Below are 72,089 nucleotides of genomic sequence, written 5' to 3'. Positions count from 1 at the left end.
GAAGACTATGGAGACTATACGAAAAGGAAATGCAGACAGAGATTACTTTGCAGAGGCAAAATTTGTTATCATGAATGCGTAATTCTTTTTTCAATATCACCACAGGGCCCCACTTTCTGACTTGAAACTGGACACAGTTATAGTTAATATGAATTGTCTCTCTCTTTTCAAATATTTTATATGACCAGAGGCTATTTCATTTCTTGGGGGTTTTTTTTCAGCAAATAGTTCTCTCCTATATAATGTTCCTCAAGAACATCAATTTTATTCAATTTCACAAATGCAATCTAATCCAGGCCCTTCATTCACAAATGCAATCTAATCCAGGCCCTTAATTCCTGAGTGGTATGTGATCAAGTAATCTGTACCCTCAGCCCCAGCCTCCAGGCTTCCCCTGACCCTAAGCACTTCTGGGCTTGTTGGTTAAAGCATGAGCTAATAAGTCATAGATTGAAGTGGCCTTAGACATGTTACGTGCCCTTCTATGGTAACAAAAGGGTCTGGAACTGAAAAGACTTGATCCTGTCCTTCTTAGGCTCCAATTTGCTGGATGCCACTGGGGTCAGCCAATGGGTTGCACCAATAGGACAGTACAGAATGGGATGGAGATATTCAAGTCAGGAGGGCTCCTCTCCTTTCCTCCACTGCTCCAGCTCTCTGGAGCTAGGTCACTCGTGATTCTGTCCTTAACTGGGTGACACTATCTCTGGCCTTGTATAGCACTGTCTCTTCTACCTATCCTTCCAGGCTCAGGATGGTAGAGTCTTCCTAGTCTTGCTATTCTAAGGTGCTTTGACATCTCAAGTGAACTGCAGATCACCATTTCCTGCATTAAGTCCCTTTACAAAAAAAATATGCAAAACAGTGCTTGCTTGGGTCCCATGTGGTCAGAGCCTGAGTGACTGGGAGATGAAAGTGAATTAGTACATAAAACACTGAGAATAGTATTTGGAACTTGGCTAATATTAGTGATTATTAAATATTTTACATATTATTGTTCCTCTAAGTAACTAGAAATTCCTTGACCTTACTTTGTCTGGAGATATAATTATGTTCACATTAACATTGATACTCAAATCTCATAAGCTTAATTACTTCACTTATAGGAACTCAGAACTTCAATATGTCTGAAGTCACCAAAGGTGACTCTTGTAGAATTCATAATTTAGCATGATACCTAGCTTGGATTTTATATTGGCTCTCCAGGGCTACAATAACAAAGCACCACAAATGAAGTGGATTAGAACGATGGAAAATTTTGTCTCTTCGCTCAGAAGTTGGATGTCTAAACCCAAGGTGTTTGCAGACATCTGCTTACTCAAAGGCTGTAGGGAAGAATCGCTTTTTCCTCCTCCTCCTCCTTTTTGGTGCTTGCCAACAATCCTTTGTGGCCTTTGACTGGTAGTTTCCATGGTCAGATCTCTGCCTGCACTTGACACTGTCTCCTCCTTGTATGCCTCTTCACCCAGCTATATATAATTCAGTTCTCCCTGCAGTAGCCCTACTTCTAAATAAGATTCCATTCACAGACGCAGGGAACCAAGACCTCTGCGTATCTGTTTCAGCAAGACTGCACATACTTTCTTGCTGTAGGCAAATATCTTACATGAGGTGCTAACTATCATAAGATGCCTGAAGCAAATATTGTTATATCCATTTCAAAGATAGGAAATAAATTTAAAGATGTTTAGTAGGCTATCCAATGTAACACAGCTTTTACAAAGTCAGAGCTTGAATTAGGTTTTTCTGGATCACAAGTTTGTCATTTGTCTCTTGATGGCAGTAAGAACACTCAAGGTAGAATTTTGGTACCTGTGGTTAGAGTTCCTGGATATCTCATAAACACAGTTCTGCATTCTGAATGTCACTTAATCAGCCAAATGACGACCTAGAAGATGAACACCTCCTGTGTAAGTTAGCTGTTGCTGCATAACAACCACAAAATCTCAGGAATATTTAAACCATTGGTGTTTATTTCTCCTGCATAATGGATCCATTGTGCGGTGGTTGGGACTACTCACATTTCTGGGTTTTCTAGCTCTCACTGATATAGGTTCACAGGGAAAATTGTCTGTGCTTCTTCCTTGCTTTGAGACTGGCAAGCTGCCCTGGGCTTCTTTGCTTAGTGATGGCAAAGGAGTCAGTCCTGACATGAAGCCTGTGCCAAGCCAGTCCGCCTGTACTGGTTGCTACTATCTCACTGGCTAAAGCAACTTCCACAGCTTATCCCAATATCAAAGGGCAGAACAGGTCCCACTGCCCAGGTGGTGAGAGAATTGAACAGAAATGTGACAAAGGGCATGAATAAAAGGAAGGGGGAAAATTGGTACCCACTTCCTTTTCATAAAGTTTTTCCTGCCATCTTTTTTCTCCCCTGTAGTATAGGGAAGAAACCCAAGAAACCCACAGCCTTGTTCATGCTAGGCAAGTATTGTACAACTTTGCTATATCCCTAGCCTCTCAGCCAGTTGTAAGTCTCCAATTTCTAGAAGCATCAGCAGGTCTACAGAGCCAAGTGCACCTGAAGTTTATTGCCTCTCCTCTGCACCCAACAAATGATCCTCTTGGAGTCTCTCAATAAATTTTGAAACCTTTTGTCATTCTGCAGCTGGCTTTCACATAAGGCTTTAGCCTATTCAAAAATGAAAGGGTCATCATTTTAGAAATATAGAAGTACTTGTAGGATAGAGAAATATATAAATTTTTACCCTAGCAGACGGAATCATTTACATTGAACCATATTTCTCTCTCTTTCCCCAGGTTCCAATATTCTTCCTTATATTTCAGCAGAAGGTTTCATTTTTCATTTTGAAACTGTGATTCAACATCCACTTTAATGTCTTACATCTAAAGAACTATGTTTTCTAAATCTCAGTAAAGCATTCTCTTTGCTTAAATAAAAAAATTAACATTATGCCAATAAGTACACTCATACATGAGGGTTGTTTTTTTTGTTCAGAAGTAAAAGGTCTCAATGGATTTCACTTGCATGCATATAGATCTATGATTATATTTAATACATTCTGGAATACAACTGGGCCTCAGTAAGTATTTTCCCAGTAACATTAACAAGTGCATATGTGTCCATTTGCTGTCAATCAATCATGTCCATTGAGAAAACGTTATGTTGATGATGAGATTTGGTAGTCTTCTCTAGCACTGACCCTAGACTTGGCCATGTGACTTATGCATGGTGCCACAAGCCCCCAAGACATCTCAAATACTGCTACCTTCTCTCTTGGATCTCTGAATCCTCTAAGAAAATGACCATTTGCTAGCATGTTAAGCAGGAACATGGAACAGAGTTGTATCATTACAGCTAAGACTGATCAACACCACTCTTGATCTTATCACAAGGCAGCATAGAGGCAGCAAGAACCAGCCATGCCGAGTCAGGTCAGAAAAAAGCACCATACAGATCCATGGTCTAATAAACACTAAATACTGGTTTAAGCTAGGAAGTTCAGGAGCTGTTTGTTGCATGGCAGTGACTATCTGATACAAGGTTTAATGTGGCTGGATTATAGAAACCAAGGAGGAATGTTGGGTTGTCTTAAACAAGAGAATAGTGAGCATCTGTAGTTCCCGTATTACAAGACATATTCACTCTTCATGATGGAAGTCTTCCCTATTCCCATTTTCCCAGCTAATATGTGTTGGTATTAACTCTCAGTCCATAGTGGTGAGATAGGAATCTAGGGGAGACATGTAACTAATTCTGTAACCTTTGCATTATCTTGTTTCCTCACCTCTTTAATTGGTTTAGAGAACATATGGCCCAAGCTAATCCAATCAGAGAACACATGGCCCAAACTGGTCCTGTAAGAGTGAATTACAAAGCTCTGGTTGAGGCTGTAAGGGTTTATCCACATAGCACCGTGACCAGAGTTGTTAGCCCAGACTTGTTAGCCATTCTGTTACAACTACTGCCCACAACCAGATCTGAGAAAAGAATCCACACAGAGAAAGCACATTGTGTTTGTCAGACTTTCATCAATGTGGCCAATGCCAGAGGGAAATGTTGGGATTTTTTTGCCAATTCTAGGGCTTGAATTCAGAGCCTGAATACTATCCCTGCATTTTGCTTAAGGCTAGTGCTACCACTTGAGACAAAGCACCACCTCCGGCTTTTTCTATTTAATGATTCTGAGGAATCGAACCCAGGGCTTCATGCATGCTAGGCAAGCACTCTACCACTAAGCCACATTCCCAACCTGGGAGATAATGTTAAAGGAGAAAGGCTTTAGTTTAGCTCACAAATTCAGATGTTTCAGTCCATCATGACAGAGAGGGCTTAGTGGAGCATGGCAGCTCTCCCATGCTGATAGGAAGCAAAGACCAAGAATCTCCCAGCTACTTTTATTCACTCTTATTCTATCTAGGCTTGCAATCTATGGGACAGTACCACTGGAATGAAAACAGATCTTCCTCCTTTAATTAGTCCTCTCAAGAAATGTCCTCATAGACATACCAATGGGTGTGCTTTACTAATCCCAGTTAAAAATCAAGATTAATCATCATTGCTAAGCGAAATGAACTCCGTTATGGAAATAAGTGGTTCATTGTTGTTATGTGAAATGATGCCTTTTTCTGTAGTTTTTCTTCCCCATAGTTTTACCCCTGATGTCACTGTAACTGATTTTGGTACCCTTGTTAATATATATATATATATGTATATATATACATATACATATATACATACATATACATTTATATATATTAGGAAGAGAAGGGGAACATCAAAATGGAGAGACAAAGGGTAAAAGGCAAACCAATGCAACAGCAATACTTACAGGACAATATGCTGTAAACCAACTGTACAACTCAGGAGTTGGGGGAGAGGGGAACTTGGGAGGGGGAAGATGGAAGAAAAATGAGGTAGGAGGTAACAAGTTTGATAAGAAATGTACTCACTGCCTTATACAGGAAACTAACCCCTCTGTACATCACTTTGACGACAAATAAATAAATAAATAGATTAATCATCACAAGGAGAAAGGAAATAGATCTTGTACTAAACCTTCTACATCCATCAGAATTTTGATTATTGAATAGAATCATCCATTAACATTTTCTTTCTTATTTCTTAGTTTGACTTAGATTTCTTATTACTTGCAATGACAAAAATGAACTGATCTACATAAAACCTTTTTGTCAGCAAAGTTCTGTGGCTCAGGCCTGTTGTCCTGGCTACCTGGGAGATCAAAGTTCAGAACCAAGCTGGGCAGAAGGGGCTGGGAATGTGGCCTAGTGATAGAGTGCTTGCCTAGCATGCATGAAGCCCTGGGTTCGATTCCTCAGCACCACATATGCAGACAAAGCCAGAAGTGATGCTGTGGCTCAAGTGGTAGAGTGCTAGCCTTGAGCATAAAAAAGAAGCCAAAGACAGTGCACAGGCGCTGAGTTCAAGCCCCGGGACTGGCAAAAAAAAAAAAAAAAAAAAAAAGCAAAAACCTGGGCAGAAAAATCTGAGAGACTCCATCTCCAAAACAAAAGGCCAGGCTGGGAGCTTGGTTCAAATGGTAGAGAATAAGCTCAGCAAATGAAATACCTTAATTCTGATTTTTTTTAATGGTCATCATTCAAAGAACACCAAAAAGACACAAAAAGTTATTAAGCAGGATCTAGGTAAGTAATTTTTATAGTAATACTGCATGGGAAATATGATGTATGCTGGAAACTAGTTAGGCTAATTTTTCAAGAGTCCAGGTAGGAAGAGATAGTAACTGGACTAAGGTTAGGGAAAAATCAAGCCAACTTTGAGCAATCACTTAACATAGATAAAAGCTGTTCTGGAGCAAAGGAACATTCTACGCATGCCAATTCTGCCTCAGTCCCATAATCTAAGTTGAGTTGTCTACCTCAAGGCCATAGGGGCCATTTTGTTGAAAATTCTACTCCCATACAATTGCTTCTTTTGAATTTTGTTCATTCCTTTTCATTCTAAGCTCAGTTTCCCACATCTTTATACTTTTTTCCCATATCTAACATTGTCCCATAGGTCGCATTATTTGAACTTGAAGACTTTCAGCATTACACGAAGATTTTTTATTTGCTCCCAAACCTCTTCCTATTTTGTCCCAAGCTTTTTCTGTACAAAACTTTTACATAATCATGCTAAGATGAATCCTAAGAGTAAATGTCCTTCATTAGAGCCTTGTGGTATCAGTGAAGATTTCTATTGATAAAGGAATTGCAATGATAAACTTTAAAGTGACCCTCAGAAAAATTGAGAGACAATGCATACCTTAGAATCTGATTCAATATCATGAAACTAAAAGGTTTATATTTAGATAAGAAATTATTTTAAAACTGTAAATAAGTGTGCAATAAATGATAGTAGTTGATTTTAGAGTGTTTAGTACAGATAATGTTCCTCTTATTTCTGAATTATTTAAATTTTATTTTTCTTTGCATAATCTTTGAATAGGGTAAGTGAAATAACACAACCACATTCTTTAATTCATCCTATGAGGAAACAATCTGTAAGATTTCAATTTTATGAAAATGCATTGAATGAATTGATAGATATGTTGTGGTAATTATTTATGTAGTACCCACTTTATAGATTTGAAAATAATCATTCAGGGAGTATAAAGTTAATGAAGCTGAGAGTCATATCCCTTATCTTCTCTAATGAGATTCAATAGTCTATAGCAACCAAAGCTTTTTATGGCAGTATCAAGGTTTGCACTCACAGGTTTACACTTTCTCAGCTTGCTTTCTGATGGATGATGTTCTACCACTTGAGCCATACCTATAGCCCAGTTTTTTGCTGGTTATTTTGGAAATGGAATCTCAAGGACTTTTCTGCCCAGCTGGCTTTGATATTCTATCCTCCATATCTCATTTTCTTGAGTAGCTAGAATCGCAGATGCAAATCACTGGTGTCCAGGGAAACAAAAACAGGACAAAAGAAACACTTTTACAAAATGTTTTATGAAAAACATAACCTAACTGATAAAATGCTGCTTTTACCATAGTGGCAATAGTCATCAACTTCACTACTGGCACACCAATATGTCTGACTACAGTGTAGATGTCATATTCTATACTACCTCTCTAAACTCTGATATTAAGGGTTGACAGAGCGAGGATCCAGGACTGGTACTATTTCATGTTCAATAATATCATAATAACTCTCCTAACCATATCATACGTCTCATGACCTTAAGTTTCCAAAGCTATCCTTTTCCCATGTCTACTTTGTGCCAAATAATTTGCTAGTTTTATGACAACTCCTCTGTGTATGACTACTCTATTTAATCCTTACAATGATTCTGTAAAGAAGGTTTTATTGTCTCTGTTTTCTAGCATAAGGAATTATGAGAGAATTATGAGAGAATCCACAGAAGTGAAGTTAGCATTATTTCTCTAGCCCACATTTCTGGCTTCTGGGGTAATTGTTCTCCTATGATTAATTGTACTCTATTCCTATGATTTTTCTAATGTAGGTCAACTCCATTACTATATCTGTTTCCTTCCCTCGGCCCTGAGTTAGGTCAAGCAAGTGGGTCACCTCATAAATTGGTCATTCTTTAAATGTCCTAATGTTAAAGACAGTGATCATTTCTGCCTTGCTGAGAAATAAAAAGAATAAGCCACTTACTTTTCATACAACAGCTTCTTTAATCTTCCTGACCAGGGATGGAGGTAGGTTTTTTTATCCTAGATTTTGGAGGAAGAAACTGGAACTAGGATGGGTGTGATATCACCCATCATAGCACAATTACAGCTATTCAGAAAGCAACTTCTATTTGTGAGATGGTAACACAATCTAGGGCAGAGCTTATCATGGGGCAATCCACTAATGAAAGGCATCCAAACCATGGAGCTTCCTCCCTCCCTCCCCAGACCAACCAAATCAGAGTATCTAGAGGAGAGGACCTTGGAATCTGTGCTCAAGAACACTTCCACCAGAGAATTATAACACTGGAACATTTAAGACATACTGGCCTGGAACAGTAGACACTGACTTTGGAACTCAAAAGCCCAACATTCAAACCCAGGCTACATCATGTACTAGCTTGTGAACTTGGCTAAGACAATTACCCTTTCTGGGCCTCTGTAAGTGGAAGCATTCAACATTCTCACCTTATAATTCATGGCAGAAAAGAGGTGAGACTCTATGCCTGATGTTTGTAACATGTTATAAGACAAATATTCCATAAAGCTGTGTTGAAAAGTAGAATGAATAACTGAATTAAATGCTGTCCACTTCCCTCGTCCCTATTGCCTTTAATTAGCTATGCTACTTTGCCAGAGGTTTTCTTTTTTTCTTTTTCTTTTTCTTTTTTTTTTTTTTTTTTGCCAGTCCTGGGCCTTGGACTCAGGGCCTGAGCACTGTCTCTGGCTTCTTTTTGTTCAAGGCTAGCACTCTGCCACTTGAGCCACAGCACCACTTCTGGCTTTCTATATATATGGTGCTGGGGAATTGAACCCAGGGCTTCATGCATGGGAGGCAAGCACTCTTGTCACTAGGCCATATTCCCAGCCCCTTGCCAGAGGTTTTCTTTTCTAGAATTTCTCCAGTGCACGTTAACTTGGAGATGACATATTGGGAGAGTAAATGTGTCTCTTGTACATTTAATGCTTTTTTATTTGATCTTGAATCATAGTTCACATGAACACCAAATGAGATAAAAGAGGGTGTTTGCAGGCATTGGTAGAACAAGCTGTCATTTCTGAGCCTTGTTCACATGGATGAACAATCCTGAGAAAATCCCAAAGGAGACCCATCTCAGACTTAACTGTTAAAATGACTATTTTGTATCTAGAAAGAATGGTTGAGTACAATGGCCTTTTCATAACAATCAGATCCAGGTTTCTTTTCCTGAATTGGGTTCTGTAATTGATAGGCTCCTAATTACAAATAAATGCCAAAAGTTGAGTTGCCCCTCCCCCCCAAAAAAGTAGCTGGTTTTCTTTCTGCTTTTAAATCTTCCCTTGACAATTAGGAGTGCATATCTATTCCAAAATAACTTACCAAAGAGAAATACACCATCTCATTTATTTTTTTCTCACATAAAACAAGCTATGACTTAGCTTCCATTTTCCAATTGTAAATGTAGAATCTTAAGCTCATATTTTTCATAAGTCTGCAGGCCTCATATGTTGGGTTCCTGGGCTATGTACACATTCCCATATTAGCTAAATTCCCAATTTCCAAAGCATTATGGCTTTGTTTTTTCATTAGTTTTGCTTTTATAAAAGAAAATTGACAAATGTATATTCACTCAAGAAATTTGCCTTTCTCATTTTCTGAAGTACTATTTTACCAGGAGAAAGTTTCATTCATTTTATTGTTGAAAGTGACTCTAATTGTTTGCTAAGAGGTTAGAGTTTAAAATCCCCTCACACAGTCTCAATTCCACACATTCTTTCTAACTAATGATTCTCAGAAGTTCAGGTTGCAACTATTACAAGAAGTATTTCAGAAAATGCTCTGTGACTGGACTCTGGGTATACCTCTGAGACTCTATTTTTCAAGATCCCCTTCTTACATCGGTTTTATAATAAAAAGTAAAAAAAAAAAGATCCCCTTCTTACTGTATTGATAGATTATCAGAATTTTTATATAATTAATTTTTTTAATTAATCAGAATTTTAAGTGGAGGCTATTCAAATAAGTTGAAGAAACTGCTAACTCATTTTATTCATAAAATGTATGTATGTTTGTTTGTTTGAAAAGCCCACACAACAGTGGAGGCTAGAGTATTTGTTTCAAATGCCAGCCCCTTTACTTCCTGTATGGACAAACTCTACTTTTTTCATGGACTAACTCCACTTCCTCTGTGGACTATATTTCCTTCATAGACAAACCCCGCTTCCTGGGTGGACTAACTCTATTCATTCATGGACTAACTCTAGTTCCTATACGGACTAACTGAAATGACACAGCCACTGATGTAAATGTAAATGTAATGTAGCAGATATGTGCCACATTCCTTAAATGTGTTCTGAAAGGGACAGATTTGTGGCATATATTGGCAGTGGAGGGTACTAAATGTAATTACTTTATTTCAGAGTCTCTTCATTTGTTCATTCTAAAGCCTGATATCCCAGACTATGAACTACCATGCAGAGTTATGATTAAGAGTAGGGCACTAGCCTTACCTGATGGGAGTTTATGCTTATGTCTATCACTTACTTGCTGTAAGTGGAGTACATGACCTACCTCCTACTGTCTCTGTTCCTTTGTGGTAAAGTGGAGTCATGTGATAAGGGACATCAAATGATGACATTCAGTACACTTAACACAACTTGCAGTAAGTATGTGGTACTAGTTCCCACCAACATCTTCCCTCTTCACTTGAACTTTCATAATTTTAGTTCAATAGGATGATATGTATGAGAACCAATAAAGTATATTGCTTCAAAAAGTTTTTCCCTGGAAGATTCTAAATTATAGTTGCAGACTGTCTACTAATGGGATCTATTCTATTTTGAATGAACTTTGAAACAATTCAGAACATATTTTTACAGATTTTTCCCCTTCATTCACATTCCCAATACCTAAAGTACATATTATATTTCAAACAATATAAACCTAAATAAAGCTTCTTCAGCAATAGACATTATGACTTGGCAGTATGAGAGAGAAAATATGAAAATGTTTTGTTCAGCAAAAGCCTTTGGGATGGAAGAGAATCTACAGCCCTCTGAATTTTCTGACTAAAATCTCAGGGCTAATAAAATCACTTTTCTCTGTGGGATTATACTTTGAACAAGAATTGGAAGGAAGCTGAGGCTTTGCAAGGCTTCTGTCTGTCTCACCAGGCTCAACCAGAGCTTTACCCTTCACTCACAGTGATTTCATTTTGGATAAACAGGAAAAGCAATGCAAAGCTCGTGGTTTTTCAAGAGGGTAAAGCAATGGATGAATCTGAAGGAGTCTGACTCCATACATGATCGGAGGTCTCACTGTTCTTTCCATCCTTGATTTTCAGGATGTTACAAGTGTGGAAAGAGAGGTAATGATCCCAGCACACTTAACAGTGATAGTCAGGGAGGGACCCCTAGAAGAATTAAATTACCCAGCAACTGTAGCTGCTGACAATACAGCCCTGCCTTGTGTTCCCTTTGTCAGCTTCCATTCATTCTGCAGATGGCTCAATGTATTTCCAATCATTTCCTCCTCTTTGCTTACAGTAAACAATGTTCATTTCCGCTAGTGGTGGTAAATAAAATTCTTTTTTTTAATAATAATTACTTATTTATTGTCAAAGTGATGTACAGAGGGGTTACAGTTTCATACATTAGGCCATGGGTACATTTCTTGTACTTTTTGTTACCTCCTCCCTCATTCCCCCCTCCCCTTTTCCCTCTCCTCCCATGAGTTGTTCAGTTGGTTTACACCAAATGGTTTTGCAAGGATTGCTTTTGGAGTTGTTTGTCTTTTTATCCTTTGTCTCTTGATTTTGATATTCCCTTTCACTTCCCTATTTCTAATACCAGTATATACAGTACACAGGGTACTCAGATGAGATACAGTGATAGTGCGGGAACAACCACAGGAAAGGGATACAAGAGGATCGTCAACAAAAGAAGGTAGGGTTTCACGTGGCATGTTGAAAGTAATTATACTAAGTGAAGTGAGCCAGACCCAAAGAAACATGGACTCTATGGTCTCCCTCATAGGGAATAATTAGCACAGGTTTAAGCTAGTCACAGCAGAGGATCACAAGAGCCCAATAGCTATGCCCTTATGAACACATAAGATGATGCTAAGTGAAATGAACTCCATGTTATGGAAATGAGTGTTATAAATAAAATTCTAACAAATAACATTCACTGAGCACTTAGAAGTCTCATGATTTGCCCAGAATTTTTATCTCTTAACCTTCAAAACATGATGTCTATGTAGTGTTGTTTTGTACAGACAGCAAAAGTGAGGCATTTGGGCACCCGTGGCTCACACCAGTAATCCTAACCACTCATGTTTTAAAGTCCCTGAGAATCTTTATCTCCATTTAATCACAAAAACACCAGAAGTAAAGCTATGGGCTCAAGTGGCAGAAAGCTAGCCTTGAGCGAAACATAAAGCTCAGGGACAGTTGTCAGGCCCTAAATTCAAGTCCCAGAACCAACAGAGAGAGAGAGAGAGAGAGAGAGAGAGAGAGAGAGAGAGAGAGAGAGAGAGAGAGAGACTGAGGCAGAAGGAAGTCATGCAGCTCATTAGTGGGAACTCTGATCTGAGTCCAGATCACAGAGTGGCTCACGTGTGTGTGTGTGTGTGTGTGACCAACACCTGGCTTCCTTCTGCCTTTCTCCTCTGTCAGCTTCCTCACTGATTTTTGAGGTCCAAACTTAGTCTCTGCTTTTTCTATCCTGTACCTGTCTTTCCTTAATAAATCCATGTTTCTAGGTCATCTATGAAAGAGAAAAGTATACCTAGGGTGACTCTGACTAGATCACCCAGAGGCAGGTTCTTAGGCTGGGCAGAGTGAGAATGGCTAATTATGCTAATAACTACAATCTATCATGTGCCAGCACTGAGCCAGTCTCCCTTCTGTGGCAGCCTTTCCTGTGTCCATACCCCACCGAGACAGGCATTATTTCTCCAGTTTCAGAAATGCAGAAACTTAGGACTCCAAGACAGTTCAAGAAACCCAATTAAGAAATTAACTCTGGCAAATTTAGGCCCCAAAAGAAGTTTATAGATAAAATATTGGTAGCTCCATGCAGTTACAGAGAACCAGGAAACCAGAAAAAGGGCCAGGAAAATTCCCAGCACCAATAGCTACTTAAATATTAATGGAGGTAAATGAGCACCAGTATTTTTTTCAAGCCTTGTTCAAAATTGAAATCTTAGGAGATTCCTATCTTGACTAGAGAAGGGCAGCACATGTAGATTTATACCCCACAAACATAGACCACAACAGGGATAAAAAGGAGAATCTATTATCTGCCTCTCAGATATTCCAACATGGCAGAAACAGGATTCCAATACATTCTCTCTGACAGCAAAACCTGAGTACCTTTCCTGATGTTTGTAGAAAGAAAAGGAAGATGGCATGGGATTACTGGTAGGAATTTCTAGGGGTTCCACATCTTGAACTAGCAGGACGGGGGGAACATAGCTATTCCAGACACAATTTCACAGTCTCCAGTGTGAATAAAAATGAAAAATATGTATGAGAAAGCCAGGGAGGATGCTATTCTGACTCCTGGTCTCCTTGCTGCCCTTCCTTGGAGGAACATGAATCTCTTTGTCATCCTCAAAGCTTATCTGACTGAACCATGCACTGCTTGAGGGTCTGAGTAGAATTTAAAACCTGAGCTCTCCTTTTCTTTATAAAACTCAGCCTCGGCCAGAATACCCACAGCACTGGGCAGTGAGGAGCTATCTGATCCTGTGGTTCTAGATGGACATTCATAGAATTCTCCTTCTGTAACAGATAGAAGGAAAAGGGCAGTGCCTACAGAATGCCTGCTCCTCTCAGAGTTAAACCCCAATGAATGTGAAGAAGGTATTAATAGGTGTGAGATCCCTGGCTCTCTTCCTCACATGGAATCTCAGGAAAGGTTCATGTAATTTGTGATTAAAAGAAATTTTCATCATCAAGACAGATTATTGGCAGAACTTCCTTAGCCAAAGAGGCTAAGCAAAAATAAGGGAAGGCATGATACTGTTAAAGAGAAATATACTCATTACCTGACATATGTAACTATAACCCTTCTGTACAAGACCTTTATAATAACAATAAATTTTAAATAAAGAGGCTTAGCAAAATGCTAAATTCATTTTGGTCATTGGCAAGGTCAAGTTCCAAGAGGCTTAACTCCAGCTAGGTCAGCCCTGAAAGAATAAGGAACTGCTTAGACAAAAATGAACAAGAACCCAAAAGTCACCAGCCCCAGTCACAAAAAGCTAGAATAGAAAATTTTAAAAAAAACCAACCATATTGTTATAAGAAACTCAAAGTAAGACTCAGATGAAATACTTTGTTTTTATGACTACCATCCAGAGCTTAATATACTTCTTTTATGTGTCCCTAGCAGAGACTTTAGAAAAACAATCTATACATCCTTTCTTATGAATGGAAAATATATTTTGACTCTGCACCAAACAGAAAAGAGGTAAGATTTAGGTTTTCCAATCATATACTTGAAACCAAGATCTGAGCAACCTGATGTACTACCTGCTACAGAGAGGATGGCAAAGCTCCATTCTAATGATCCACTTAGGAGAACACTGGACAAGTTCATGAAATGTTTCATTTCTTACCCCTTCTTACTACATGGGAGAGATAGACAATACCACAACTCAAAGTAATTCAAAGCTCACTCAAAGTTTGGTTATCCCCTCCCCCTGCTCCAAGTGTGCTGCCCACTCTCCTCTCTAGAAAGTTTGGGAGGTCGGGAATGTGTAGTTTTCATCGAAAATGGGCTTTAAATGGGCTGAGTTCATAGATCCTTGCTTTCTGCTTACTATTTAATTCTGGGAGCTTTGGACAGAATGACATCTTGATAAATTCCCATAGAAATAAGATAAATACGTTTTAACAACAACCTAAGCCACTATTTAAACTCATTCTTTACTATTGTAACACTAGATCACGTAATCACTTAAGTTGCTTAATGTTTTGTAAATGGCTACATAAGACACTCATCCATGTACTCAGTGAGGGTCTCCTGTAAGCCAGGCTTTCTTCTGCCAGACCTTGAGGCTACAGACATGCACAAGACAGTGTTTGTTTTCATAAGCTTAAACTGAGAAAGGAAGACACATGATGGAAGCTATCAACTTATGTCATCTTTCATGCTCTCTAAAGAGCACTGAAAGAGAAATCAAATCAGATTAATGTAATAAAACATATGTTCTTGAATGCATCTGTACCCCAGTGATGTTTATGTTGGGCTATTTTTGTTGTTGTTTTAAAACTAGCATGTCTATGACTATTTAATTTGACTGTCATTTCTTCTTTTCATTTTAGGCATTCAATATTAAGTAAGTGTCAAAAAGAACTCATTTTTCCTGGGAATAGAAAAATCTAGAGCAATCTCAAAATATTTTAATACTTTAAATTAGAGTTTATAAGCTAGAGCTTATAAGAAAGTATGATAAGGTGAATTTTTCTTTTGTTTTGTTTTATTTGTGTCAATACTGGCAGTTGACCTCAGGACTTCTCATTCTCAGCTAGTTTCCTTGCTCTCCACTGGTGCTTTACCACTTGAGCAATGCTGGCTAAAACTTTGTTGGTTAATTGAAAATGAAGACTCTCGGGCTTTTCTGTCCAGGTGGCTGGCTTCAAATGATCATTTCTGGATCTCAACCTTCTGAGCATGAGCCATTGGTTCCCAGAAAAGTGAAAGCTGTAGATTCAATAGTTCAATCAGGAAGAAGCTTGATTGCAAACTTTGCTTTTACAAATGACACAATTAAAAAGATCCATTTTCACTAGGTTATCTAGAAATATTTAAAATATATGATTAACTATCTCTAATATATTTTGTATAGACTACTTTGACTTCATTGTAAAAAGTTATGAAAATGTCGAATAATGGCAAAGAAGTAAATTGTAAGCCCAACTCCAGAGTTAGTTTTAGATCATTCTCACACTAGCAATCACCCTTTTACAGTCTATTAAAAGTGTATTCTTTTCCTATCATCTTCAAAGAGAGAGAAAGACAGAGACAGGGAGAAGAAAGAGAAAAACAGAAAGACTAAGAACGAAGGAAGGAGCGGTGGCGGGAGGGAAGGAACCAAAAAGAGGATAGAAGGGAGGAAGAAAAGAAGGGAGAGGAGAGAAGGAATGAGGGAGGGAGGATTTGATTTAGCCATGTTTTAGCCAACATATAAAATGAGAAGGGAATCTTTGACTCATCATAATATTCTTTCCTATGAGTATCAGTATTATCTCTTGATTGATAGTCTTTATAATAATCATTTCTTGTATGGATACAAACTCTGAGTTCTTTCATCATTTTATTTATTAAACGTAATTTATTCTTAGTAATATAAATAGAGAAAATCTGGGGTAGGAAAATTCATTCATAGACTACAAGCCTAAAAATCAGCCTGGCGTCAATCACCTCCAAGTCTTTGATCAGAGCTGTTAATAAGAGAATGCACACACTTTTGCTTCCTTTGATTTACACTTTCATGAAAATACTTCCATCCTTAAAATGGCCTAGAGGTAGACAGACAGAAGCAAATCTCTCTGTAATCCTTGGGCTGAGTAACTAAACCCCACACTAAGCTTAATTATGTTGTCATGGCCTCCAGTACTGTCACTTCACTGAAACCGCCAGTACTGTCACTTCATTCAAACATGAGGACTCAGAATCCTAAGCAGGTTTGTAATCGCATCTCCCTAAAATTCCCATCCCAACAGGAAACCATTTCATTTTATTCCTACCACTCAGAGGGAGGAGAAAGAAAGGAAAAAGAAAGAAACAAAAGCTAAGAAGGTCTAGAGAAAGAAGTCACCAAATGCAATACAAAAGGCTAATTTCTGCCAGAAAATGCCTTCTAAAGGCATTGGTGGCCCTCAAGAGAGAAAGACATACAGTTCTTCATTTCAGTAGAATGTGATATTCTCTAGTAACATACAAATAGAAATCCAGACATGGACAACCCTTGGTTTGGGAAACTCAATACAGGATGTGTATCGGGAGACATTAGAAAATTACTGTTTTCCTGGTTATTAGATATTTTATCCTTAGTTCTGAAAGTTGTGTGCTAAGGTAGTTAGGGGTAAAGTGTCATGATAGCTGACATTTGAATGGCTCAATGGGGGAAAACAATACACATGAGAACACAAAATTATATTTACATGTTCTCATAAAGACAATGTGATGGCGGAACAGATTTGAATAAAGAAAGGCTGTAAGATTGTGAATTATGCTCCTTCAACTTCTCTTTTTTTTAATCTAAAAGAGAACACTGGGAAAACTACAATAGATCAAGGATATTAAGATCTGCAACAGAGTGAGAAATATTCACATACAACTAATTATAATAAGATACAGGCAATGTAAGAGGCAACTTAAAAACTGTACTTATGAGGAGACGGGCACTGGCTCCAGACTTGGGCCCATGAATTTGCTGGGGACAGGATATAAATTAGGCATCCCAGATGGTTCAATTTCATGTCTATGCCTTTTGCCCTGAGCCATTCTCTCCCTACAGTCACCTTGCCGCCATCTTGAAACTCAGGAAGGCCAGATATCCTGCCAGGCAAGTGTCAATGACTTTTCCATGACAAGGCCTCATCCTGACACAATCAGGTGGCCAAGCAACTTAATTCCACCTTCTGACCACCTCCAAATGTGCCTGTGACTTGAGATTAATTTCATAATGCATGCCTATCTCAATCTCCCCCCTTAGTTTTCCCTATATAACCTAAGGCCAATTCTATATCCCTGAAGATGGCTAAAGATGACTGAAAACTGCACTGAAGTGCTTTCTTCCCGTGGCTGCACTAAATCTCCTTTCTCTGCCCTTCAGCACATGTCTTTATTTTGTCTATAGGAGTGAGTGATAGACCCTGCCATGTAAGACTCCTGGAATTTGGGCCTGGTTCTAAAAGCCCAGTTTCAAAAATAAGTGCCACTCAGACTTTGCTTATTTATTTAAATGTTACGGATGCCAAAGAAGACTGTGAGGAATTCTGACTTGAAAATAGGAAGACTTCACAAAGGAAGTGACAAGCCTTCCACAGGCTGAGTAAGATGGGAGCCACTCCTCTAGAGAGGCAGGTCAGTCAGAAAGGCTTCTATTCATGTCTATGACATGTTTTCAGAAGGCTGTGTGTAAAGAGATCTGGGGAGACTGCACTGTGCATAGGAATTAGAGAGCCTGGGGATGAGGTAGAGATGGAGAAAGGCTGGAAAAGGCTTTGCATGTCCTCATCATGACCTTGGGCTTTATACTCTGGGTGAGAAGAGATTTGCTTAATGTATGTTTGAAGCAGGGAAAGAATGTTGGGGGAAAGAATGCTAAAACCAGCCCCATCTCCTAGCCATGCCCTAGTAGGCACACCTGAGTCCTATCTCCTCCCTAGTACGTCCTATAAGCACTCCTCTGTGGGGATGATTCACAGTCAGTTTGCAGTTAGGACTTCCTTCTAGAGGCATTAAAATTCTGGGCTAGTTCTAAGGTATCTATATATACAGTGGAATTGTATGAGTACTTAGGCTGACCTTTGCTCAACAAACTCTTACTTAAGGCTTCATGCATATGGATTGCATCTCGTACATATACTTCAAAACATAAGATGGCAACTTTGTATTTGCACAGATCCCTTCCAAAATCTGCCAAGTCATGATCCCTCATTTCCCTAACACCAGCCCATTATCTTGATGAAATCCTCCCATATACTCTAAATCCTAGAAAACTGAACATTTTAACCATGTGTTTGCTCTTCAACCACCTAACTTAAGCCTGTTTCCTGTAGTGACATATTTTGTCTATTAAACTCCTTATTTTGCCACTTCGTGTGTGTGTGTGTGTGTGTGTGTGTGTGTGTGTGTGTGTGTGTCTTTATTCAATTCCTGGGTGAAGACACCAAGAATCTGGGATCTTTCTCTCCATAGCCACCCATCAGTAACATGTTTATTTCACTTGTTTGTGTTTAGAAGAAGAGTGAGACATCATATATTATCTCCATCATTTTGTTGAATTTATGTCTGAAATATTGATCAAATAAGACATTTCTGATGATAATACTTGCCACTTCTCTTATGTATCTTCACTGTCAGGCACAATTTCTAATGTGACTTATGCGTACATGAATGTGTTTATTTGTTTATTCATTTCATTACTACTGCCGCCCAAAGAGGTGGAGGATCACAAAAGAGGAAAGTGAAGCCCAGAGGCCAGGCAATTTGCTCAAATCACCAAGCTAACAAGTGGCAGAGTAAGGATTTAAATCTGTACAGGTTGTTTCCAGAAAATTCTACCATCCTCTTTCTAAGAGAAAATATAAAATGTAGGTAGAATCCAGTTACTGAAAAGCCACCTTAAGAAACTCTTGTCTGAGAAAGTTTACTGAGGAGATATATATATATATATAAATTATGTGAAGAACATCAGAGGATACTTCTATGCATCTTGCTGCCATGGAAGCAAAAACAAAAACAAAAAAATCTACAATTTCCATCCCTAATTCAGTGAAAAAGGGGGTACTGAACCCAAGAGGTAAAAGTTGAACCTGACTAGCTGCAAAATGTAAATAAATAAGCTAAAGCTATCCCCTCGGGCAGTTGCTCAGCTTTAGCAACTCCAGTTTCAGGGCAATTGAAAAACCTCAGTCAGCCTCCTTCTCAGCCCCTCCAGGGATAGGAGTAGAGGAAACTATGCTGCAGATCTCAATTGGTAAACATATATATTTTTTTCTCCTCAGGAGTATAAGACTAAAAGGGATCTGAGACAGAATTTTCTTATTGACTGGAAGATGAAAATGTCATTTTCATTGGTGGACAGTGGGGAGGATCCCCTTTGGTAGCAATTTTCAGCTTCTTCACTGGAGTTATTGATTCTTTGAAATAATAATGTGTACATCTCCCCTGGCCCTATTCCTGCTTCCCTTTCCAAGCAGAAGAGCACAGCAGGTTAGAAACAGACAGTATTATATCTCTAACTGCTGACTGTTGGATACACAAACCTCCAGAATGGGGGACCCTATATGATTAAAAGTAAGCCGGAGGAAGGGCTGGGGTGTATCTCAGTGGTAGAGTGTCGCCAGTACATGAGACTCTAAAACTGATCCCCAAGATTCCTCACACACACACAAATAAAAGAAAGCAAGCATGGCTCAAAACCTCCTTCCTCTGCACTACGCGATGTCCAACTCTGACCCCACACCTGGATCTTAGCCTGAGTCCGATGTTACAATCAAATGAGGCTTTAGAGTTTGAAAGAGAAAGGTGTGTTTGAAAAAGGGATGTTTGTTGTTGTGGCCAAACAGCTGACCATCGCAAATTGTATTCCACAAATTGCTGCATCAAAGTTTTGGACTCTAAATGGTTCTTCTTCTATTACCCTGCCTCTTCCTCTGTTGTGTATTCTATTCACCACTCAATGGAAATAAGTGGACCTCTGTACCTTCTCAATGACTAGAATGCTTGGAAAATCACAACTATAGAGTTAGCTGGCTTGTAAATAGAATCTCTCTCTCTCTCCCTTGCTCTCTTTCTCTTTCCTTCTCTCCTCCCCTGGCCTTCCCCTCCTTTCTCTGATCACACTTGTAACACAGCCACCAAACTTAATGTGTAGACTATACAGACAGAATGTAGGCTGTTTCCCAAAACAACAGGCCCAGGCTTAAATTCTCAGCCATCAGCCAACATTACCAGACTTGTATGTGACAGGGACTTCAGATGATTGCCACTCCCAGCTGTCTATCCCTACCATTTTTTGAATCTTTCATCTGGAACCCCAGGCATTGTGGAAAAGAAGCAAACTATCCCTGGTATTTCCTGTCTAGGTTACTGACCCACAGATTCTAAGACTATACCAATAGTTATTCTCTACATGCCATTAAGCTCCAGAGTAATTTGTTATGCAGTAATACATAATACATAATCAGCACATGCATAAAGGCTGTGTCTGCAATGGGACCCTCCTTACAATTCCAACATCTTTTTTTTTTTTTTTTTTTTTTTTTTTTTTTTTTTTTTTTTTTGCCAGTCCTGGGGCTTGGACTCAGGGCCTGAGCACTGTCCCTGGCTTCTTTTTGCTCAAGGCTAGCACTCTGCCACTTGAGCCACAGCACCACTTCTGGCCATTTTCTATATATGTGGTGCTGAGGAATCGAAGCCAGGGCTTCATGTATGTGAGGCAAGCACTCTTGCCACTAAGCCATATTCTCAGGCCCAATCCAGCATCTTTTTTGCTAATAAAAGTTAAAATGGATGCAAAGAGAAACCTTGATGGGTGAACATTGCCTCAAATGAGCAACCAGGCAGCACCATCACATTTCTAAGAGCTGGTTGCATGCATAATTCTGAGCCTCTGCCTTGCACAATGATAGATGTGATGGTCAGAAAATCAATCATTTCTTTCAATCTACCCCAAAGATGGCAGGCTGTGGAAAGTGGGGCTCAGTGGCTACACTTTGCTGTTCACCCTCTTGGAACTGCAGTCTTCATCTCTTTTTGCTTTTGCCACAGACATATTCTCTTCTTCTGTACTTTATGTGACATGAGATTTTACTGAATTTTAATGTTAATACAAAGCACTCAAGTTTGACCTTCTACTCTCATTTTTCCTTTCATGAAAAACAGAGCAAAAGGAGCAGAAAATGGATTCTTATTAGATTCACCTCAAAATGTCTTTAGCTTGGGTTTCACTATTCTAAAATTTGTTAAATATTCAAAGTTAACCAAAAAATCCAAAAGTAAGCCCATAATAGGTAACATGTTTAAGACTAGTATTTCAGATACTTTCTTAATTGTTTTTCTTTCCCAACAAATAAAATAATAACAATAATAAATATAAAAGGCAGAACAACATCTTATCTGCATTTCTTCATTAGGGATCCAGAATCCAGGTAAACAGGAGGAAAAATAAATGAGTATGAATTACTGCCTGAAAGAGTAAAAATGGTACTTAGACTGAGGCTAAAAGAATACAAAATGCCAATGTGGGATTGGGAAGTGTAGATACCTTTTCATAATTCATGTTTTTAAATCTATTCAAACCTAAAGTGCAAGTCTGTAACTGAAGATGGTCTTAAAGTACTTACTTTTCCTCTTCCTATAGTGTGCCTGTGCCATAAAACAAATATTTCTCTATCCTTCACCACTCATCTCTATTTGGTATATTGGACTGAGTAGCCAACCTGACATCTGGAAGCCCTGGAGTCGGGCCTGTGGCCTACAACACCATTTTCAATTTTATAGGACACAATGGGTTGCAGTGAGACAATTGGCAGGAAATCTAGTCCTAGGAAAGATCTTTGTCTCCAAAGCACCAGAGCCTGCCAGGCTTCTTCTGGAGTCAGCACCTGCATTTTCTTTCCAGATAGGCATATTGTTTTTTGCAAGCTGATACATAGGAGCGGAGGAGGGGAAGGAGTGTTACTGAGGCTTCCCTTTAGAATTTAGAAAAGCAGGTAGAAGGGGATAGATAAATCCTGAAAATATCTGGGGAAAGACTGGGATGGAAAACAAATGTAATAGCTTACATAGTTTTGTTACTATGTGTCTATTATTGACTGAGAATTATTAGGGGTATCTGATTTTTAGAATGTATCCACTAAAATTTGCCTACTGCATTCAAACCCCTGTTCTAATTTCTGGGAGACTTTGAGGCATAATGAATAGACCTAGACTGAGTTTTCAAGGTAGCCTTGTGGTAAAATAAAACAGAAGATCAATAGCCAACATTCAAGGCAGGTTAGCAGGACACAGCAAGACACAAAGGGCTTTATCAAAGAAAGAAACATGAGCAACAATCAGGGAGAAACACGCAAAGCTTCATACATAGCTGGGATCTGAGCTGTCGACAGAAACCTGTGGCTAGATGGGATCTGTGCATAGATTTGGTTTCATTTGTAATATTTTAAAGTATTTTCTGTATATTTGCTGACAATGTTGAAACCTTGGAATATTGCTCACAAATACTAAGAATTCTGGTTTCTCTAGCACAATCAGAAGATCAAAAAATCAGGGGTCTGCATCCCCACTTGGAAATGATTTCCTAAAGGAGAATATTTGCTCTCTGGCTTGCTACTGTTCTCACCATCTGCCTCACACAAGACCTGCTTCATTTCTTTCTTTGCCCTGCCTTGCTCCTATGTGCATATAACTCTACCTTCCAGGACCAACAGGAAGTCATCACACAGGGCTGAAGAGGCAGTAGCAGGGCAAAGATATAGAGGCAGGATCACTGGGGTGATTGATGCTCAGAGAACTGGGAGAAATCTTTAAACAAGACAAACTTGAAAATAGACCAATGTTAGACTAGAATGAGAGGAAGGCAATATGGAGAGAGATGCCTTCATTTGGTAAACCTGTGAAGTCATTTAGGAATGTGAGGTCAGGGAACTGCCATCACCTCAAATAGCTTTCATAAGAATTAATCACAGGTGAGCAGCAGAGTAGCTAGGCTTCCATTGCAGGTGTCAGGTAATTCAGTGAGAAGGGAGACTGGAAAGCATGTCATGAACTTAGGGGCTACTGAATAGATGGCACAGATAGGGGCTGGGATCTGCTTTGATATGATAATAAGGAAAGAATAAAATGGGCAGGAAGGAAAAATATCAAACATTCTCACAAGTGCAGAGGTCTTCAGGGTTGGGTTGTGTGTGTGTGTGTGTGTGTGTGTGTGTGTGTATCACAAATAGGCTGAGTGAAAGGTATGTCATACATTAATGATGACTTTGACAAAACGGAAAATGCATATTCAAAATCAACTTCTAAAATCAAACTGTAAAATATCCAAGTGCCTATCAAACAAAACACGCTAATGAAACAGAATCAACTCGCTGCCACCACAAGCCCAGAGAATGATCAACAGAAATGAAAAGGATCAAGCAGCCTCTTGACAGTCATTCCCACCACCAGTCATTTCTCACCATTGGTGAGCACCAACACTGGGCTGAAGCTCTGGAGAGGGAGAGTTTGGAGCTGAGAGTCTGGATGAATGAGCCAATGTCAGGACTGAGGATCACGGAGTCTAAGCACTCATTCACTTGCTGTTGATATTGACTGTATGAAGCAGATGTGAGGTGGAAGGGGATGGGGGAGAAGAATAAACAGGAGCCTCCCAATGACAAGACTTCAAAGAGTACTGCAGGGCAAGGGGATTGAGAAATGTGTAAGGAAGTTAACAGAGAAAAATGTTGTATAAAATAGAGAAGGAGGGGATGGGAATGTGGCTTAGTGGTAGAGTGCTTGCCTAGCATGCACGAGGCCCTGGGTTCAATTACTCAGCACCACATAAACAGAAAAAGCCAGAAGTAGTGCTGTGGTTCAAGTGCTAGCCTTGAGCAAAAGTAACCCAGGGACAGTGCTCAGGCCCTGAGTCCAAGCCCCAGGACTGGCAAAAAAAAAAATAAAAAGAAAAAAAAGAAAGAAAGAAAAGAAAATAGAGAAGGAAAAACTTTCAGAAAAGGAAAAACGAGCCAAAGTATGAAATACTGACCCAACAATTGTGTTCCCTTCTCAAAGACACAATTAAAATGCCTCTTGCCACTGAAAAAAGTAGGCATTTCTGTAATAGCTTTCTACAGTAATGACTAAATAGAGTTTAGGTTGGTCTTAGCTCTTCTTTCTTTTAAGGCTTGCCACAGGCAAGTTCCCATACCACTTACCACAGCATCTTTACAGCCAAAATGCTGGGTTCAGCTATTGATGTGCCCCAGGCATGAACAAACACCACCTCTCCAAAATCTGTCACAACCCTATCTACTGCCTTCTTTGGTGGCCCTGAAACTGCCCAGAGGAGCCAGTTCCCAAGAGCACCACTCACCTCTCTTTGGGCACCTGGGAATTAATCAACAACCATACAAAAATACCAACAAAAGAAAAGAAGCTTCCAACCTTTCCTAGGAAACAAATCCCCATGGGAAATCAGGATGTGTGACAGAGAATTCTGAGCTTCTTTCTTAAAGCAATAAATGTGGAATCAAATACAATTTTTTTCTATTTCTATTTGCCAAAGTCAAAATTGCTCCTAAAGCACTGGAACTATGGCTCAGATGACAATGGGAAGAATTAATGACTTTGCTTTAAAAGTGAATTAAATAATAAACATTCTCTTTACTTCATTAAAAAGATGAAACACTAAATAGGGCACTATTGTCAATTAGAAGAGCATCTCCTAGAATCTTGTTAGAGAAATTGCAACATCTACCTATGAATTGCTTTGTAATTCCTCATGACAGAAAAGCCATGTGATAACTAAGCTCGACTCAGCTGACTTCAGATAAGCTCCAGAGTCCCTGATTTCAAGAACTGACAGGAGCCAGTTATTTATCTTTCACACACTCTGTCAACATGTGCTGAAGAGGTGAAGGTTTATGGTCTTTCAAGTCTAATATGTGGACATCTTCATCTCGACATGATAGGAAGTAGGACACTGGAGGTAGTTATGAGTGACAACCCCAAAATATTGCTTTGACCCTCCTGTGCACTATTTATATACCACAAAGCAAGACCTCAGCAGACACACATTTTCACTATTCCACTTTGCCAGGCACTGCTCAACCAAAAAGGCTATAGTTAGCCCAGCAGCAGTGGCTCATGCTGGTAATCTTAGCTACTCAAGAGGCTGAAATCTGAGGGTTATGGATTGAAGCTAGCCCTGGAAGGAATGTCCATGAGACTCTTATCTCCAATTAAGCACCATAAAAACCAGAAGTGGAGCTGTGACTCCAGTAGTAGAGTGCTAGCCTTGCGCAAAGAAACTCAGGGTCAGTGCCCAGGCTGAATTCAAGCCCCAGGCCCAGCATTTAAAAAAAAAAATGCATACTGTTGAATCTCCATCCTAGACAATTACAATATCCAGTACAAAATTCATGTGAGAAATGGATGTAGCAGAACACAACTATAATCAAAGCTTCTCAGAAGATGTAGGAAGGAGGATTAAGGTCGGTGGCCAGTTGGAATAAAAGTACGTGACCCCAGTGGAGAAACAAACTAAAAATTTTTAAAACGGGGTTATATCTTACATGGTAGACATTATACTTGTCTAGAAAGCTTAAGGCCCTAAGTTCAATTTTCAATACTACCAAAAAGAACAGAAGAAAAGAGAATTTATAATTATTTAAAATTAGAATTAAGTTGACAGAAGTATTAAGGAAGTACAAAATTCCAAGTACCCTAAAGATAATGTGGCCACGTGGAAGCAGAAAAAATTTCCACCAAAGAAAGTGACATTTAGCAGATCCTTTTGACAATTTCTAACCAAAATAAACTGCTGTGATTCTCCCATAAGTACTGACTGAGAATGTTCCATGTGAGGAAGTTCATTGTTCTTCACATGGGAATATTTATTTACTTTTATATCTGTGAAGTCTCAGAATACATACAGCACCTGGCTTCAGAAATATATTTTTGCATTTGTTTTCATTCACAAAATATAATAGCATTTCACTGAACTTTCATTCAGTCATCACTGAATCTACATTTTTAATAAGATAATCATTGTATAAGTCTTGTTCTTTGGGAAGAAAACTTTCCAAGAACATATACTCTTATGAAATATATTCTTGATCACTCATCTTTGATCACTCATCTGCTTAAAATCTATAAACAAAGCAAATACTAAGAGGGGCAAAAGGGTTCAGAGTACTGGGAATAGTATGTATGTTAGGTTCCTCAGATTCCAATTTGGGTGCTAGGGACCTCTTCTTAATATGTACAGAGATGGCTAGTCTCTCTGGTAAGTCTCCCAAAATCCAATGGTCTTCTTAGAAATTAAGAAAGACTTAGCAACAAAGAAATACACATGGACTAGCATTATCTCTCGTGGAAGAGCACTTGCTTGGCAAATGTGAGGCCCAGAGCTCAGCCTCCAGTACTGCAAAAGAACAGAAGAATGAAAACATGAAAAGAAGAAAGGAAGGGAAGGGAGAGAAAGAAAGAAAGAAAGAAAGAAAGAAAGAAAGAAAGAAAGAAAGAAAGAAAGAAAGAAAGAAAGAAAGAAAGAAAGAAAGAAAGAAAGAAAGAAAGAAAGAAAGAAAGAAAGAAATTTGTCTTCTACACAAGAAAGAAGAATTTCTTCTGAGGATGTAATTAAGGACTCTACAGCTAGTTTTTACAGATTTTGTTAGTGGAAATATGTTTGTGTTTAGTTTCATTTTGCTGTCTCCTGCCATCCTGATTGCAAAGCTGAGAAACTGACAAGAATCCTGTGGTGTTTGCCTGCTTGGATTTTCAGGAGGTGGAAACAAAAGAAATGAGTGATCCTGCTGTGAACAGAAATGTAAGACAGACCCAAGGACTAAAGAGGGCAGCATTGGGTCCAATTCCTCAGCCTGCTTCCCAAGCAGACACAGCTTCAGGTTTGGCCCTGGATGGAAAAATGTCTGGAGTTCACATCTTTGTGGGTGAATGGGTACAATACAAGAAAGCAATGGACATTATTATACCTACTGTAATTATTCTACATCAGTGGGGCTTTGAATCATCAGGTGATTTTTCAAAGCCCAACAAGGACTGCTGTGCCATTGAGTGGAGGTAAAAAATATAACCCAGACTGAGTGTATTGGCTTATTTTTTTAATTCAATTCTCTGTCAATATTCCTAAGGTTTCACTTGGAAACCTGCTGCAAATATCATATGAAAACTCAATTTGAGAAATAAGTTTTGAGAAACCTAAAATAGAACAGATTAAAAAAAAACAGGTTAGATTCAAAACAACCAGAAATATGAGCAAATGCTACAGACAATAAAAAGAAGCTAGTGGTAACAATAAATTAAAATAAAAGTCTTCTTTAAATAACATACTTTCTCAAAAAATAATAACCCTCTTGTGAACTTTGTCCAAATGGCTCAAGCTAAGGTGTTGGCCAAAGAGAATGCCAGAAATGAGTATTTTGAATTCTCTAAAGGCATTGATCTGTTCCACTGAGTTATAAATCTCCCAGAGGGGAACAGTAATGACAAATTGGAGTTGTTGGGCAGAGGAACACTGGTATGGTCCCTGCCTCCCTTGATGGGCTCTTAACCTAGGCATGTAAGATGGGTGTACTTTTCAAAATATGACCCAGATTCATGAATAATTACTGGCCTTGATTTTGAGATCCTCCTGCCTCCACCTCCCAAGTGATGAAATTACAAATATGCACCACCAACTCAGCTCTCACACAGTGAATAATTAATACTTCAATAAATTATTTGTTAAAAATTAAAATATTTATATACATCTGAAGTTCTCTTTGGCTTTAGCTGAAAACCTGACTCTTCCCATTACCCACTCACTGCCTTGCTGTGCCTTCTCCAATATCTTGTCTCTGTAATCTACATGAATAACAGACCTGGTAATACACATTTTGGTATTTGTGTTCTGTAAGTGGTATTATATGTACATCTAGCCTTAAGGTGTTTAAATCCCATGCTAAGCTAGTAAGGAATAAAGAATGTGGGTAATGCCTCTTTCCATATAAAGGAGGCCGGTCAAAAGGAACTGACAGAAAAAAATGGAACTTTGTGGATCTTTATACAAAATGACAGTCTTGCCAGGCCAGGAGCTAGTGACTCACACTTGTTCATCCTAGCTAGTTGGGAGGCTGAGAATGGATTTCAGTTGGCCAGCCTAGCCAGGAATGTTCTTGAGATTTCCCCCACTTTCCAGCTCATAGCTTTTAAGCAAATTGAGAACAGGAGGGTTGTCATTAGAGGCTAGCCTTGAGAACAATCTGCAAGAATTATCTCAACAAAAGAAACTGGCCATGATGGCACCACATTTATTATCCCAAATACCCTTGTAAATTTAAAATTGGTGGATTGTGGTCCCGGTACAAGAAGTAATAGCCTATCCCAAAATAAGCAGTGACAAACCAGGGCTGGAGGCATGGCTCAGAGATAGAGTGCCTCTCTAGCACAAGGCCTGAAATTCTAAAGCAATATCACAATACACATATAACATATAAATATGATATATGGACCTATATGATATATAGATATGATAGCATATATATCATATATATGAATGCATGCATGCATATATTTTCACCAGAGAGTTGGTACTCCTATTAAATGATAGAATCAATATAAATAGTTAATACAACCCTGACACCAAGTAAGCACCCAATAAGTATTAGCTTCTCTTCGAATTTCTGGTGTGTTCTGAATGGTGAGAGAAATTTCAACTCAACGCTGTTCATTCATCAATCATTTATGATGAATATATTATAAGCAAGCTTTTGTGCTACCTGGACTGAAGAGGACACATTTGAATGAAACAGCCTCTGTCCTCAAGGATTTTGGAGACTATCTGGGAATATACATCATATCTGGAAAAACTTCAGTACAAAATGAAATGTTTGTGTCCTAGAATGTCATAATAGGGCTGGGAACATGGCCTAGTGGCAAGAGTGCTTGCCTCATATACATGAAGCCCTGGGTTCGATTCCTCAGCACCATATATATAGAAAAGGCCAGAAGTAGCGCTGTGGCTCAAGTGGCAGAGTGCTAGCCTTGAGCAAAAAGAAACCAGGGACAGTGCTCAGGTCTTGAGTCCAAGCTCCAGGACTGGCAAAAGAAAAAAGAATGTCATAATAGACTGCTCCTTTCCTCTGGAAATCACTTCTTCTTGGAAAGCATGCATCTTCCTGAAATCCTAACACTGAAGAATAGAATGAGTTATAGAAACCATCCCCCAGCTGGCTACAGCTGTAAATCAGGAATACCCACGTGACTGTAACCCATGATGCCTGCCTAGCCAATTAGATGACTTTTCAGTCAAAGAACGGAAAGATGAAAGCATAGATGAAAGGTTTGGGTGCACGTTGCAGCCAAGTTCTCCCACACACAAGGGAGTCTGATCAGATAGGATAAAGAAGCTCAGTGAAAAATGTAGAAGAAAACAGAACAAAGACAGAGTCCCTGGTTTCAGCCCAGTCTTAACCCTGCTCTTTCATAGTGACATCTGAAATCATTAGTTTTGTGACAACAGGATTTCTACAAGCTTCTGCTTATTCTCTATCCCCAGCATCAAGAACAGTGCTTGACAGAATAGCACTCATGATTCATTTCATGAATGAATGAATGAGTGAAAGAAATCCTGTAGTATATCCCTTGTTTTCCTTAGCCAGTTCAAACTGTATTTTTTCCCTCCAAATTAAATCTAGAATTGTTTTTGGTAAGGTGAAATGTATTACAACCCTACCTCCCAAATAAAGAAGGGCAGAAAGGCAAGGAACAAGGAAACATCCTAGAATCTTCCTAGATCCCATCAGTGACTCCCAACCTCTCCCAGGCCTTGACCCACTGCAGAACCTCCTACCTCTGTCACAAACCTAGAGATATTTTGAGGTTAAGTCAAATTATCTCTAGATAGTTAAGGTCATGCCAGATTTCACACCGGCTTATCTGATTGATTTCCAAGACTAGACTTCAGAACCTGGACATTAAAGGCTTTTTGTTCGAGGCCAGATTCCATCCCTCTAACCTCCATAGGTCTGTGTGTTTCCCTTGCATGGATCAACAAGTAAGATATAAACAAATACCTCAGCAGTTAAGTATCGGCAGAAAACTAAGGAGCTGGTATTGAGCTCAATGTCAATCAGAAATTCACATTAATGAGCTCAGGTTAGCTGTGATTAGATGCAACCATGAGGAATTAAATAGCCAGCAGACACCCCAGTTGATGTGGAGCCCACAGCTGACTGAAAATTGTATCATTAATGAAGAATGGCACAGGACAACTAATGTTCACAACAGATCAAAGCCTCAGTAAATTAAAACAAAATAAAAAAAATATTGCCTCTCTGAATAACACAAAAGTCACAGGTCATTCACCTGACCTGAGAACATTTCCTGAATAAGGTTGCATACATTTTTTTTTCTTTCATGTTTATTTAGTTTTCAGATTTGTTGATTTTTGAGACAGGGTCTCCCTATGCAGCTCAGACTGGCACTGGAACTATGATCCTCTTGCCTCAACTTCCTGATGCCGGTCCTATAGACATGCTTCAACACTCTTGACTTCTATATTTATTGACAACCTAATACACTTCAAACCTTGAGAGAAATTATTAAGCAGAGATTACAAAATCAAGTACAGATCTGTCTACATGCTTAGTCTCTACCATGCTCCCCAAGTGCCAGGTGCACCCAGCCTAGCACAGAAGTGACCCCTCATAAAACATCAGAATGAGAAACACAGGTGAGAAAAGTCCCATTGGAAAGATTTCATCTACAGTGGAATGGACAGCTACCTTTCACCTTTCTATCCCACAACCTTGACCAGGCCTCTGTTCTATGTGTGGCTTTTGCCACTGTCTGCTCAAGTCCAGACAGCTTCCCATGACTTTGATAGCCAATGAGTACTGGCCTCCTTCATGCTGTCTCTTGGCTCCTGGAACCTTCCTTATGCAAGCTGCTCTCATGCATATCAGGTATATCCCACTACTCAGGATCTGTTCAGCCACAAAAATCACTGGCACTTACATTACCATAAAATCCAAGTCAAATGAATGGATAGTCCCAACCACCTGGCCCGGGCATATGCAGTCTATCTTTTGTACATGTCTGTAGGTGTACATGTACAGCTTATATTGTTAAACTCCCTGTGTATGATCAGCAACCTATTATCACTTTCTGTCTGCTCTTCCCATGTAAGCCTCTTCCTATATCTACAGATTCAAGGCATTTCTCAGTTCCACTGAACCCAATAGAAAGAGTTGAAGAAAACATTACAATGACACTTTATCATTCCCTCTCCTTTCTGGGGACTATCCATAAAATCTCTGCCAACTTGGCAGTACTAAGAAAAACATAGCTATCTTTTTTAAGGTCATAGAAGTCTACCAAGGTTAACAAGTGAAAGTTTGAGGAACATATTCTTTTGTTCTCTAAGGCTTTGACCAAATGTAGAATAGAAGGCAATCCAAATGTAAAATACATTCAAAAGTATCACATCTAAGTATTGAAATGTCTGCAAGAGCTACATATAAAGGAAATTCTTGGATGTATGTAGCTTTTCTGACTTCACAGACTCATGATTATCAAGGAGAGGTACTCCTGTTTTATACCCTGGTCTTGTGAGAACCGTACAAGTAGGGCTTGCCCCAGCAACGAAAAGAGGTTTGGATTGAGTTCACAGCAGTAAAGATCTGAGCAAATGAGAAATAACCATCCCGTGGACTTCAGGTAATAGGCAGCCTGCCTAGTCCAGATGTGACTCGATTCTAATTTCAGAATCCAAGAGTTGAAATATGCCTTTCAGTTGTTACTTCTCAAATATGGACATATATTAACATTTTATTGACTCAGAAGCAGAGCCAGCTTTCAATTTTGATGGTATTTTTCTTTAGATCTTTTATCCTTTCAAGATTAACATTTATGGATTTCATGGAATTATGCCTGTAATTCTACCTAGATTTGTTTCTCTCCTTTTACACACACACACACACACACACACACACACACACACACACACACACACACATACACAAATGCAATTCTTTCTGAAGCAGATGATTATCTATTCTGAACATACGTTTATGCTTTCAATTTACATATGAATCATACAATATAGGCAGCCCACAGGGTTTTGAAGTTTTTTTTTCACTTTTAGACATCTGTTATTCCTTGCTTTTTTTTAAATCCTAAACTACATTTTGGAATATATCTATAATTTCTACATCAATTTTTGTTTGGTTATATAGAGTTTTCTCACTAATTGCTAGAGTTATTTATACACTTTGGATAAGTTTCCTTTTTTATGTATGTTTCCTTTCTTCCTTATCCAGGGCTTGTTTTTACATTTGTATATGATTTCCTCTGTCATAGATTTCTAAATTTTAATATAGTTAGATTTATCAATATTTTGATTTCTAATTTTGTCTTTTGAAGTTCTGAGTAATATATATACATATATATAAACATTAATTTTTTTCTAGTACTGGGTCTGAAATCAAAGCCTTGCACTCTCACTTGGCTTTTTGGCTCAAGGCTAGCACTCTAGCATTTGAAACACACCACTACTTCTGGTCCCTTGCTGGTTAATTGGAGACAAAGTATGGCCATCTTAAAAAGGATTTCCAGCCAGATGCTGGGGCTCAGGCCTATAATCCTAGCTACTCTGTAGGCTGAGATCTAAGGGTCATAGTTCAAAGCCGGCCTGGGCAAGAAAGTCTATGAGACTCTTATTTCCAATTAAAGACCAAAAAGATGAAAGTAGAAGCTGTGAATGAAGTGGTAGAGCACTACCCTGAAGCAAAATGCTAAGGGACAGTGCCCACACGCTGAGTTCAAGCATTAGTACCAGCAAAAAAGAAAATGGCTTTCAAGACAAGCATTCCCATTTGAGGCCTACCAAAAAAGGCTGAGCATAAAGGCCAGATATCATTTCCAAAAGCTGAAAGAACCACAGGGATATTGTACATGTAGAGGGGAAAGATTATCTTTATCTTCTGTCTGAATTGTAAATTCCTACATCATGTGTTCACACACTTCTGAGTGTGTGTGTATATAATGTATGTATATAGATGTAAATGCACAGTACTTATTTGTATTTGCACAAGAGTATATATGGACATGTACAAATAACTTATTTATCAGAGATTTCTCTGGAGAAAGGGAAAATTCCTATAGGGTGATTCCTAACATTACCACTACAGTCCTTTTTTTCTTAAGTCATACTTATGAACACAGGAAGAAAGGTATTATTGGACAGTGAAAACACAAAACAAAGCTATATAAGTGAAACTGCTCTAGACTTATATTGCCTGGAATTAGTTTGCAAAGAAAATACCCTTTCTAGACTTCAAGGCACTTTGGTATTCTATTGTTAGGACTTTGAAAGACACCCTCAAATAACACCTGCCATGGTCATGAACTGTTGTCTTCTGTCAGCCTTCAAAGATCAAGTTTCTACACAATTTCTCCTTTATATATAAGTCTAACTTCCTTCTAGGACTGAAGAGCTTTGAAATTTCAGAAGTATTTCTTTATTTAAAAGAAATACAGATCAATTAGATTTTTGTTTGCTTGTTTGTTTTGTGCCAGTACTGGGGCTTGAACTCAGGGCTTGAGTGCTATCCCTTCCCTGAGCTCTTATGTTCAAGGCTAATGCTCTACCTCTTGAGCCACACCTCCACTCCAGGTTTTTGGTGATAATTGAAGATAAGAGTCTCACAGAATGTTTCTGCCCAGGCTAGCTTTGAACTGTGATCCTCAGAGCTCAGTCCCTTGTATAGCTAGGATTAGAGGCATGAGCCACCAGAACCCAGCTAGAATCTGTTTCTTTTTTGCCAATTATAGGCCTTGAACTCTAAGCCTGGGCACTGTCCCTAAGCTCCTTCTGCTCAAGGCTAGCACCATTTCTGGCTTTTTCTGTGGAAATGGAGATAAGAGTCATAGACTTTTCTGCCCAGGCTGGCTTTGAACCAGGATCCTCAGATCTCAGCCTCCTGGGTAGCTAGGATTACAGGTGTGAGCCAGCTGTACCCAGCTCAGATTTGTTTTTACTCCAAGTAAAAACACTTACCAGCTCATAGACAATGGAGACACATCAACAGCCCAGTAAGTAATGTGGGAAGGCCCAAATGTAATAATTGGCAATGTCCTTAATTGAAAAACATCAAAGACTCATCTGATCCCTGGAGTTAATCTACACCAGAGGCATCACTGGGACAGCCGCCATGCTGCCTTCCTTTCCATCCTCCAAAGCACCAACCAAATGCAGTAGTACAAGGCCCAAAATCCCTAGGTGATTGTTTCATGCTTCTAACCACTCTGCTTATTTCCAGGATGTTTTAACCATAAGAAGATACATATCTTTGGAAGAAAAACAGATCAGGACTTCCAGGAAGTTCACTGCTAATCATATTCACTGAAACCTAATACCCTGAAAGCATTTCCTTCCTGAAGTCTGGCCATCTTACAAACTCTTTCCAGGCAAACAAACACTCCCCATCTGGGACCTACAGCAAAGCCAGGCATGTAGACCAGCTCTCATTTCCGGTGGTTGGAAGCAGCACAGAGATTCTCTATAGACAAAAGGAAAGTCAACTTTTATCTGCTGGCTGAGCACCATAAATTCAGCAAAGCAGGAATGAAGATAAAATGTGAAATGAGCATCTTGGACAGTCTTTAAATATTTTGACAATCACCCCTGTTGTCAGCTGGATGCTCAGCTCCAGATGTTGTTACTTGGCAGTACCATCTGCCTCTAGTACAGTGTGCGATTATTTTCTGTGGTCAGGCCAATTTCCCAGATGTTTCCTCCTCCTTAAATGTTAGCAGGGAGAGAAATGAATAGGACCAGATACAGAAAAGACTTCTGGCACCACAGCTGCCACAATAGGACTCTGACACTCCAGAGCACAGAAGCTTTACTTTCTTTTTGTTCAGAAGTACATCGTCAATCAAAAGAATGTCATTCTGACCAGATATATTGGCACATGACTATAATCTCAGCACTTAGGAAGCAGAGGTCTTAGTATCAGAAAGGTTGAGAGTTTGATGCCAGCCTGGGATACATTGCAGAACCATGGGTAAAACAACAATAGCAGGAAAAATGAATCTCATTGGGCTGGGTGTGTCACTCAAGTGGCAGAGCCTTTGCACAAACCCATGGGTTCAATTCCTGGTACTGCAATAAGAAAGAAATTGGAGGAAAAAAGAAAAGAATGTCTTTAGGGCACATGAAAGTCACTTGGAACTTTTGAACATATGCTTTAGCAGGAGAAAGATAGATAATAAGCAAATAAATCATATTGGATAGTAGTGTTATTGGAAATGAATGTAAGAAAATGTGATACAGTAATTGAGGGATGGAGGAAGACACCTATATTAGGGAGAGTGATCAATAACATATCCTTGTAAAAGATTATATTTGAAATAAAAGCTAAAAGATATACAGGAATCAAACTGCTTGGACTCTTTAGAACATTTTGCATACTCTCTGTTACATAGGCTTCTATAGTTTATAATAATGGTATTTGCTCAATCTATTAGAAAAAATATATTCTTCTACATCATAATTTCAGCATAGTATTTAAAAGGAAATTAGCCCAGTAAGATCCTATTGCTTTAAAACAATTATATAGTGATGCTAGGATACTCTGCCCCGGTTCCCCTCTTCCCCACTGGGTTATTAGTAATAATTCAATGAGGGCTGAGTCATTAACAAGATGTTCAAATAAAACCCTAGGATTTAACACAAGTGGGGTAGGTACTTGCAACGTTCCCCCATTGTCCTTCTGCCTTATTATCATTTTTCCTTGTTTGTGCAAAACCAGCTCAAGCTCCAAAGTCTCCAGACCTCCCTCAGCTCTTTTTTCCATTCCATGGGTGAACAATAAGCACCACATGGAAGCTCTATGCGATCTATCAAGCGTGGTGCTCTGAGCCACTGTGACACCTCAGCCAAGTTCTGACTCTGCTGTTAGCATCCCTCCATTTTCTGGGGTCTACAGGTTTGTGGGTTTGTTGGGTTTTTTGTGGTGTGTGTGTGTGTGTATGTGTGTGTGTGTGTGTGTGTGTGTGTGTGTTTTCTGGGACCTACAAGTTGCAGGGTTTTTTGTGGTGTGTACGCGTGTCTGTGTATGTTAACCTTGGTTTTCTAGTAATCAAATTACCCACAACCATGACACCATTTTCCCTCCTTCAGAGAAGCCTCTTGAAAAGTCCCAGATTTAGGTATATTTCACTGCCTTTTAGATCATATCAACTACTGCTATCATCCTAGACTCAGGTGAGGGTAAGCTATAGTCTTCCTCTTGGTCTTTGTAGCAACCCTGAAGAGGATAGCATCAGTCAACCTATCTGCCCTGCCGGAGATTGTCAACACTCAAGGCAGTCAGAAGTGTTCCTGAAAATGGAAGGACTTGGAAAAAATTATACTAAGTGAAGTGAGCCAGACCCAAAGAAACATAGACTCTATGGTCTCCCTCATAGGGAATAATTAGCACAGGTTTAGGCTAGTCACAGCAGAGGATCACAAGAGTCCAATAACTATACCCTTATGAACACAAAAGATGATGCTAAGTGAAATGAACTCCATGTTGTGGAAACAACTGTTATATCACTGTTGTAATTACTTTCAACATGCGATGTGAAACTGTAGCTTCTATTATTGATGATCCTCTTGTATGCCCTTCCTGTGGTCGTACCTTCACTATCTCTGTATCTTATCTGAGTACATTGGAAACCGTGTATACAGGTATTAGAACTAGGAAACTGTAAAGGAATACCAAAATCGAGAGACACGGGACAAAAAAGACAAACGCAATACTAGCAAAAGCAATACTAGCAAAACTGCTTAGTGTAAATCTACTGAACAACTCATGGGGGGGAAGGGAAAGGGGGAGGGGGGAGGAGGGTATGAGGGAGGAGGTAACAAACAGTACAAGAAATGAATCCAATGCCTAAAGTATGAAACTGTAACCACTCTGTATATCAGTTTGACAAAGAAAAAAAGAATGACAAAGAAAAAGAGAAGTGTTCCTGACTATAACAACAAGGACCTGCCCTAACAAGTAGTCTCTTTCTTTAACCCAGTACAGGGTCGGCTAGCATATGGGTTCCAGAGCAAATTGTTTTAACCCAGGCTCCATCATCTACCACTGTTCAAAATCTAATATCCTCTCCTCCTGTTAATATATACATATAGATAGATACATATATGTATCTGTATATATATATACATATATGTATATATAATCTTCACAAATCTAAGACATGAGAATATTCTTGCTTTCCCAAATCATACACAGTACACTTTTCTACTCAAGCCAGCCAGTTTGAACAATTTGTTTTGGTATGATGATATTATTTCTCAGCATAGTGATGGTTTTTTAAAGAATTACTAGTGTTTAGCTACCTAGTACAGTGCCTTGTGATTTTGAAGTAGCTTCCTCATTAATCATGGGTATGCATGATCATTTTTGTTCATGGCCTAAATCTTCAGTTAATGGATTCTGAGCAGTGCTGTGTCAGAGCAGCCAGAAGGTGTGTAGATTTGCAAAGAAGCTGAGAGAAGAACTTGGAAAGCTAGTGCTCAATTGCTAATGCATTCAAGACCCTGTGTAGCTGATCTGCATGTTAATTACCTAGTCAGAAATCAGAGCATGCAGGGCAGAACAAACAGTGCAGGAGGTATTCTCTCTCCTCCTCCTTTCTTCCCTTTCCCCTTGCCTCATTTCTTGCTCTCTTGTTCTCTTTCTCATAGATAGACAGATAGATAGATAGATAGATAGATAGATAGATAGATAGATAGATAGATAGATAGATAGATGATAGACAGATAGATAGATATAGATGATAGGTAGATAGAGAATATATATATATAGCCCTTCATCACCACTTCATCTCCTTGTCACTAAAATGCAACACTCTCTCCATCTCCAAAATGAACCAAGAAATCTGAGATCTGGAGGGCTTTTCTTTTTATGTATAGACTTTCCATAACTTGAAAGTAGCTGTAAAAATGACCTTTGGGATCCAAGCCCATGAAATGGCTTTAAGTGAGGTCTGCATTATAGAAAGATCTACCTGGAAACAAAAAAAGAAGTTTGAAGAGAGACTAGCCTAAAAGCAAGTCAGGGCTGTTAAAAATCCAAAATGGATATTGTATTGGCCCAAACATGATGTCGTAAAATAGAAATAGAACTGGGGAGATATGTATAGTGAGAACTAAAGACTGACTGATAAGGGGTTGATGGAAAAATCAGAATTAAGGATGATCCCCCAACTTTCCTGTCACAGCAAGTGGATCCTCTGGGTCAACAGATACTGAGTAATTTAAATTATCATTTGATTAAATGACCTCACAAGTGTTTTTTTTAACACTATAGGTCAATATATTCACATTAATGTTGAAACTATTTGCCTACAGACCATTCCAATGTGAGAGAATCATTGGCATACTTTGGAAATAATCACTTACTACACACACACATACACACACACACGTGCTTGATGTGCATATGTGTACATGCAATGTGTGTACACAAATACGCATACTACATATGTATGCCTTGTGTATATCACACACATGCATATATACATCTTCCACATTTTTGTCTATACTTACATTTATAAATGTGTGCATACACATAACATATACACTATATCTGTCTTCATCTATGTCTGTACTTAGTTATCTGCAAAGCCAAAAGAATTACTACTCTGATGTGACTTCAACCTGCCAGTTAGTAAATTAATTTATCTTTCCTCTCTTCTTCTTAATGTTATATGGTTGTAAAGAAAGTAAAACTTTAATCTGTTGGAAATATGGGTTCATTCTTTAGAAAGAACATATTTCCCAGAAGAAAAACATATCCATTAACTGATGAAGCAAATTAGTTCTTCAGAGATACTTTCCTATTCTTGTGAGGCTACAAGTGAGGAAAAGGTCTCCTGGTGGGTTCATTGGCACTTGGTTTTATGTGAAATTATACTGCATGTGATATTCAAAAATTATGCTGGCCTCAGTTATGTCTGAATCTTTCATGTTTCCAACCACAACTCCACATTTGCATGCTTGACAGCCTACCTAAAGTAGACCAGTGTTTACCAAAATTACACCATCATCCCAGTGTGTTGCTTTATTTGAAATCTGCCTACCCCCCACCCCAGCGAGACACTGTTCAGGTGAGGTCTGAAAAATTAGGAACAAAAAAACAATGCATTCTCTTTCAAGCAGACATTAGAACTTGTTTAAAAGAGGAAATTTTATTTGTTTTTGCTTTTTTGAGGTCCCACACTCTCACTTAGCTTTTTCAATTAAAGCTACCACTCTACCACATTAGCCACACCTCCATGTTTGGCTTTTTGCTGATTACCTGGAGATAAGAGTCTCTCAGATTTGTCTTCCTGGGTTGGCTTAGAGTCCTTATCCTCAGATCTCAGCCTCCTAAGAAACTAGGACTACAGACATAAGCCCCCAGCACCCAGCATGGAACATTTATTTTCTATGCCCACTTGGAAAAGTGGGACTTAAGGATATAAATGCATGTGGAAGGGGTGCAATGGGCTGAACTAGTATGTGAGACAAAAAAAAATGGAATTTGATTCTGCATGACTAGTATATTGAAAAAAAGAAGATGGAACGGAAAGGGAGACGGGTAGCAACCAGTGTTCAATTTGGAATTGTTTGAAATCACCATGCCTATCTGTATTTCCAAATTTTAGTTATACCTACTAACTGTAAAGTCTACCCCTGGGAGGGTTCCATGCAGATACCCCCCACCTGTTTAAGTATGTGTCCAGTACCTGCATTACCTAGGTAACTGGCACACCTGGAGGCAGTTACGTCCCTCTTCTCTGAGGTCACATCCAATCCACCTGGTTGTACCTCCCACCCCTGCCCTAGATAAGGCATGGCCCAGTGGTGTTGCAGCCCTTCTCTCCAGCCATGCATCATCTTGGCCACAGGCCAGCAGTTTGCAAAGAAACTTTTCTCTCCTGTCTGAATACCACATGGTACTCTAGATCTGAGGTTCAGGGTTCAAAGTCCACCCCAAGCAAGAAAGTCTGTGATACTTTTATGTCTAATTAAACACACACATACACACGGCACACACACACACACACACACACACACACACACACACAGAGAGAGAGAGAGAGAGAGAGAGAGAGAGAGAGAGAGAGAGAGAAATGGAAATGTTTCTCAAGTGATAAAGCACTATTCCTGAACAAAAAAGCTCAAAGACAGCATCCAAGACCAACACATGAAAAATTAAATTAAAAAGAAAGGCAAAAAGATCCATATCTATATACATACGGTAGACAAGGAAGCTAGAGCACTTTGGTGGCAATATACTGGTCTATAAAAAGAAGGCCGGGAACTTTCAAAACTAGGAACCCTAGAAAAGAAAAGGGTCCTCTGGAAACTTAGAAACTGCTGCAGGATGAGTCATTTAACGTTTGAAACCATCTTTCCTGGATCTGCAGGAAGAAGAGCATGGTTGGTATTTGACTGCTACACAAATGAACATGCGTATCAACAGAAGCTAAGGCAGCTGTTGAGAGAAATCTGCAGGCGCCAATTTAGAGGCTGGGTTTTACTGGTGACAAATTACTGATTTAGGGCCATCAGAAGGGCAAATTACAAAAATAACCATTCCAAATATGCTCAGAAAATCCCATGCAAAAAAAAACTTTAACAGATGACATGAAGAGAGACAGAGCAGTAGAAAGACAGAAACGTACAGATCATGAAAATAGAGACAGTTTATAGAAGTCAGCATCACAAAGAAAACCACTACTCCAGACTTGAGCTTCTACTCCCTTTTCTATCTGTCATGTGGACAATTTTTAGGTAAAACTATTTTAAGCTGACATCTTTAATAATCAGTTGAGAACACCATGCCTAGTCTATAGCAAATCTCTGGTGGGGTTTCACACTAAAGAACTTACCCTCCAAGGATCCAACTCCCTCAACTTCTCACAAAGGAAAACATGTAGACCTGCATTTTTTAAAAGGTTAAATGTATTAAACTCAGTGAAATAATAATTATTAAATCTAGCCTGCTGATCAATCCACCATAATCAAGCAGTTTCACACTCCCCTAATTAATTTTGGGAAAACTTCCCCATAGGTCATTCTGATACTACTCTAGATTTGGAAAAGAGCCAGGTTAAGTCAGTATTGAAAATAGACTGACAAATAGTTATAAATACTTCAAAAACATTATGCAAGAACTTCACCACCCACTTCCAGGCCTGTATGAAATTACGCTGTCCTTAAAATGTCCTACAATCCCAGGATAGTGCTTGGCATAAATTCCTCTCCCAGAAAACCTCTAGCAACACAAAGATACAAAGGACCTTATCAATGGCCTTTGAAAAGATAAAATGGAGGCATTGTTTTTCACTGTACAATCAGAGGGCTTTGCTCAAGGTCAGATGTTTCCTTTTGCTCTCAATGAGTTTGCTGAAATTGAATTTGGCTCCAAAACAGGAACTCCACAACCCCTTGGAGCTCTAGTATTGTCCAGCCAGAAGAACAGAGGAGAGGGACTGAGGTTGCTTTGTACTACAACATCCCTCTGATTTTTTTCAAATATGTAGAAAAAGAGAGGAAATGCTTCCAAAATAGTAATGGCATCCTATTTATCATGTACTGACCAGCTATGGTGATTTTTGTGTGTGCTTGCTTGTACTCAAATGCTGTCTATGATAGCAGGGCCAGAGAGGTACTAGGACTAGAATTATCTAGCTACAGAGTGATAAACAGCAAACAAGGCATTTCAGCTAGAAAAGCCCCAGCATTACCTCCTATATCTCCTCCTTAAATGGTCTGAACAAAAAAAAAACCCTAAGGGACTGGGAATACAGCCTAGTGGTAGAGTGCTTGCCTCATATACATGAAGTCCTGGGTTCCATTCCTCTGCACCACATATATAAAAAATGCCAGAAGTGACACTGTGGCTCAAGTGGTAAAGTGCTAACCTTGAGCAAAAAGAAGCCAGGGACAGTGATCAGGCCCTGAGATCAAGCCCCAGGACTGGCGAAAATAAAATAAAATTTAATTTTAAAAACCCTAAGTTACACAAAAATCATATTCTTGCACCACTTACTACCATGTGTCATGTATGATTTGGTAAGCTGAAGTTTGGGGGGGGCAGAGAATTTATTAGTGCTCTAACATCTTCCTTATCTTCCAGCTCTACTTGGTAATCACAGTGACTGATTCACTACCCTGGAGTAAAGATAGGACAACATCCTATTCTTCAAATCATCACTCAAGCTATGCCTGTCTTAGAATCAAAAGGGTAGATTTCCTTCTTGAGGGCCTCGTAGTCATCTAAGTTACACACACACACACAGACACACACACACACACACACACACACACACATGCACACATGGAAACTGTCCCTTTACAATACCATGAACGGAAGACAGTAGACAATCTGATCAGTCTACACTATCTTGGGCACATACAATGGCTCCATATACCACCAGTACTTGCTACTGTCCAGCTTTTATATAACAGCCTTTTTATATCATTTTCATAGTATTTTAGAAAATGATAGGGGGCTGGGAATATGGCCTAGTGGCAAGAGTGCTTGCCTCCTACACATGAAGCTCTCAGTTTGATTCCCCAGCACCACATATATGGAAAACGGCCAGAAGGGGCGTGGTGGCTCAGGTGGCTAGCCTTGAGCGGGAAGAAGCCAGGGATGGTGCTCAGGCCCTGAGTCCAAGGCCCAGGACTGGCCAAAAAAAAAGAAAGAAAGAAAGAAAATGATAGGGATTGAATCTAGGGCTTCCTGCATGCTACTCAAGCTCTACCATTGAGCTATAATAGGTTCAACCTATTGTCTCATTAGTGTGTGTGGTTTTCCCCAACAGTAAATGATAGGGAGACAATCCCCATGGGCATAATGACCATTTGCAGATATTCCTCAGATAAACTGGAAGAGAGAGGGGAAAGGGGTGTACTCTTAACCTGACTTATGTAACTGTAACCCCTCTGTACATCAACTTTATAAGAACAATTTAAAATATTTGTCATTTAAGCCTCACTCTGTAATCCTAACTGTTCCATTGACTGAGATCTGAGAATCACTGTTCAAAGAAGCCCAGGCAGAAAAGTCCATGAGAGTCTTATCTCCAGTAAACCAGCAAAAAACTGACTGTGGAGCTGTGGCTCAAGTGTGTCAGAGGGCCAGCCTTGAGCAAAAAAGTTCAGAGCTAGTATCCTAATTTCAAGCCCTAGTATTCACACACACACACACACACACACACACACACACACACACACACATATCTGTGTAAATGTTTTGCCCAAATTATAATAGATTGAAGGGTTTTTTTTGTTAAGTTGTGACCATTATATATTTTGGATACTACTCTATTATAGATAGATTATTTGCAAATACATTCTTCTTTGTGAAGAATACTTCATAGTATTCTTTGAAGCAAAAAAGGTTTTGTTTGTTTGCCTATCTGTATGTAGTAGGGTTTGGACTCAGGCTCTTATATTCTCTAGGAAATCACATTACCACTTGAGCCACAACTCCAGGCCTTTTTGCCTACATTTACTTTTTTTACTTTGTATTTCATCATTATACTAAAATCATTCTATCTGTCTAGTTCTACATAGAAAGCATCTGGTTCCTTTTAAAGGGTTTTCTTTCCTCTGGTGTCGGTTTCCAAACACTGTATATAATATAAAATTACAATAATCAAATCCAGAGTGGGAAAGAAGCACTCATGAGCAAAATATTGATAGTGATAAAAAAGAAATGCCATTGAGGGAAATGAGCAGCTGTATTTGTCAAGAGAGTTAATGATTTCCAGCTTCCTAAGCCAAACTTCTTAAAGCCACCCAGATTTCCCCTTCAAATAAGCACACCTGCCAGGCCCTGTGCAACCTGGACCCTAAGTAGGTTTTGTGGACTCCTATATATGCCATCAGCAATTTGGTGAAACACTGTGTCCATGTAAGGAATTTTATGTTTATGATGTCTCTGGGCAGAAGGTTTACAGAAGTAATTTGATCTGTAAAGGTTTTCAAGACCTCAGAGAGGTCATTACCACAGATTCAATAGGCTACTGGGCCATTGAGTATTGATAGCCCACTCATGCACAAATATACCCAAGACAATCCCTATATCCCAGACACAAAGAAGGCCTTTTCAAGCAATCATCCTTTAGAGAAACATATTTTGATTTGTTAGCAGGATGAATGAAGAACCAATACATCACCATGGGATGCCAAATTAGCATGTCATTTTTCCATATAACATCATTATGAAGTACTGTCTAATCAATGGCATGTTCAACAAAGCCATAATCAAATGATTAATCTACACTGATATGTATTTATATACTGATATATATATTAATTACTGGCAACATGTATGTGGAGAGAGGTGGGGAAAGAGAGTGAAAGGTAAAAGAAGATTGGCTGACTAAGTTATTAGCACTCTCTGAATACTCATTCTTGCCTTCTGCCAACTCTCTCTCAGCCCTCACCTCTGGGGTAAGTTTCCTCTGACCAATGATCTGAGTCGAGATAGACATGAGCATGGTTAGCACATAGTTCTATACCAGGACTTGACTAATCAGAAGTAGACTAGGAGTAATCTTATGACTCTGCTTATGGGTGGTTATGAAAGACACTAGAAAGAAAATTTCCCCATGAGTAGAAGACTGACTAGGCTTTTACTCAATAAGTTATGGTAACAACTCCCAAACATGAGTGGATTCAACAAAGCTATATTCTCTGCGTACTACAGGATTTCTGAGGACAGTTGGCTTTCCTATGCTCCATTTTCTCTATCTTATATTCAAAATGCAACAAGAATTCCTATCTGTGGCATTGTGACAGGTGTTATGTCTGGTCATATTGCATTGGTTCAACATGTTATATGGTCAAGTCTAACAAAACGGTCTCTACAGGTAGACTGTACAATCCTTTTATAGAAAGGGGTATAATAGGGGCTTCCTCCTAACCTCCGCTGTGTCGGTGGGTAGGACGAGGCCCGAGTTGCAGCTCGTTAAATAAAACCTTGCCTTGCTTTTGCATTTCGGAGTGTCTGAATCTCGGTGGTCTTCTTGGGGGTGGTCTTGCAACTTGGCACAACATTTGGGGTTTCGTCTGGGATAGCCCCAGAGACCCCAAGATCCCAGACTCCTAAGATAAGAAAACAGCGCTGTTCATTTGTCTTGTCTGTAATTTGTCTGTTTTGCTTTTGCTTATACTTGTAGGGCACGAGTCAGTTTGGTTTTTGGCTGGAACTGACCAGGAGGGCCTCCTAAGCGAGACTCAACCCGCCCACCTTGTACTCGGGTCCACTCCTTCTTGCAGGAGATTGTGGGCCAACTCGGGTCCATTCCTTCTGCACCCTTGTAGGAGGTTGTGGGCCAGCTTGGGAGATCTCCAACTCGTAGCTTTTCTTGTTCTCAGGCCTGTGTGTTTTCCTCCTTTTGTATTAATTGTTTTGTTTTTTGTAGCCTTTTGGACTGAACATCTGATCAGAGCTATGGGTAACGTTCTATCTTGAGGACCTCCATCTAGCCCCCTAGACTTGATCCTAGCTCACTGGAGGGAGGTTAAGGAGATAGCTCAGAACCAAGGTTGTGGCCCTTAAGAAGGAAAAGTGGATCACCCTGTGCAAGTCAGAATGACCCACCTTTGAGGGAGCTAACTGAGGGAGCTTTGACATAGGTAAGATCAGGACTTTGCAACACCTAATCTACACCCCTCGTTCGGGCCATCCAGACAAGAGAGAAACCAAGAAGGAAGAGAAGAAATTATACCCACCTGTCCTCCAGGGAGGAAGCACGGAGGAAATGTTTCCCGCTCCATACTCCCCACCCCAGTTAACTCTACAAGAGGAGGACTCTGAGGAAAATGTTTCACCTGTGCCCTCTGCTCCAGAGGGTCCTGCCCAGTCAACTCGCCGGTGCCGACAGCCCAGGACACGGACGCATCAGCCCCAAGTCCAAGTCCTGACCGGCAGCTGCCGACGGGGTAGATGTAGGGCCAGCCCAAGCCACCCACAGGTGGCAGGGAGTGACCTCACCATGCTGCGCTGTCATCTCTGTGTTGTTTGTAAGTCTAACAGTCTCTTTTGTGTCAAACCTGCATAGCTCATTGGAAAGATGTAATTGCCATTCCAGCTTCTTTGTAGGTTTTTTGTAACAGTTTCCAGCAGGCCCACAGAGAAGCACAGGTGATTCCTACAAGTTTGTCAAGATCTAATACTGACCCTTAATAAGTTCCAGGTAAGATAGCATGCTTAAAAACTACTTCTGTGTGGACCACCTTGTTGCTTATAATTGGAGTAAAGTGGCCCCTTATAAGACTCATTGATCTGAATCTGCGGTTCGAAGCCAGCCCGGGCAAAGAAAGGTCCCTGTGAGAGACTTGTCTCTAATCAGCCAGCAGAGTGCTGGGAACGGAGTGGTGTGGAGCTCAAAAGTGGTACGGTGCTAGTCTTGAGCTGGAGAGCTGAGGGACAGCACTCGGGCCCTGAGTCCAAGTCGAAAGTCACTCCTCCTGGGACAAAAGTGATGGAGCATCCAGAGGCAGTAAGCCACTGCTTGGATGGCAGAGATGGTGTCAGATCCTAGAGTCACTACTGTTGGCCTTTCAAAAGTTAAAGCCGGGAAGTCCTAGAAGAATAGTTCATAAGCATGCCTTTCCAATGCCCATGTCTGTCTACTGGGCAGGAATTTACCAGTCATCTGTGATAGTGGTTAGTAAGGGTAAGTTTGTCAAATGAGAGGATAGATTAAAATCTCACCCCCCGCATTTACTCAAAGCCCTGACTGGCAGTGAGAATTTTAAGCTCATACATCTGTTAAGTAAAGAAAGCTTGTAGACCTGAGATTGTGTCCTTATTGAGATCTGTTAAAGGCCTGTCAGCTTGCCAATGCCCCCAATCAACAGATTACTAAAGGAGCTCGCCTCTGTGGGAATAGGCCAAGTGTGTATTGGGAAGTAGAGTTCACAGAAATTACAAATATTTGCTAGTTTTTGTAGACACCTTTTCAGGATGGGTTGAAGCCTATCCAACAAAGCATGAGACTGCGAATGTAGTGGCTAAGAAGATCCTGGAAGAAATCCTACCCAGGTATGGCTTCCCATCCACCATTGGGTCAGACAACGGACAGGCTTTCGTCTCAAAAGTAAGTCAGGGAATAGCTCCAGCACTGGGGATGGATTGGAAATTGCATTGTGCTTATAGACCCCAGAGTGCAGGACAGGTAGAGAAAATGAATTGGACTCTAAAAGATATGATTCTGCTTCTGTCCCTACCCCCCATTTATTCAGACCAGGGGACTGAAATCCTAAGAAACACGGTGGAAGGAACCCTAGACGGCATCGCCACTTGGGTTCATTGCTTCCACGCCAGGCCAGCTGACCCCTTTGCCCTGGATGACAACTACCGTGGTGGAACATGGGAGGTCTCCAAGCACCCAACTCAGCCGCTTCGCCTTCGCCTCAAGAAAAGAAAGTTAGACTGAATATTGTTATAATTTTCTTTTTGCCTTCTTTCCTTACTACCCTGGCTAGTGTTAATGTTATTTTGGCAGCTTACTCCAAAGTGAGGTGAATCCTGCAGTCCCTTGGTAAAGTAGACTAAGGTTATAGGTTCCTGGCTAGGTAAGGTCAACGCCCCTGAGTCAGCCTGAAGAAATTACAGAAGATGGATGATCTTCACCCATCAGCCCCCCTTTAAAACTGAGGGACCAGAGTTATTTTCGGATACTACTTTTGGCCCTACTGGCCCATGCCTTACCTCTATATCATCCCCTAGACATGCAAGCCATTGAAATGGACAGAATGGAGCCATGATTGGCTCCCAAGGTACCAAAAAGAAAAAGGGGGAAATGAGGTGCCAGACTTTGAAGTCAGGCCCCACCACGTGAACCCCATTTTAGAATCGAACCCTGAGCCAATCAAATTTGTACCTGTGTTCTAATCTTGCTTGCACAGCTGATTGTTGTAACCTTGTTCTTTGCCTTTATAAGCCCTGTGTAATCACAGCTCGAGGCTTCCTCCTAACCTCCACTGTGTCGGTGGGTAGGACGAGGCCCGAGTTGCAGCTCGTTAAATAAAACCTTGCCTTGCTTTTGCAAAAAAAAAAAAAAAGAAAGGGGTATAATAGGAAAAATATGAATTACCTACCCCAGTCAGTATATAACATTGTTCATATTTACTGACCAAGAAGACTGTTCACAACATAATTGAAAATCAGTTCATGGAGAGTGGCTGATGATCGAGAATGGAAAATGGATACACAAAGTTCTGAGGGAACAATACATCTGTTGACCCTATCAGCATTGCCCCAGGATGTGACAAGATGTTTATCCCATGTGATATCAGAGAGTTCCACTGAGAGGAAAATCAATAATCACACAACTCATCTACTAAATGTCAGTCAGTTTCCGTCATTGACAAGGGAAGGCATAAACCAGGTGGCCAGGGTAACAGCACAGAGGAATCCCCTGCCCTCCCTCACAATGCTCAGTACTAGCAATGGACTTTCAAGTTGCCAGCAAAGTCACTGGTATACAAAGCCATTTCTTTAGGGAAATGGCAAGGCTTCCAGGTGGCTGTTTTGTAACAGGCTGATTGCACCAGACTTTCTACTGTGCTCAACACACTCATTTTTTCTGACTGGAACAATCAGTTTCTGCATTTGGATCTGTAGCAGCTTACAGAGGTAAGACAACTTAGCAGGTCTTAAGTATTTTTACTCAAATTTTCTTGCATTGTAGTCACTGTCATGAGAAGAATGTGATCAAAGTAGTCACTTCCCAGATGAACGATTTGTGAAGCTGAACCTCACAGCCAAGTTCAGTAGAATCCAGGTGACCTCCAGACTATCCATTAACCTGTACGCTAAATACGTGTTTATCAAAATATGTTATCAAGATATTTCGGGGGGGTGGGTTGTATTGTTTGTGCTGGATCTGGGCATAAACAGAACCTGGACACTGCCCTTAGCTTTCACTCAAGCCTGACATGCTACCATTTGTTCCACAGCTCCACTTTTCACTTTTTGGTAGTTTTGAGATAAGAGTCTCATGGATATATCCACCTGACCTGACTTTGAAACCCTGATCCTCAGATCTCAGCCTCCTGAGTAGCTAGGATTACAGGTGTAAGCAACCAATGCCTTGAAGATCTTGCAATTTTTTAAACACATTTTTGTGCCCACAGTTAAGTGATGAATGTTGTGTTTAGGAAAGGGGAATAGAAAACTCCCTACTAATGAACAGATCTGACCAGGAAACTCATTCATCTAAATATGTGATTGAATAAATAAATGGGTATATGGCTACATTTTCAGGCAATCTCATGTAATCTGACCAATGTGTCTAAACTCTACAATTGCTAGATCCTGTTATTAGTAGTTTGCCGGCCCGCTCCAAAAGTTATGGGGGGGGGGGGTAAAATGGGTCCTTAATGAGTTATACAAATACATGTAGCCATTTAAAAGAAAATTCACTCCTTCTTTTAAAAAAATTACTTTTTGTAGAATTTCTTTTGGTCTAGTTAGTAGAAAAAAGTCAATAGAGAGAAGAGCTTTACTAAGTTCTCCATTTCCCATTATGGTGGTTCATAAATTTGATACTTTTGAGGAAATCATTAGCTCTTTGGGATCATAATTAGCTGGAGGCCAGAACAGTATAAAGTGATTCTGATTCTAATAGATGAGTTCTGCTCCCATTAAAAAAATGTGAACACATGGAGGAAAAAGGAGTCTGTTGAAGAGAACTTTAGTTCATGAATATTTTATACACAGTTTAAGAAAGTTCAACCTTTGGTGAACTGAATTATATTAGAACCAAAGGTTTGTATTCAAGCTTGGTTGTCTTTAGGTTATTCAAAAAAAAATTGTTATGGTTTGCATGTTGCTGTTTTTCTTTCCAAACTTTGTCGCATAGTGTTTTTTGTTGTTTTTTTAACTGACCTCTGCTAAAAGAGCATTTCTTATTCTCTGCTTGAGTTGTAAATCTGTTTCTAAGACAGCTGAACCATCCTGAAACATTTTGTACAGTAAAGCAGAGCAGTTCTGGTTGCTTGTACCTGGGCCAATGCATTTTCATGAGCTGTATATTTTTGAGACTTGTATACTACTGGTAGTATTTTAAAATTCACAACGTTGGGAAAAATGTTTACCACTCCAACTTCATGGCAAATTAAACCACTTTTAATGATGATGTGGAAATACGGCTCCCTTGAAATCCTAGTCTAGGCTTTAATTGCTATAATTATCCCTCAGCGGGTAGTGGCATAGATTTCCCTGCTGCACCAGCTGCAAGCCCTGCTGAGACTAAGAGGAAGGACAAACTGAGGGACTCATGGGGTTTCTGGAATGAACAAAAATGAATCTCCCAGGAAGAAAGTGATCAAAATAAAATGTTCAAATTTTAACAGAGACATAGGAAAATCGAGCTAGATTTGTCACGAAGGATGTAAGGACAAAGAGGAAGTGTTTGGAAATGCAGAGTAGACATTTTGCCCATTCCCGTTGCGAGGCTGGATCTTTGCAAGTGTTCCATTAAAGGCAAGACCATAGCCAGGTTCGAGGTATGATAGAATAACATAGTATTATGAAGAATTAGCTTATATGTCTCCTATTCCTCACAGGCTATGAGACTCTCACCATTCCCTTCAAATATCCAGAGTGTGCAATTCTTGAGTGAGGCCAGATTACAATGTGCTCAATGCTTTGCTTTTAAATATTTAAAAGCCAGAGCAATTGCAAACCCAATACTAGTGCCATTAGATAAGCCATTAAACAGAATCGATGTTTGCCTCCAACTATTTGAGCTGAAGATGACAAGAAAGGAGGAGAAAATCGGGGATTGATACATCTTTGTCCCAATCACTTTCCCTGAGTTTTGAAGATGATGAAAGGGAAAGCTGACAAGAGGGAAACGTGATGGAATTGCCTAGGTTGAAGAAAAAATGGAACTAAGAGACCAGTGTCCCAGCTATCCTATAAACAGCCAACTTAATTGATATCCCTCACAAAATTGGGTTTGGGATTCAGCATGGCAGGGAGAAATGCCAGGAGGCCACATTGGCTTTTTCATGACACCATGTGCAGGTGAAAAACTAAAGCTTCCTTGTGCCCTTGAGAATAGCAGCTAAGAGCTAAGCAAAGTGGGGTGGGGTGGAGAGGTAGTAGAAAGGCCCTCTCCTCCTTAGAAAAGTAGTAAACTGGAAGTTGAGAAGCCAGTTGACCAGTATAGGCTCAATGGCTACAAACCATTAAGACAAGGATTGTTTGCTTCTTCTTGGTGAACACAACAAGGTGAACAAAAGGATATGACTATCTTTTAACAATAAGCTGAGTGCCAGTGGCTGATGCCTGAAATCTAGCTACTCAGGAGGCTGAGATCTAAGGATCGGGGTCAAAGCCCACCCAGGCAGGAAAATCCATGAGACTTATCTCTCATTAACCAGCCAAAAACCAGAAGAGTAGCTGTGGCTCTTGTAGTAGAGAGCTAGCCTTGAGCCCTTGAGCAAAAAAAAAAAAAAAAAGCATAGAGTAACACCTAGAACTGGCATGAAAATACAAATAAATAAATAAAAATTTAAATATATAGTTCACTGGGGTACAATTAATAAATGTAATTGTATGTATGTATTTATGTTCTATAATGTTTTATATATGTGTGTATATATTTATATACATATTGTGAAACTATTACCAAAATCAAGTTAATTAACACATTTTACATTCTAGCACATTTAATTTATTTTTTACATGTACATACTTACCACTTTGTTGGGAGAATATTTTAAGATCTATTTTCTTAGCAAATTCTAAGAATCTAATTGCAGTGTTTTTAATGATAATTATCATGGTATGCATTAGATCTTTTAAAGATCTGATTTGGGAAAAGGATGAAACCTGAGGTCCAAACTGAGTGGTTTCAAAGTGGTGCACACAATCAGTAGAAGAATGAGAAAGATGAAGACCAAGAGAGAGGGAGACTGATGTCTACCAACTGCTTTGTGAACTTGTAGGAAACTGGTGGAGATAAAAATCAAAGGCTAGATCACGAATGGCTCTATAGGTCAGGTTGATGAATTGTAACTTTACTTATGAGCAATGGAAAGCCCTTGAAGATATACATCCCTTACATTCCATAAATGGCACAAATCCCAACAAATATAAACAAAGGTTCCTCATAAGGGCAGAAGTGAGAAGGGAGATGATGGTGAGATGGTAGGAACTCAAAACTACCTGCATGAATCTAGGCTCTTTCTAGTTTTCTGTGTCACCATTCTTAGTATTTAGTCTTCATTCTTTTTATATAAGATATTTGACAATGGAATGAATGGGAAGGAGGGAGGGAGAATCTATTGACTGTTGCCTACATCATTGGCTGCAACAATGACACCTAACCATCATTAGAGGTAAAAGATTCTGATACTAAAAATAAAATTGTCCCCAACAAAATTAAATCCTTTTCACATAGATAAAAGGAAAGAATTGCTATTGGTAAGCATTATCTGTCAAGGTTTTTTAAATAAGATGATCAGATTCTACTTTAGAAAGAGCATCCATTTTTCTCTTATCACAATGCTTCATATCAATAACCATGACACCTCTGTGGCATGAGTGTTATTGCCCATATGTGCCCAGTCAGCCAAGCTTAGGCTGGATGGTTCTTCTAACTAGCTGACTCCACATTCCTAGATATATCCAGACTGGTTTCATTGGGCTCTGCCTCCCAGGCCTTCCATTCTGCAGTGGGCCTTGCTCTCATCATGAAGGGAGATGTGTGAGAAAGCACAGGAAACCATGAGTAGGCCACTTGTTACACAACAGTCTCATATTTCTGCCATATTTCTTTGTCCAACACAATTCATAAAGCCAGACACACTAAGGATTTCAAAAAAGTAAATCAATGCTACTTTTTATTGATGGGTATTTTAAAATTCATTGGGAAATATATGTCTACAGGGAGAGATGAAGATCTGGAAAGCTGTCGATCTGTTATACTTACACTAAAAGTAAGAGACTCTGACTACAATACACCAGGGGAAAGATAGTAACCTAAACTTAGTTGAAGCCAGAAAGAACCAGACCAACCTCTGATGCATCTGCAAATTAGTAAAGAAGACCTGGGACTGGTTCAATCCTAGGAGATAGGAGAGAGAAGGGAGAAATCAGCAGTCAAGTATTCAGAGTGATATATCCTCTTTCTGTTTTCAAAGTTATCAGAGAATGGCTAGAGGGAGAAAATAACAGTCACATAAGGAATGGTGTGACACACATTAGAATATTACTTCTTGTCAAAACTGACCCACTTTTTACTGTAGCTCCAATTTTATTTTACACTGCTCTCTTAGGAATGCTTCAAGACAGAACAACTTCTGACACGTGTCTGTCACTGAGATCTAGTTTAATGAAGCATTTTATTCTAAATGATACATTGTAGGCGAGGTGAAAAGAAAGATGTTTTCCCAGAGCCATGCAGATATGGCTTTTGGTTGATTAGCCCTGAAAAATGTCCAAAATAAATTAGTACTTAATAAAAGCAAGGAAGCCAGATGTCTGATTTAATGGAGAGTCACAGAGTAGTGTGACAAAGGAGCCAGAGGGGCCTGTGAATCACATGACACAAGTTCTCATGAAGTAAATGTAAAGATTTGGGGCCCCAACAGAGCTGCATACTGGCTCCTCTGAGAATTTACATTCAGGGAACATAGGAATGCATGGAGTTTATGCAGTTATCCAATGCAGAAATTCCTATTTTAAAATCAAAGCTAAACACGGGTATTTTGATGCATCTTGATCATTGTGTTCCCCAGTAGAAATTTCCAAACACATGTTATTTTAAAAAAGCTTCTGATTTCCTGATGGCACTAACAAAAGCCTTCATGACTTTAAGGACAGTATAGTGAGAGATCGAAGCATGACCTGATTGATGAATGAGAGTAAGGCAAAGCAAAAGCAGCACATTAAAGGAAGTAGAGATTTCATCTAAAAAAAAAAATGACACCCTCTTCAGCATCTATGCTCAGGATGGGAGAGCAGAAGCAGAAGAATGGATGGAATGAATGTGACAAGGTTCACCATGACACTTTCTAGTGGACACTGCTACTTACCACACATCTAACTTGATATTATTGAAACCACACATAGTGAGTTCTATGGAGTGAGGTGAGGAATTACTTCCATCTCCATTAAGAACTGCTGATACTTTCCACATGCTCAGCTGGTTCTAAATATTTTACATGCTTTAATTGACTTAAAATCAGCCGTTATTTCACAGGGGTTATACTATTAATATCTTCACTTTAAAGATGAAAAGACTGTGGCATAGAGGGCTAGTGGTGTGGTTCCAATCTTACCTATCAAGCACAAAGCCTGAACTCAAAACCCCAGAGCCACCAAAAATTGATTATAATCTATTGTTACAATATTATGACTATATAATATAGTACTATATTAGAATTATAGTACATAATCCCAGTGCACAGGAATATGGAACATGAGAGCTGGGTGGGCATGAACAGGATTCTATAGAACAAAAGTTCAGGCACATATGTGACATTAGAAGATGGTGTTAAGGAAATCAGTGCAGTAGAACCGGACAGAACAATGAGCTGAGGAGGAAAAAAAGAGACCAGGCTGAGTAGGACCTTGAGAGCCATGTTGAAAAGTATGGGCCTTGGGCCAGGAGCAATGGAGAGCCCTTGAAGACTTCAAAACTAGCTGAATTCTCATAACTTTCACCAAAGCAAGGCTGCCATCTGGGCTGCACTGCAGACAGAAGATATGGGAAGGGCAAGAGTGAAAAGAAGGTCCCCAGGAAGTCATTATGGACATTCAGATTAAAGAAGCATAAGTTAAAAATGGAACTATAAGGCAGAGAGAAGTAGACTTCAGTACACTCCCAGGACAGAAATAGAAGAGCTTGCTAAGCAATTCAATAGTAAATCATAGCTAACACATTCATTCTATTTTGTCTCACATTTCGCTGCTCTGATCTGTTTGCACTTTCTCTAGCTGCTGGCTATTTCTTTTTCATGACCTGGGCTTTCAATCTACTACCAATATATCAGGTACCAAACTTAGTGTTATATTCCAAAATCTTCTAGTTCTTCAGCTTTTCATCACATCCCATACCTCCCATTGCCATCAATGTAATGATCTCCCCTCTCTTTATCAATTCAAGCAAAAAAATAGCTACCACCCATCATGTGTTCAATTTCAGCACTCACTCTCTCATACATCCCTAGTCTCCTACAGTAAAACACCTGTGATGTGGCCTGAGTAGAAATGCAGATATCAAGGAATTAATGTTATCTGAGGTTGAGCTTTGTAAAGGCAGACTTTGGGATGGAGTTTAGTGTGTAAGATGTATGTTATCAAGTTCTCTTGAGATCATCTCCATGGGAAAGATTGGGAGAAAGTAGGATAGGAAAGAGGGAAGTCAAATTGTGCTTCATGTCAACAACAGTTTCAACTACTCCTCTTGGGAGCTTTAGAGCTAAATCAGTATTGACCTAAGTTGGTCCAAAGTGGCTATCATTAAATTTGAGCGAATTGAGGGAGGATATGACCTTAGTGGAGAGGTAGTCCACAGCTGAGATGATTACTGAAGACTGATCAATGAAGGTCATCCTTGTCCACCAACAGCACCCACACTGAAAAGAAACAAATTCTTCCTTTAAAAGGAAATTGGGAGTGGAGGGGCATCTAATATCTTCGACAATACCTTAGAGAATATCCTTTGGCCAATAAGACTGGACAGCAAATATTACTGCCTCCTCACCTCTTAGAATTGGGACTGATAATGAGATGACATTAAGGTACATTCCATGTGATCTCCCCAAATCCCAGAGTTGAATTGAACTGCAGTGAGAACTGAAAGTAAGAGCTTATCCAGTATCACATTTCCTTTCTTTGCTTCACTTTCCCAGTCCCAGTCTGGGCTTTCTAAATAAACTATATGTATTCATATCCTTCTCTCAGATGTGTTTCTGGAAGAATGAGTCTAAAGTACCCCCCTCAAGGTTTCCTCATTCATCTTCTTTACATGACAAAAATAAAAACTTTTAAATGACTTATATCCTTAGGCCTTATTGCCTTTCTTTCACTGCAATATTTTTGGATTCCCCTCACCCTTGAAGTAGTTGTGAATGACCTGTGGGCTATTCACAGAAACTGCTGGTTCCTCTGATGTTTATTGCTGACTGAAAAGCTCCATGCATTCAACAAGAAGCATCCTTAGCACTTCTCTCTGACTTAATCAAAAGCAGGTTGGTAAAGCAATTCCCCAGTCATAAACTCAGCCCATAATAAAATCAATCTTCCCTGACTGGCTCAGCCTGGCACCTGCATACAGCGGCAGCAAATGCTGGCTGCTTGAGTTCCCACATCTGCATTCATAAGGGAAGATGGTCTCCATGTGCTCTGGGATACCTGCTGTTGGCCTATTTGCCTAGGCAGATAAAGTGAAGAATAGCTCCTCATGGCAAAGCATGACAGATGGCTGGAAATCCCCAGGGTATTTGGTTGCCATGCCAGGAGTAAGCAGTTCCAGGTGGCATGACTACAGAGACAGCCTTAACCAAGAATAGCTGTTAGGTATCCAGGAAGCTTGGCCTGATTGACAGATATACCTGGTAAGAGAAAGATTTAGTTTTCCTTTCCTAACTTCCTTAAACCTGTTGCTCTCAGCCTTTTTGTTACATTCAAGCTGGCCAGAAAGAAAAGGGGAGAAAAATGAAAAATGCCTGGCCTTTTTAAGTGCAAAGGTTTTAGTCCAGCTATTGCATCACGCTTAGTTCTTTTGGTCTGTCACTTGAGTCCATCTCCTGTTCCATGATACTTGGTGTTTTCATATGCCTTTATCTCTTGGAAAGAACTATTTTCAACAGCAGTTTCTGACCTTCAACTTTGTCCATAATGAGAATTTAAGGAGTTGTCATTGAGAATCCAAATGAGAAAGAAAGAAAGATAGATAGATAGATAGATAGATAGATAGATAGATAGATAGATCTGTATCTCTATATCTCCATCTATCATATATATAGATATACATATAGAGAGATGTACATGAAAATGGAACAAAGGAACTTGATGAGACTGGCTTGGGAAAGTGAGGAGAGAGGAGAGAAAATGACAGAAGGATGATTATGATCAGGAAGTATTGTATAAATAAGTGGATATGTGAAGATGAAATAAAAGGACTTCAGATTGAGTTATAAATGCAAATCATCATACCTCACTGCTGAAGCAGATACAAACAAAATCCCCACCATCTCATGGTGGAGAATATTTTATCAGTGACATTTTATAATGGCTAGGTTATAGTACAGCTTGTGGAATAGTAATATGTAATTAAAAATCATGTGCCTGGATTTAACTACTCTTAATAAATTGTACACTGGTTATATAAAAGCAAGTAAATCATTTTTTTCATATTTTATTTCTTTTCCATTCTTTATGATTAGGCCTTTTATAGCTAAATAAGGGGTCTGATAGTTTTACTTCCTTAGTTTACATCAGCCTAAAAGAGCCATAATCAACAATAAATATATAGCACTGATTTGGGGATCAATGAATATGTGCTTAAAATCGATTAAGAACTCAGAATCAGTCAAGTGTGGTGACATATCCCTATAATCCCAGCACTTGGAAGGTTGAGGTAGGACGATCAAGAGTTCAAGGTCAGCCTGGCCTACACAGGGGCGCCTGTCTCAGAAAAGCAAAAAAAGCAAGCTTAAAAACTGAGGTCAACACAAACAAAATCACAGTAATGCCACCAGCACAACAATGTTCATCGCAGCACAATTTGTCATAGCGAGAATCTGGAACCAACCCAGATGCCCCTCAGTAGATGAATGGATCAGGAAAATGTGGTACATATACATAATGGAATTTTATGCCTCTATCAGAAAGAATGACGTTCCATTTGTAAGGAAATGGAAGGACTTGGAAAAAGTCATACTAAGTGAAGTGAGCCAGACCCAAAGAAACATGGACTCTATGGTCTCCCTTATTGGGAATAATTAGTACAGGTTTAGGCAAGTCATAGCAGAGCATCACAAGGCCCAATAGCTATACCCTTATGAACACATAAGATGATGTTAAGTGAAATGAACTCCATGTTATGGAAACAATTGTTATATCACAGTTGTAACTATTTTCAACGTCCTATGTGTATCTGTAGCTTCTATTATTGATGATGTTCTTATATCACATTCCTGTGATTGTACCTACACTATCTCTGTATCTTATCTGAGTATATTGGTAACCGTGTTTACTGGTATTGGAAGTAGGAAATTCAAAGGGAATACCAAATTTGAGAGACACAGGGTAAAAAAAGAGAAACAACTACAAAAGCAATACGTGCAAAACTGTTTGGTGTAAGTGAACTGAACACCTCCGGGGGGGGGGGGGGAAGAGAAAGGGGGGGAGGGAGGGGGATATGAGGGACAAGGTAACAAACAGTACAAGAAATGTATCCAATGCCTAACATATGAAACTGTAACCTATCTGTACATCAGTTTGATAATAAAAATTTGGAAAAAAAAAAAAGAACCTCAGGTCAAATGTGTATGTACCTGCTCAGACCATCAATTTCTATTGAACTTTGGCATGTGGTATAATCTCACTACCTATATTTTCTCATACAAGCTCTGAAATATATATTCAAGCTCTGAATGACAACAATTTCCAACTTAAACTATGCCTAGCAAAGCTAACATTCACAATTGATGGAGAAACTGAAACCTTTTAAGTGCTACATATTGACAGGAAATCATTTTTTTATTAGCTTGCATTGGTAGTACAAGAGAGTGACAAGTACAAGAGTTGTGACATTTCCACACATGTGAATGGTTTATTCTGATCAACTTCATCCCTTCTAACCCTTTCCCCCACCCCACACTCCTGTTTCTTAAAACAACTTCAGGTTTTGTCCTATTTTGATACATGCAAATAATCCTTCTTAGCCACATTCATCCTCTTTCACCTTCTGGTTAACTCCCATATCCCACTGGTGTCTCTCCTCCATCTGAGCCTGCTTTAATTTTCTGCCATGCACTCTTGGTTTTAATATGTTCTTTCTACTCCAGCTCTGTAAGTCACATACAGAAATGGGCCAAAAATAGAAATTACAATTTTATAAGCATTTTCTTTAGTCTCAATACAATATTTTCTAAATAAAAGTAGAATCTATTAGCTTTCTTCAAGATAATAATCACAGAGCTATGGATGTTGTCTGTGATACAGAGAGGGATGTACCTTGCTTATCTAACAAGACTAAGACCCTAGGTTCAAGCCCCAGTATTATTAAAAAAATAAGAATCACAGTAATCTACTTTTTCACGATCTTCTATTTTCGTCATGTAGAATCAGCTATGCCTTCTTAAACCAGTAGTTCCTATTCATACTTAAAAGTTTTGTTAAAATTGGCTTTAATGCTATTGTGGAGCACTGAATCATATAAAATACTCTAAATAATGGGCTTCCATCCTGCATTTTTATATATGAAATCTTGGCAGTTGAAAATGATCATTGTCCAGAAAGATAAAGTGACAGCATACTAGGATTACTACACTAAAGCTTGGAACATTTATTGTCATTTAAAAATAATGATACAGGGCTGGGAGTGTGGCTTAGCCATAGAGTGCTTGCCTTGCATGCACGAAGCCCTGGTTTCAATTCCTCAGCACCACATAAACAGAAAAAGCTCAAGTGGTAGAGTGCTAGCTGTGAGCAAAAGGAAGCCAGGGACAGTACTCAGGCCCTGAGTCCAAGCCCCAGCACTGGCAAATATAAATAAATAAATAAATAGTGATACAATCAAAGTAAACACAGGCAACAAAAATAAGTTTTCTAGCCTAGCAAAAGCTTCTTAACTCAGTTCATCCATGACTTATTATCAAAAATACACATATTTAATGGCTGTAATTAAACTTACTCAAAGCTACAGCATATAAGGACAGCATTGATTATCTGTCTTTACTAACTATTTTCATTTGCATTCTGGGGATGGACATTTTCAAAGTCATTCCAGGTTTTATTCCCATTCACTACACAAATTAGGTTACTAATTTTTTCTCATGAAAGCAAGAGTATCCATTCATTCTTTAACAAATTGGGCGCCAAACTTTGTAAGGCACTATGGTAGATCTTGACAATCCAGAGATGAGAAATCCAAATTTGGTCACTATCATGAACTTTATATTCTAGCGAAGAAGCATTAAACCAGCAGAAAAGTATGCAAAGAAATATGAAGGGTGAAAACACACAGGGCATGCCTCTAACCCAATGCAGAGGCCTCCAAAGGCTCCTAGTATATGCTATAATTGATCACAATGAACAACACTACTGTGTCCCAGCTTCTGGACAATTTGAAAAGCAATGCAAAGAAGTCTATGTGGTGACTTTAAAATTACCATATATTATTTGAACAGCTTAATTATAGGCTATAATATACAAGAGGCCAGGAAACATGGGAGATATAGATAGGAGGAATTAATGTCAGAGTCCAGCAGGGCAAAAACTCAAGAAACCATCCAGGAAGATAACAACAATAACAAAAAAACTGGACTGGAGGATGCTTCCTTACAAATGGTTGAGTGACTGCTAGCAAACATGAAAAGGCCCTGAATTCAAACTCAGCACCGCCCAAAACAGAAAGAAGGAAGAGAGGAATGGGGGGAAAATCCAAATTAACTGTTGGGTTTAAATATTATGCACACAGACTCCCCAGTGCTGATCTAGGTTAGGCATGAAGGCAGATCTATGCTACAAAATCCTAGTGGCATTCTCAAGGTTAGCAATCAAGTACATCACTAATGAGTTTTAAAATCTGAAAGGGATATGTGTCTCATACCAGTAGAATGTCTGTTACTTAGAAACAAGTGTTTTGAGCAGGAACTTTTTGAGAAACCTCCATACTACTTTCCAGAGTAGTCGAACAAGTTTACATTCCCACCAACAGTGTATTAAAGTTCCCTTTTGCCCACATCCATGCCAACATTTGCTACTCTTTGTATTCCTTATGATGGCCATTCTAACTGGGATGAGATGGACTCTTACTGTTATTTTAACTTACATTTCTTTTATGGCCATAGAGGTTGAGCATTTCTTCATGTGTCTGTTGACCATTTTTACATCTTCTGAAAAGCTTCTATTTAGCGTGCTTGCCCATTTATTAATTGGGTTGTTGATTTCTTGAGGGTTTAGTTTCTTAAGCCCTCTGTATATTCTGGATATCTCATTTGTCAATGTTTTCCTTCATTTTCTGTGCTTCTGGATCTTACTCAGAAAGTTCCTTCTTGTGTCAAGGAGTCCAAATGTTTCTCCTATTCCTTTCTGTAATAGTTTCATGGTTTCAGGTCTTACATTGAAGGCTTTGATCCATTTTTAAGTGGTACTAGTACAACATGATAGACAAGGAAAAGGTTTTGGTTTTCTGAATGTAGCTACCCTGTGATCCAGCAATTCCACTCTTGGGCACTTATCCAAGACTACCATCTAGGATACAGTAAAGCTACCAGCATAGCCATGTTCATTGCAGCACTATTCACCATAACCAAGAAAAAAGCCCAGATGCCCTTCAGTGGGTCAACAGATTGAGAAAATGTGGCATATGTATATACAATGGAATTTGACTCATCCACTCGAAAGAATGATATTTGCAAAGAAATGGAAGGACCTGGAATAAATCATGTTAAGTGAAGTAAGTCAGAACCAGAGAAACAAAGAATATTTCCTCTCATATATGGAGGCTAGAATTAATTTATAAATATATAAGTAAACACTTTAGCATACTACCTTAGGGTGGTATGCAATGGTACAAAATGTATTAACTCAAATATGGTGGATTCAGGGGAGAACTCAAATAGTGTAATTCCTTAGAAAGCCTAACTCATAGTCCAACAAAATAAAGACCAGGTACTCAAAAGGAATATCAAAAGGAGGGGTAGACAAATGACGATAGGAAGTGGGGAGAATTCAGAAAGGAAGTGGGGAGAATGCAGGCATAAAATTTAATGTATGTCCTACAATTAAGAAAATTGAGGAAAAGGCTAAGGTGAGAGAGATGAGGAAGAATGTGAAAAGGGATGACTTTAATCATGACACATTGTATTCCTAAAATGCTTTGCTGAATGTCAATTCCTTTGTACAACTGCTTAAAGATCATTAAAAAAACGTATTTTAAAAGAATCAGGAGCTTTATTTTTATAAGAAAAAGTTAGTATTTCTCTCTGATTCCTTCATATCCTGGTCTTTGTTCTCTTTAGAGAAAAATCACTTTGAAAGTTGACTCCAACTTCCTGATATATTCTATTAACAGCAAGTACTTCTGTATTTGTATTTAAACAGCTGAGAGATCAATAAATACCCTTCAGGGTATAGTGGCCTGCTTGCTGAGTCATGAATAATACTGGAAATGCAGTTAGATCAGCTGGGACACTTCCAATGGTTTCTTCCCTGTTCACCCTGTGCTTTCCCAAGTGCAGAGCTGAAAAATCTAAGTCATTCTACTTAAAATTCATCATATTAGTATAATAAATGCTAATTGAAAAGCTGCCGGCAGAAGTTTCATGCTAATTTTTCTCTGTTCTACCTTCTGAAGAATAGGAGAATATTCTCTTTGAAAAAACTTGGAAGAAAGAAGGTTCAGTGAAAATCCTGAACATTTCCAGATGTCCTGCCTCACCACTCCCTGCCCTACTACCGAACTCATTATTCCATTTTGTCCATCCTCTATATATGCAAATTTTAGTGCCAAAAATACCCTACAAACAAGGTTGAACACTGACACTTGGCAAAATAGATGAGGGAAATAGTGGATGTGAAAGTTTTTTTAACCTAAAAGCATAAATCAATGTAGAAAGATTTTTAAGGTTTGCTTTCTTGTAAAAGTGATAGAATCTCTTTAATAAATTGATGAGCAGGTTCCAATTCAATTCACAAACTGGAAAATGGGATGGAGTTAACATTGTTAATGTTCACAGACTGCTTGGATGTCCCCAGTAATTTTTTAAATCATAAAACAAGGTAATGACAGTGAAGTGGGGACCCCACATTGCCTATGCTCCACAAGTTACTGTCTCCTCCCAGTTTCACCCTCGCTTGGAAACATTACAAGGGAGACACTGGGCTTGTACTCTCGGCAAGGCCTTTATGCGGGCCTCGGCACCATTACCCAACATTCACAACCTCTTGCTCTTCTGCTCTGGGGGCTGACAGCTGACTCAGGCAGGTCCAAATCCACTGGCTTTCTGTAATCCTGAATCTGACTCCTCAACCTCGCTCACAAGATCCAAAGATTTTTCTCTGTTCGCTGGGGCTTATGGTGCTACCTTAACAAAATCCTGCTCTTCCAGTGCTTGCTGCTGGGTGGCTACTTGTACTGAGATTTGTAGCAGCTCACAGAAGTTCAAAACCCAGCTTTGCCACTTACACCCAAGATCATAAGGCTCTAATTTTCCCCCCTATAAAATAAGGGCAAAAATAGTATCTTTCTTGGAGGGCTTGTTTTGAGTATTAAATGAATATGTAAAAGAAATGGTAGAAATGTACTTGTTTAAGTATTACTTTTTCCTTTCTTCATCTCCTCAGTGGGAGATGCTGCTTTCTCTGATGTGCTACCTACCGGTGAGCTCTCTTTCTCCCCCACATTCCTCATGCTACTGTGAATGTAGAATGGAAAGACTTCCATTTTACCACGTTGCCTTTCCTCCTCTCTCCCCTCCAAGCTTGAAATCCATGCATCAAATCAGTATTTGTTGCTCCTTGTGGTAGCTATCCACACACTGCCACATCCCATCTAACTCCTAGAGGAGTCCAACTCCTGAATAATTGTTACTCTGTCTCCACTACTGTCATAATCAATGGTCATTTCCATGTCTGTGTGGTGATCCTTTCAATTCACTGGCTTTTCAATTCTTGGACTCCATCTTCAGTGATTTGATCATGAGTCTTAGCTTGCTCCCTTAGTTCTACCCTCCACTGTCCCCATCAAGAATAAAAACATCCTTCTCCCATAGTCTCAATCATTTGACTGCCGTCTCCTATGTTTTACCTCATTCTATTTACTACACATCATTTCAGTAATAATTTGCCTTCCTAATTTCCTGGGGGCCCTGAGCCTACAAGCTATTCACTCATTTCCCAAGGTTCAGGCTTCCCTAAAACATCACTCATAGCTTGTTATTACAGTTTCATCTTTCCATGCTCGTTTTTCATGCCATTCTACCCATCTGGCAAAACTAACCAACCCACGGTTCAATAAGGCACAATGATATGATAATACAAATTTATTATATAAGTAAGGTAAGAGAGCCTTATTTCTAGGCTATCATGGGATGCAAGACTCCTGTTACAGACACCTGTACTCCATTAGCAACTTTAAACTCTTATATCATCTAGTAGAATTTAATCTTGTTTCTTCCGTCTGTACTTCAGTATTACTCTATAATAAATGTGGGGAAAGACTGTTAAGGGAAGGAAGTATTCGATGTTTCTTAAGGGAAGGACAAGAAAATAAGTTCCATCTGGAGTGAACAGTAAATGAAAGAGGAGACTATGGCAGAGAGATGTAGGCCATGAATATGAAATAGGGAGGTTGAACACAGGACAACTTAATGCGAAGTTACACTCATCAAACAATGTGCTTTTAATGCTACGTTAAGATGCCAAGAAGGAGGCCCATTTAACATAAATAAGATAGGTTACTCTCTCCAGGTACTCACAATCAACTATAGAAAATAAAGTATATTTTTAACTAACTCGAATATAGGGCATAATAGGAAGTACTGGAAAGAAAGTTTAGATGAAGGGGAAAGGCAACCTCATAGTTTAATGCCTACCAGTAGAAAAGAAACACCAGATGAAACCAAACAAAATCCTAAAACCTTAAGCCCAGTTGCAGAAGAATTGTCACAGCATGAACAGAATAAGAAAAATCTAATAGGCAAAATCATAGGATCATTTGAAATGGCAGTAGACTACCATATGAGCCACTGGTTAGGAGTTCTCAACCCTGTCTACTCTTGGGACAGAATTATTTAACACATCTTGCAAAATCTGCTAACACCTGTGTCCTACTCCGCAACTATTACACTAGAATCTCTAGGAGTGGTATATATTGGTACAAATGAATTATAAGATAGATAGGTAAGTAGATAGGCAGACAGATACATACATAGATACATGCATAGATGCATACATACATATATATACACGCATATACACATATATACACACATGATAGAGGCATAAATAGATGACACATTTTCTGTGTATGGGTGTGTGTGCATGTATTTAGGGTGGGGGCTTCTTAGCTAATTCTGATATTGTCAGACTGTAGATCTGTTTGGAAACACTGCTATTGACACCTGTAAGTATAGTATTGAAAAGAAGATGAGAGGTCATTCTGAGAGAAGTCACAATTAAACAACTGATAATCTAAATTGTAGACTGAGGACTGGAGCCTTCAGGGATGGAAGAAAATTGAGGTGATGAACAGCTTCTCAAGAGTATAATTAGATCAACATACAGGGAATAAAAGAAATCACTAATAGGATTTGGACTAAAATTAGTTCTTAGGAGAAAAACAATGAACTGCATCCATTCAATAAGTAAGACAAGTAATTCTTATGCATAATAAAAAGTCACATCTCAGGTATATATCAATGCCTGCATGCATATTTTCCCTTTTTTGCATTTTAAAATATAGCAGTGTAGTGTCTCGGAGTAATTATTCATCTCCTTCTCCAAATATTTTTGGAAAAAGGGAACTGCTGTCTAAAAATAATGAATACTGAACTGAATGTTGCAGAACAGAGGCAGGACCCAAAAAGACAAGTCTTGCTAATTAACTCAGTTCTCATTAGAGACGAGCAGCTCATGAAGCAAAAACATAATTGCACTCTGGTTTAAAATGTATAATTAATATGAAAGAGAATGTATTATTAAAACAAAATAATTTGTTAATGAAATGGTTGGTCTGTGGCCTACTTGGGAAAGTATAGTCTTAACTTTTACTATTGAGAACCCTAGTGTTTTACTCAGTGTTTAATCAACATTTACTTCGCACTTATTATATAACAGGTGCTCTCAAGCACATGCAAGTTTGAACTTATAGAACACTTTATTTACACTTATCTCTCCACTGAGACAGGCACTCTCTCCCTCACATAGGAAACTGAGGCCTATAGAAAAAGGCTGCTTGAGAACCATCACTAGAAACATTTAAACACTCATTGTCTGTACTTAGAGCATACATAAAGGCAAAGATATTAACATAAGAATGGGAATATTTTTATTAACTTTGGTTAAATTCAGAGATTATCTGAAAGTGGATCATAGAAATGAGTTAGTTGGTATTTCGTGATCATGTCTAATAAACACATTGAGATAAATCTATTGGATCCTTTTCCAGCAGAGTAAGCCATCAGGTAAAGAATAGTAAGTGGTAATGGGATCAGCAGTCAACCAAGACCATGTGCCCAAGGAACTCAATGATGAGTACTCAGTATATGTGGGCATGGCACCTAGTGCTGAGTACTCCGGTGATGTGAGCAAAGTACCTAACGCTGAGGTCTCAGATGATATTGACAGAGCAGCCATTGCTAAGTACTCAGGGATGTAGAAAGTCACCAGCAGCACCACTTTTGTGAGGTGATGCCTATTTCTCTCACCTTGAAGATAATTTCCTATGAAGATGCTGTTAAATAAAACTACATCTCCATAAAATCAATACTATGTCTCCAATTATGTAAGTCATACATCCTCAGATAATAAATCTCTTTTGAAAAAGTATTTCCATAATTTCTCTTCAATTTTTCCCTTTGGAGTTTCTATCCATCTTCTTCTGGATTCTCCATGATCTACTGTATCCTTCCTGCCTCTATTTATTCCTATTCCTCTTGTACTTCAAACCTATTATTTCCCAGGTTGGACAATGAGTCATAAAGTGTCAGATATTTTCCAAGAATTATTTCTCTGAACAGCTACTCACCTATAGAAAAAATAGAAAACAACTCTCTTTTCATAGTTCTGAGTACAAGGAGTTAAAATATTTGCAAAGCCATGTGTCTTAGAGGAATACTCTACTGAAAATCACAAGGTTTATTTTCTACTATCACAAGGTTATTTTCTACTGTCAATTCTGTCACTGAGTAACTGTGTGAGTTTGAGCATAAATATTTGTATGTTTGGGGATCCAATTGCTGGTACATTTCCTAACAGAATAAAATAAGTGTACAATTCTTTTAAAATTACTTGTTCCAAATCAAAAAAAAGAATCCTCCATTGTCTTAATAAAAATACTAATTTCAGTGCTCTAAGAAGTAACATCATTGGCAAGACTGTCTCCACAAGTCTGGAAGCCAAATTTGGCTTCCAGGAGCTCAGGGCTTCTCAGACAGTTCTCATCCCAGCCATAACTCAAAGGCAAGAACCAAGAAAATTAATGACATACCAGCACAGAGGGAGTGAGTATTGGCTCCAATATTTGAATTCTGGAACACCGATGGTTGTATTTTCTGAATGACAAATCCTACACGTGATTCTGGTTCCTCCTCTATCTTCCTTGTCTATTTTTCCTTTTCTACACATTCAGATCAAGCAGTGAGAAAATTGGAAGCCCCCTAAAGTTAGCTCTGTCAGAGTCTGGGGCTAAGAATCCCCTGAGTCTGGGGCCTAGAAAATTCATCACAAAACCTTGTAAGTGAATTCAATCTCTCTTGTCATCTGTCTCTGATTTCCTTGTCTCTGTATTCAGCCATTATGGAATTTGCTCTTAGAGAAGCAGTGAATACTGGTACTTGAGGTTAAGTTTAGAGAGAAGGTAACCACTGAGCCCTGAGAATACTGAGCTCAGAAATGTCTGAATCTGGATCTACATTCACGACTTTTTTGTCTCAAGAGACTTATTTCTATTACACTCTAACAGTACAAGAATGATATGCAGGGATGGAGGCCGGGAGGAAAGAAACGAAAAGAAAAACCAGTGTGCAACCCCGATAGTCTTCTCACAATTAGATGAAATTTAGTCTCGTGGACATTTTAGCTCATGTATCTAAGCATTCACAAATAATTTAATACTAAATGTGGTGTCTCTGCTGGAAACAGCAGTAATAATCTTTCAATAATTCATTGAAGAAAAGTAGATGGGAAGAAAATAAATTTGACTTTAACACTTCCAATAATGACTCAAACTGATACAAATTTGAAAGGAACATGAAAAATAGATGTGCTATTCCTCAAATGACTAAAATTTTGGAGAGGGAATAATCTTCATATGAGAATAAAAGATTTTGTTTATCTTAAGGTAGGGTTTTTTGCTAAATAATATCCAAAAAGCACATAGAAACAAAGTATAATGAAGACATTTATATCCTCATCACGTAATGTTTTATGCTCCACCAATGCTATAGAAATAGGTGTCAACATGAATAATTTATAAGAAAGAAATTACATATCACTTCACTAACCTACAATTATCTACAATTATTTTCAACCTCTATAGGATGCTAAGACTTCAGCATGACACATGGTGACTATGTGGCAGCATCGTGAGACCAGTGATAGTAAGATGATACATGCACATATAAAAAGGTTTTGTTCTAGAAAGAAAAAACTCAATAACTATTTTAGAAAGGCATAAGGCTTTGCAAAAGATGTTAAAAACTCCCTCCACTTTATCCATCTAACTTAATGATGATCACTGTCATCAATACCCCACCCATCTACCTACTAAATATTAGACACAAATGGCTTCACCATAAAAAAAAAAATCAAAGCCAAAAACAAAGCCAGAACCATCCACAAAATTGAGATGCCATTAATATCATACATACATGGAGAGGAGTAATTACTAATTAACAGTGCTTAAATGTTATCCTATCGAACTCGGGATATATGGCAGTCAAGACCAGGACTTTAATCTTTCCATAGAAATAAGAATTTAAAAAGACAGACTCGCACCTAATTTAATGCATGATGACATTCTCTTAATAAGCAGCCAACAATCTATTCAACCAAGAATGAAGTAGGAAGGGATGAGAATGACTAACACTGACACACTCAACTATCTCTCAGGCAGTGACATGGGTGAATGCATTTTCAAAAGTTTTACTCCTACAGAGCATTGTGGTGGTGTGCCTTTATTTCACACCTACACTTTCATAGCACACGTGAAATCCGGAAGAGCCAAATCTGAGAGCAAAGGAAAAGCGTTTCCTCTTAAGAACTTGTCCCAAGCTGGACTTTGCAATCCTAGATGAGAATGCACTGCAAACTGAATACCTAGCTTTGCACATGAATTCCACCATTCATTTCTTTCTGATAGCATAGCCATAAAGTTATTACCATGCCTACCCAATTCTCCCTTACTTTGTGAACTGGATCACATGAGAGAGACATTTTCTGTAGCCTAAAGTTAAACCACCCTGTGATTGCTCTGTCACATGCAGTTGGTGAAAATGTGGCAATAGTAATAAAGTGATGGTTATCAAGCATTTCTCCTACCTTTCGAAAGCTGTATCACACTCCACAGAATTCCCCATGTCTCACGGCTGCCAGGAGGCACTCAGCAAAGCTTACACAGATCTCTTCATGATTTTCCTCTCTGGACCTCTTCATTAATGACAACTTTCCATAAAGTCGGCTAACAATAATATCTTAATATTTCTACCCCATATTCTGAAACCTGATTCTACTAAGATACTCAGTATTAAAAGGCTATATATGTCTATGAACCAACTGGCAGAAAAGATCATATTCATCCCACCACCAACCTCTGCTTTCCCCTTTCCTTTCCGACTAGTCTCTTCCCCAAATGATTCTCCTTTTAAATTATGTCATTTGTTTTAGTTCCACATATGAATGAAAACATATGATATTTTTGAACTTGGCTTATCTTGCTCAGCATGATTGTCTCCAGTTCCATCCAATTTTGCTACAAATGACATGATTTTGTTTTTATTTATGGCTGAATAAATACTCCCTAGTGTAGATGCCACAGTCTTCATTTATTTATTAGTTATTATTCTTCTATTACTCTCCCTCTAATAGTAAACATATGTTGTTTCTGTCTCTCTGATTATAGCCTTCACTTTCTACCGTTGTTAATATTCTAACTTTTCTTTTGCTTCCTGCTTTCTTACTTATTTTTCTTTTTAAACAGCTTTTAAACCATTTTAGTTTATATTATTTCTACCCTTACAATTTCTGTTGTTGTTAGAGTTGTAGATGTCATAGTTGGTACTTGGATTTTACTTTATTTCCTTATCCACTAACTATTTGTTGCTGCTACTGTTATTTGTTTTCTCTTTTCTGTGTGGTGCTGGGTATCAAACACAACACTTTGAGAACATTGCATAAATGTTCTGTCACTAAGCAACTCCCAGGCCTGCTAAGAGTCAGCACACAGTGCTCTACACACAAGCTCATCAGACTTTATTGAACATTTTAACTCAAATAACTGGGGAAATTAAAAACCCCAAGCCAAGATAGCCTAAAAGCTTCTCCTGAGGATAAGATACCAGGATTGTGGTTTGAAGCCAGCCAGGGCATGAAAGTCCATGAGACTCTTATCACCAATTAACCACTGAGTAGCTGGAAGTAGAGCCATGGCTCAAGTGGTAGAGTGTTAGCCTTCAGCCAAAAACCTCAGAGACAGTGATCCTCAAACCAGCACAAAAACAAAAACTGTTTCCAAAACAAGAGCCTCAGGCTATATAGTCTAACTACTCTGTCTTACCAAGTTTAAAAAAAAATTGACACATGTATTCTTCAAACAATAGCAAAATACTACCAGGAAGAAATATTTCTACTCATTCTAAGAAGTCAGCACATAACTACATAAGGACACAACAGAAATTGAAATAGACAATAGATAGAGATGATAGATGTTACAATGAAACTCATTACTTTATGTAATTAGTATATGATAATAACATTAAATAAAACATCTTAACAAGGGGTACATAAAGGTTAATGCAAGAAGACACTTGCAGGAATCACAACTACCCTCAAAAGAGCTTATAGATAATAGCCAGCTACAATATTCCTTTGCCCAGATACCTGTGGCCAGTACCTGTATGTTTTGATTTAGTCTCTCCTTGGTACAATCCAAGGGCCTTTTGTGATGTTAAGGTCTACAAATAATCTCAATATGCTCCTGGATCATGAGCCAATGGTGGTGGGGAGTGGAAGGAATTCTGAGTCCTGCATTTGTTCACATGGACTCGGTGAAGGGTGGGGGTTCAGGGAGAAAGAGTCACAGAAGTGACTACTGTTCAGTAAACAAAACATTACACAGGAAGAAAGGAAAAAATGTAGCAACACTAAGAAAAAAAGAAGTCCCCCTCCCCCCTTCTGTGATGCCAGGAGGAAAGCTGGTATTGCCAGCTCATACTGAATAGGCAGATGTGGCTCCTTCTAAGCTTAAACAGAAAGCAAGCAAGAAATAGTCATAGACCCCAACCAAGGTGAGTGAGCCAACTCCAGCATGAATGCTAGCAAAGCAATTCCAAAAAGGAGTTGTGAACTGCTTCCTATTTCTTCAACTACCTAAGTAGAACAAATAGAACCAGCAAGAATGAAACAAGTGGCATGCAGGATGAAGGAGGATGTGTCATCGTCATGTGTGGAGCCCTGACTGAATGTTGAATGTTCACAGCTTTGCTGATTAGTTAACATAATTCTGTGCTATTAGTACTCATAAGAAATGTGTTTGAAGAAAGAACAGCCAGCATGCTTAAGAAAGAGGATTTCTGAAACTCTTTGTCCTGCAGATAAAAAGATATTTTCACAGTATTGCCCAGGGCAACATTTCACAATAGGCAGTGTTTCACACTAGGGCATATCAAACTTCATGGCAAATGAGACTCAGCTGAGGAGACTTCAAAACTGTCATGCCCAGGCAACACTTCAACTAAAGTGTTATCTCTGGGAACCAAAGTAGGGGCCCAATGCCTCAGTATTTTGTAAAGCTTCTGAGTGATTCCAACATGCAGTCAAAGTTGAGAT

The sequence above is a fragment of the Perognathus longimembris genome, chromosome 10 (genome assembly GCF_023159225.1).
Source record: "Perognathus longimembris pacificus isolate PPM17 chromosome 10, ASM2315922v1, whole genome shotgun sequence".
Classification (NCBI taxonomy): domain Eukaryota; kingdom Metazoa; phylum Chordata; class Mammalia; order Rodentia; family Heteromyidae; genus Perognathus; species Perognathus longimembris.
Note: the sequence above shows the minus strand (reverse complement) of the source record.